Source organism: Sphaeramia orbicularis, chromosome 17 (genome assembly GCF_902148855.1).
Source record: "Sphaeramia orbicularis chromosome 17, fSphaOr1.1, whole genome shotgun sequence".
NCBI classification, from domain to species: Eukaryota; Metazoa; Chordata; class Actinopteri; order Kurtiformes; family Apogonidae; genus Sphaeramia; species Sphaeramia orbicularis.
Genome location: NC_043973.1, coordinates 23,242,963 through 23,298,209, shown reverse-complemented (window position 1 = coordinate 23,298,209; position 55,247 = coordinate 23,242,963). Strand labels below are relative to the sequence as shown.

General features: G+C 36.9%; 1 protein-coding gene across 1 annotated transcript; it reads left to right on the top strand.

Moving 5' to 3' along the window:
* Nucleotides 1–233: 233 nt before the first annotated feature.
* On the top strand, nucleotides 234–36,314 carry eif2b3 (eukaryotic translation initiation factor 2B, subunit 3 gamma). The gene is made up of 12 exons (XM_030161052.1): nucleotides 234–535; nucleotides 2,842–2,997; nucleotides 4,579–4,736; nucleotides 14,515–14,674; nucleotides 15,260–15,371; nucleotides 22,523–22,612; nucleotides 25,488–25,624; nucleotides 25,752–25,942; nucleotides 26,375–26,437; nucleotides 26,635–26,783; nucleotides 31,369–31,472; nucleotides 36,095–36,314. Exons 2-12 carry the CDS (start codon nucleotides 2,850–2,852, stop codon nucleotides 36,145–36,147), a joined length of 1,365 nt encoding a protein of 454 aa, XP_030016912.1. The 5' UTR covers nucleotides 234–535; nucleotides 2,842–2,849; the 3' UTR covers nucleotides 36,148–36,314.
* The last annotated feature ends 18,933 nt before the right edge of the window (nucleotides 36,315–55,247 follow it).

Below are 55,247 nucleotides of genomic sequence, written 5' to 3'. Positions count from 1 at the left end.
TTACTCGTAGACCAGTGTTGTCTGTGCTTAACCAAGCAACACCAGAATATGATTCACAGTCAGTTCAACGTAAGTTTTTCACCAAATCGTGCAGCACCACTGTGAAAGACAATTTTCAGAAGACTGCTGGGTGCTAAATAGTTTCCTACCTACCATATCCCACTATTTCTCCGTTCATATCCTCCACATGTGGAACTGAAGTTCGGAGGAAGTAGTTTTCCGCACGGACATATTTCGCTGAAGGCATCTAGGTGTCATCATACTACAGATGTTAGCTTGTCTTACACAGGCTCTACCAAACTGTTTGACAAGTAATGCTGTTTTTAAATCTTTCTATTTATTTGACTCGGTGTTCATTTTTTGGAAAACGAATCCAGTTGTGCTGCTGCTGGAACTGAAGCGGCGGTGTAGTTTTCTGCGCTGTGCTAACAGTTAGCAAAGTGCTAACAACACTGACAGCAACTACTTCCATGCGTTACCGTCGCTGTCATTTGTAGTGGAAGCCGATCTAAAGGGATCGAACGGAAACTGACAGGTATGTTTTCACTCAACATTCAGTCATTCGGCTGTTTAGGATTTGCAGTTTTATGTCGTGGATTCAGATAAGAGTTTGCCCGAATCGAATGTCCGTGTAATAAACCTACCGCTACAACTGACAGCTAGTGATCCTAATGTGTTAACTGACCTCATCTGCATCTATACAGTGAGATAAAACATTGATACACTCATAGTTTCTGTGAATTATATACCAAAAAAATCACTGTTCCTGTGCTATTGGATGTATGGGTATGTAAACGTGCAGGAGCAGTGTCACTGTCAGGAACATAACTTGTGTTACTATTCTGAAGATTGAGCTTTTGTGGTATTTTATTAACTAAAGACAAGACCCAAAGCATTTAAAGTCTTAATATGTAAATTAAACAAAATATCTTTCCTCTTTTTTATTTATTTATTTATTTGTTTGTTTGTTTATTTTATTTTTAATCATTATCTTTAGATGAGTTGGATTTGTTATTTCTATTATGGGGTTGAACCTTTTCTTCCAGGATTCAGAATCATCAGAAATACTTTATAAATTCCAGGATGGGGAAATTATTTGTTGCAGCATATACAGAGCAAAGAGAAGACAAAGTGCAAAACAATAGGCATACATCTAATAATATAATACAATGCACAGAGAATAATTAAAAAATAATGAATTAATTGTTAATAGTGGATGACATTCTGTTAAATACATCATCAAGAAGAGTATGAAGTGACAATCTGTGGTATACAGATGTCTTACTGTTTTACCACTAAACAATGTTGCATCAGCAGCCGACAGACAAGGTCATGTCACTCAAATCTAGAGTGAATTACATTTACCCTCCATGATTTGCCTCCTATTTGCATTTTAGAACTCCTGACCACTGCTCTGAGACAACCCAGATCAGTGGATCTGTTGCTTAAGTGGGATTTTAAAAAAAAAAGGGGAGGTGGTTTTGGCTCCAGTGCTAAAGTCAAAACTCACTGTAAACATCAGCTGACTCAGTGCTTCAGTTTAAATAGCTCTTAAAATACACATGTTTTAGGCAGGTTTAGGCATAGCATTCATCCTGTTTTGGGCTAAATTGTTGTAAAATAAATTTGGCTTCATCACAATCAACAAGATGACCTTCTTTCAGATCTAATGGATATTGCTGGTCCTCAGTTGATGTATTTACCAAGTTGTCAAGAGTAACACCACTTCTATACAGGGTGGGGAAGCAAAATTTACAATATTTTGAGGCAGGGATTGAAAGACAGTGTATGACCAATTAGTTTATTGAAAGTCATGAGAATTTATTTGCCTCAAGAAAATTTACATAATAGAAAATGTTTTATTCTGTGTCCTCCTTCTTTCTCAATAACTGCCTTCACACGCTTCCTGAAACTTGCGCAAGTGTTCCTCAAATATTCGGGTGACAACTTCTCCCATTCTTCTTTAATAGTATCTTCCAGACTTTCTCGTAATAGTTTTGCTCATAGTCATTCTCTTCTTTACATTATAAACAGTCTTTATGGGCACTCCAACTATTTTTGAAATCTCCTTTGGTGTGACGAGTGCATTCAGCAAATCACACACTCTTTGACGTTTGCTTTCCTGATTACTCATATGGGCAAGAGTTTCTGAAAAGGTATGGATAATAGTGTTAGGTATGATTATGACATCAATATATGTTTGGTTTCAAAACAATTGATGTAGTGCCTGCTGAGAAAAAAAACAACTAAATGTGCATTGTAAATTTTGCTTCCCCACCCTGTATTTTCTTGTTGAAAAACATGATATCTTTTTGTAGGAGGACACCCACATGCCCAGGCTGGACACCTAACTCTTCCACAGAACATAAAATAAAAAATAAAATACAACATAGCATTCACGTACAACATTATAATGTCTATTCCAATCTCTTAACAATTATTATGTTTTTGTTTTTTGTTTTTTTTATTTTAGTTTTCCTATTTTATTACTCCCTGTTTTATTACATTTTATTTTCTTTATCTTCTCTGTTTCTTTGCATCTGTGTTGTATGGTACAGATCTTATATATTGTAAGCTTGTAATTGTTTTCTTATAGGCACTTTCATCGGGCTATATACCCTATTTCAGCTAAAGCAACTATACAGAAGTGTATCCACATTAGATATATAGACAAACTGTATATCAGCCTTAGAGCTACAACAAACAAGCTGACTGCTATATACTGTATACTTTGCTACCTACAGTATGTATACCACTTTAATACTATTATATACTCTCTCTATGTATATTTTTTATATAATATAATGCTGTATTTTCCTTCCTCCTTTCTCCCATTTCTAGTGAACATCATGGAGCTCCAGGCGGTGTTAATGGCAGCTGGAGGGGGTTCCCGTATGACTGACCTGACCTACAACACCCCTAAAGCAATGTTACCTGTTGGCAACAAACCCCTTATATGGTACCCGCTCAACCTGCTGGAGAGAGTGGGATTTGAAGGTAAAACCTGCATGTTTTATCTACTATACAACCAAACCTATCAATGTTTCTGTGCAACAGTTACTCCAACCACAGTTACTTAATATAATGTGGATGCAATGTGTGTCAGTGGAAGGAGGGGAAAGTGTTTCATGAGCACACAGGTATTCTTTTTTTTCCAAATAAGAAGTAAAATACAATGTCTCTTGGGGAACAGTATGTGACTTATTTGATAATAAAAGAGTACAATGTGGAAGGATGACTTTAAATGATTAACCCCCACAGCATTCATCCTAGAGCAAAGAAATTTGATTATTTTGACAAGTATCAATCCTGATTTTAGTGGGAATGACAAATATCGCATTTTGCATTCACTAAAAAACGTTAAAAAAAAAAAAAAGATGTGATTTTGTGGTTATTTACCTGTCATGTTGGAATTCATGTAAGGAAGAATATGATCCGTATTGTAGGCACATTAGTAGCACCACATGCTTAATTTATTATCTTATTGTGACATATTTTATGTTCATCAAAAAGATAAAACAGCAGCTCCTGCAGTTTGGATATTGTGCCATGTTTCAGTATCGATGATTGATAATTTAATTAAACCTTCAGCCCTTTTTTTCCCCTTATTTTTAGAAATAGTAAATGAATGAGAAAAAAAGCCATAGAATATCTGAAAAGACTGGCTGTTTCATTCCTCTGTGATAAAATAGGGACAGAAACTGAAGTATCATTGTAATAAAGTCTTTGGACAAAGTGTTGATCAGTAGATGATAATCTTTTGTCATTTTTGTTGTTTACTTTAGCCAATCCTAGACTCATTTTAATTTAAAAAAAACCCAAACAAACATATATTAGATCTTATCCATTCTATTTCTGCGCAGTAGTTGTGGTGTTGTTTAGTGCTTAGAAATATAACACAAGGCTACTCATTTAAAGGTATAAATTCCACAAAGTTTACATTTGCGTTGTTTTTTTAACTGTTACTTACACTATCTTATCGTCAGTGGTTGTCAGGTGTGCTTTTCCTGTCTAGTTTCACTGCCCACATTTCTGCCTTTTGTGGTGCAGCAAACATGAGGTCCAGAAACTCTGGTCTTATAAAGGGATTTGTTGCTGTACGCTGCTCTTGCCAGTAAACAGGCCTGTTATTATAAAAGCCTGTAGGTCCTCACTGCCCTAAATAAAACTACCTTTCTATACATAATCATCCTGTGTGGCCAGAAATTTACTGTGTGCTGCCAACTAGCCAAAGCCCTGCAATTTGGTTTTACTAGGCTGACACAGCTATAGCGAACAAATGCCCGCTAGAACACATTTTATGCAGACAAGGGTAATTAAACCAGACGGACTCTGCAATATTTTAGATGCATAAACTAGTCTCGTAATGTTGTAAGCAAGTTTATAAAAAGCAAAGCAGTAGTCCTGGCTTCATTTATGGTTTAGGATAAATTATTGTAATAGACGTCTAACTAACAGTGTCTGTGTCCTGATGACCTCTCACAGTCACAGATGGTTATGACACGCCATTGTTTTGGCCAGTTTTCTGCAAAATAAAAATGTTTTTCTAAAATGTCGTAACTGTCATTGTGTTTCCAGAGGTGATAGTAATCACTACCAAAGAGGTCCAGAAGATGATGAGTGCAGACCCTAAAATAAAGCATGAGGTGAAGATGAAACTGGATGTGGTTTGTATCCAGGAAGATGGAGACATGGGTACAGCAGACGCTCTCAGACACATCCAGCAGAAGATCAAGGTGTGTGTTTTTGTCTATGTCGAGTTCAGAGCACTAATAATAAACCACTTTGGGATTTGGCCAAGATCCTGCTTGTCAAATTCAATTCCTGCCAACTAATGCTTCCATGACAAAAGATTTTATTGTAGCAGTAGTTAGTCCCAGTGATTAGTTGACTATTTGTCATACAATTTTATTCTGCATATACTGTAAAAGTACTGCAGTGAGCATTTAACAACTGTGCTAAACGGTTAATGTTGGGCCACTTTTATGTTTGAGGTAATATGCAGTGGTTGACTTTGACAAATGATTATTGTTTGTTTTTTTAATTTTTTTGCCTCCTAAGTTTGCATTAGGGGTTGTCTTTTACCTGCTCAAATGATCCTACAGCTTGTATTTCTGAAATGAAAATGATTAATACATTTATATTACATACATATGCATATATATATATACTAGGGCTGCATGATTTTGGTCAAAAATAAAATCCCAATTTTTTTCCTCTAAAAACTCAATTTATGATTTTTGGGTAAAACTACAAAAGACAACAGAAGTCGGCATGTTGTTTTCATGTGCAGCCCACAATGCAACGCACTGCTCCCTACTTCAAATCTGTGATGGTATCAAGGAATCACCGAAAATTCTGTGATGGGCTCACAGAAGTGATACTAATGTAAGTCAGGGACAGGCATCAGTCGTGCGTGCGTGGACCACATAAGAGGAGTGATCCCCATGCAGTTATATTTGAATCGGGGGATCCATGCATGGACCACAGCTTACATTGGTATCACTTCTGTCGGCCCATCACGGAATTTTAGGCGATTCTATGATGCCATCACAGATTTAAGGTCCGTGGTCATTACACGGAATTCTGTGAAAGACCGCTCTCACACTTAGAAGGAGGAGCCTACGGTAGACCAGAGGAACATGGCCCGGTGACACGAGAGATGAAATCAATTTAGCGATTACTCTTTTTAAAAAATCATCCTAATTAAAAAATCCGATTCAATTTAAAATCGATTAATCGCGCAACCCTAACATATCCATTTCATTTACATACATTAACCTGTAAATGATAATGTTTGGTCAAAGCTAAGTCACTAGGTGTGTTTTCCAAATGTATTTAATTAGCTTTTTAAAGATTTACATTTGAAAATGTTTGTGGAAATAGCAAGATTCATAATTTAACAGGAAAGTTTATTGCTCCCTTGATGTACTATGTGCCTTTCTGACAAAAACATTTGTTTGCGGGGTCTTCACACATACTTTGATAAAATGTGAAAACAGGTCTGTTAGTATAACAGGTAATGTGCACTGATGAGGAGACGAAATTGTTCATTCATTTCATCCATGAGAAAAATATTATAATTACCTCCGCCAAGGAGGTTATGTTTTTGCCAAGGTTTGTTTGTCTGTCCGTTAGTGTGCAACATAACTCAAAAAGTTATGGACAGATTTTGATGAAATTTTCAGGGTTTGTTGGAAATGGGATAAGGAAGAAATTATTAACTTTTGGGGGTGATCGGGGGTGGGGGGGCCCACGGGGGGCCCACGGGGGGCCCACTGATCAGCCTTGGCGGAGGTCTGCGCTGTCCGAGTGCTTCTAGTTATTGTAGGTGAAACACTTCAATGCAGCTCTGCTTTTTCTTCTTTTTATTAGAGCCATGTGTAATGTCGCCTATAGCACCCCCTTCTGACAGCACAAAACAGCCTCGTTTTAACAGGTTGTGGAAATGCATGCAACTGTCATTTGTTTACTTGTGACTTTTAAAAATGAACTTCATATTTGTTTGACATTTTATGGAAACACGACTATTAACCGTTCAGTTTTGTTTTTTCCCTGCTACCAACTTCTCTTACAAATCTTGGCCAGCTGGGGCTATTCTCATCGATGAATACTTGGTCAACTATTAGGGGGCTGCCTCATTACCAACAGGCTTTCCCCTACTGTTAAAATAACTAAAGTGTTTTTTACACAACACCTGGGCTGTAGAAACAGAGAAACTCTTCCACTCTGGAGAGAATGTGCCACATGAGCCTGAATAGAATGAGCTTTTTAAAGAGTCTTCTGGTTTTTTACACAGTTGGAATTGTGCCAGTTTATCTGTTAGGATTTTTTTTTGTGTGAGTTGTTTTCTAGATATTCTAGTAACCTAATATAGCAAAAATGCACAGCTTTAGTCAAATAACAACAAAATACATTAGGGATGCACCACTTCCAATACGAGTATATGGCATCGGCTCCGATACTCAGTATGTGTACTTGTATTTGTACTCGAAAAAGATATCTGATACAAATGCACCGATACCACTTACAGCTGTGTGGCATTCACAGTTCAGTGCAGCAGGTTTGCGGCGGTGGAATAATGTGTGGGGAGTGTGAAGAGTGTGGAGATTTTTCAAAATAAATGACGGTGATAAAAGTAACAGTGACTGCAAGTAACGTTAAAGACACAGACAGATACGGACGCAGCGTTCTGTCCGTCCTTTGTGTACATTCCATCTGTTTCCAGGTGCTGGCGGATGCGTATCCAGACAGAGAATACCACCAGGAGTACAGAGCGGTGCGGACCGCCGCCAGCGGAAGTGAAAATGAAATTTATCACTCAATTCTCTTTTCTCTACCTGCTGAAGCTAAGCTTTTAAACCTTACTTGCAAAAATGCTGCAATATTAGTATCACATTAGTGTTACCACTGTCATTTCCGTGTTTGCTATTACTGACTTTCTTCTTCTTCTTTTCAAAAAACTTTACTCTTCTTCGTGGTATTTGTTCAGTACGGTTAATTCAGAGCGGCGCCCCGTGTTGGATTTATTGAGAAACGCTCATTCCAACATATTAAATGTCAGTAGCAGCCCTTTGTTCCAGTCAGACTAATGACAACGACAATAAAAAACATTTACTAAAGGAACTAATAACTGGAATAGGATTATTAAGTACTCGTATCGGTACTCAGTATCAGCAAGTACTCAAATGTAAGTACTCGTACTCGGTCTGGAAAAAAGTGGTATCGGTGCATCCCTAAAATCCATCCTACGAAAAATAATGAGTATGTAATCCTATTTAGTTGTTTGAGAAATGGCTACAAAAGCTTTCATATGAGGTGTAAGAGAACAACGCTAAAATAAATACAGTGTGCTTTAAGACAGCATTTTATATTGAAAGGGACTGTTTTGTATAATATCAACATCCTTAAAAAATTACGGAAAATCTTCATCTAACGATTGCAGAGGAGGTCATTGTGGACGTTGTGTGTAATGCTGGTTGACCACTGATCCGTGCTGCTCCCTCCCCCGGATGGCCAAGGCCGCTGAACTGCCTCATTTCACCTTTTTTAAATACACACAGACATACACAGGCCCTCACATTTACACATGGTGACATACTATCCCTGACCCCCAATTCCAATTTCCAGACCCCCTCTGTATCCTGCCCGCTGATCCCTCCATCCCTCCCTTTATCCGATTCTCTCTAAACAGATGAGGTCATGGTTAAGACTCAAACTCCCTGTGCTGCCAGTTTACCCGGTGCACCATTTATTCTCATCCTGTAGTTAAGCACATCTGTGCAACATTTGTGTTTGGGTATATTAGGGTATGTGCTGTCCCTCTGTATATGCCACGGCTCTAACAGACCTCCTGTGACCATGAAGACATTTGTATAGATATAGTTTTGTATAGTTTAGAGCAGTCGATGTATTTAAAGTAAACTGCTTGTGTTTACAGTTTGAATATCGATTGCCATAGGGTTGGATTAGTATCACTGAGTTTACACAGAACTTTATTTTATACTATAATTACTGAATGTCTGCTCTGTGCCTTTGCAGTTTCAGGGGTGGGACGGAGATATCTGAAACATTTATATTTGCGAAATTCAGTTTTTCAAGGGAGTGTGAAGCTGTCAAAGACCCAACTTCGAGTGCTTGCTTTTGCTTTTCGTTGTAGTTTGTATGTAATCCTTGGGAATGGACTCGTCATGACTCATTGAATACTCAAGCTTTTCAGCTGTTTTCAGATTCGTACATTTTGTGCTGAGTTATTGAAGTGAAACTATGTGGGGAAATTTATATGTATGATTTTTTTTTTTTTTTTTTTGTGAACAGGTCGTAACATAACTCAAAAACTAAAAATGAAAATGATTCCAAGTTTCACGGTTGCCTTTAACAGCCACACACTACGCTGATTCCTAAGTAGAGGGCTTGGGTCAGATATACCAGGAAAATGGATGGGACATGACATTTATGCCTCTCCGGTGAGCTTCAATACTTGTCTTCCACTTCTTGTTAACACACAAGCATGAGCAAAAAGATGCTGACTACAGCTCAACAGTTTTCTGAATGTTTCACGCAGAACTTTGAACAAATTTACTCTATTGCAATGGGAAACATAACTGGAATTTAAGATAAATAAATACTATTGAGGTCACTTTTTATTTTAACTTTCAGTGTTTTTATATGTAACATTATTTAACTGGGATTCAAATTTGAGTCAACAATCAAGATAAGATAAGGAAATTAAAAGCAAGCATTGCTCTGTAAAAACATGTAAAAAATGCCATCTTAGGTCTGTGTCCCACATCAAACGCATATAGTGAGACGACAATTGCAGAGATAATCGTGTTCTTGACAGTGAATTCACAATTTTCTTTTGAAGACAGATTCATCAAAAGCTTAAAATGCCAAATTTGTTGCGACAAGTGAGTTTAATATTTTTTTTTCCTTTGGCATTTGAATGAGTCTGTGCAGATTCGTAATATTGTCTTTGCTCACGAGTTCTTCAATAGATGCATTAACACACACACATACACACACACACACACACACACTTAAACAGGACTAGCTCCAGCATGCTCCCATTGAGGATAGCCGAGTTCCTAATCCTTTGAGCAGCCAGCTAGATTAGAGGCATTGAGTTACACACACTGACACACAGGAGGGTGATGAGTGAAGAACCGTAACCATGGCCTGCCAAATCCCAGCACAGAAATCACTCAAACTGTCAAACTGATGCATGAGTACAGTATAGACATACACACTCACTCATCTCTTTACACAAACACCCTCCCATGAGGGGATTTGGTGTAACCTATCAAACAAAATACTTACAGGAATCAGTGTACACTCTGGTTAAACAGAGCAGGTCATTCCTCTTGATTATTGAAAAGAGAGATTACGAGCAGCATATTTTATTTTGTTTAGTCTTCAAACAGAAGTTACACAAAAGTGGACGGATATGCTTGATTATTGCTCAGGTCTTTCACAATAAGCCCGACTAGTGAAAGGAGTCCTTTTAGATGCACTTCTTGCTTTGTGCGCCTAAAACCTCTTTGACATTTTTTTATTATTATTAGGCTTAATCATCTGGCAGAATGAATATACGCAGGCTAAAAGATGTTATATATACATTGCAGCTGCCAATTGAAAGGTTTACCTTCGGTGTATGTATGTTAGTCAGCTCGTAAGTCATAGGACAAAAGGTGAGGAGAGAAAAAGAGACGAGGGAGAGACTAAGGTGAAGCTTTTCGTCCTCCTTTTCCCATCTTTTCTCTGACCTGCTGTAGTTCATACTGTATTATTGTCATGAAAAATTGATTTGATTATAAGACACTTTACGTCGTTGGAGTTATTCAGTAATTTCAGAAATTAACTTGTTATTAGGGATGATCATTATGGGCAAAACTCAGATTAGTTAAAGTAATATAGCCTTTATTGGTACTGTATAGTCACAATCAAACTGGAATAGCAGCTACTGAAAAGTGCATTTCAATAAAAATACGAATGAAAACATGTCCCAAACAGAGTGACAGATAAGTGAAAAGCACTACTGTCATACAGAAACAGAGTTCAAGTATCAAGTAATAAGCTGATTGTACAGGTAGGACCTATAACTGATTGTATTGTACAAATAGTTGATGTGACACGTGTTGTTAGTGATTCAAATTAGAGTGAATTGCCCATGGAAAAAAAGCAGTTTTAGTTTGTTTGTTGTGGTTTTAAAGCTTTCATCCGTACTTCATTGTTATGGACCATACGTGATTTTAATGGACTTGTTTCTGCCGACATGACATCGAGACCAAACAAAAACACAATGACTCATAAATAATTTTCTTTATTTAAAAACAAAAAAGAACGGTATGTGCAAGAGAAACTCAGAACAATAACAAAACAACACTACTCATAAGGGAGGGTTCGTGTTCATTGTTTAAGAATTACACAAAATGAAGCATCGTTGTTAAGCAATGACTATAGACATGCATTTGAATAGAAAATGAATCGAAATTGAAGTATTTTCATACACTGATGTGTATAAAGTTAGGAATAATTTTGTTTTCAGACACATTGCTCTTTTTATTCCTATTTATTCACATCAGTAATAATCACCTTTGACCTGATGCAATGATTACACTTTATCTATCAAGAGCTCTTGAACTTCCGCCCACCATCCATCCGAAACAGTGATTCTTTCCCCACATTCAAATCCTAACCCAAAACGCACATCTTCAGAATAGCTTACCCACCATAAGTTTTACCCTACATTTTGCATTTTCATTTGTATGTATTGCAATTTTTCTTTTTTCTATTTGTTTACTTCTTTATAGTTTATGCGTTGTCTGTTTTATCCTCTGCTGTACAGTGTTCTTGGGTGTCCTGAAAGGCACTTACAAATAAAATTTATTATTATTATTATTATTATTATTATTATTATTATTATTATTATTATTATTATTATTATTATTATCATTATTATTATTATGAGTAAATCACTTCGTCTCAATCATTTCATGAGAAGAGATAGAATAATTTTTTTTTTTTGCATCTTATTGCAACAGTGTATATTGACTAGTGTTCAACCCTCATAAACAGTACTAATATTAAATTTTTCATACTGGGAGGCACAGTTGTGGCAGTGTAAATGACAAGGGAAACGAACATCTCACAGGGGTTTTGTTCATATAAATTATAACATAAAGTTGAGAGTACACACATTGTATAACTTCATGACCCCCCACCCACTCCCCATCACCATATAACAAATTATCCATTAAAACATTTTTCACAAGTCTTTCTCTTGCTTATTCTCTCACTATGTTATCACAGTTTTACACTTTAGATATTTGTAAATGGATGTTTGTTAATCATCTAGTTCCATTAAAAGAGTCCATACATGCAAAGTCATTTTCAGAGTGTGTTTGAAACAGGTTGAGGCTGTGTGAGCAGGAGTTTGCAGGAGTCTGAGCTCAGCGACCACAGAGATGAGTGTTTGTGCGTGTGTGTGGTCCTGACCTGTCCAGAGATCTTGGTTGTTGAAAGGCCAAAGTGTCTCTGGCTCTCCAGCTGACTCCACTCTGCTGTCGCCTGAGTGTGTGTGGGAATCTCGTCTGTGTGTGTGTGTGTGTGTGTGTTTTCATGCATACTTGTGTGCTCTGTTTCTGAACATGTGTGTGATAGAGGGAGAAGAGAGTTGAAAGGTCTCAGAGACGCAGTGTTGGTAGATGGGCTGCAGACACCTCCAGTTTTGCCATGGCAGCTTCCTGTCGCCAGGTCCAGACCAGGTTATGTTCTGAGTTACATCTAGGTCAACTACATGACCTTTGACCCTTCTAAAAGCACCGTCTCCTCCACTTCTCAACATTCACCAGCAGTGGGTATGATTAAAAATGCCATTGCTATTTGATACCAGTATTTGAGAGCGACAGAACCTCTTATTTTCTTTTTTTGTCAACTACCCCATTGATTCTTTTCTATTCTTCTCCTCATTTCCTGCTCCCTCCTCCTCCTCCTCATCCTCCACACTTACTCTCTGTTTTCCTGCTGCCCTGCGACATTACGGCATCTGCTGCTAATGGTGGGATTAGTCTGTATGCTGACAGCTCACATCCCTGGACAGACACACAAATGTAAACACACATACACACATGAAGAAATCTAACATGAGTGCCGCAGAGTTAAAAGACCGTTAGATTGAACGACTGATGTTACTCTCCTAGTAATTGCTGCTGGTAGCGTGTAGTAAGTGATACCTCAGTGGAATTCACAAACAGTGCACTATTAGTTTGTACTTAACTTTACTACAAATAGTTATTGACCCTCTGTTGTGTGTCAGATTTACTTAATGTCTTATTTTAGCATTGAAGGATTTGCATCTCAGTTTTTTCCTTTCATTTGTGCCTTTTGTTGTGTTCTGTTCTCTGAGTTTTTGCGTGTTGTCATTGTTTGTAGAAAAGCCAGAGATCATCCTGTGTTATCCTGTTTAGGGAAAAAGAGGAAAGAAGTAACTTATTTCTGCGCCACATACTGAAAGCTTTTTATAGAAATATGAACCACACTTGAATACAAACATGTTTTGATGTACTCTTGATGTAATTTGCACACTTTCACTGTATTTTTAAGGGAAACACACAGGCATCCAAAAAAAAATGTCGTCTTCTTATCTGTCAGTTTTTGTTTTTAACTTTAAGGACATATGTTTTAACTGTTTTGGTTTTTTTTTAACTGTTTTTATCTGTCTTACTTGTTTTCTATTTCTTAACTTCCCTTCTAATCGTATTTACTGTATCCTGCTTGTAGCACTTTGAGGTTTTTAGATAAAAATGTAAAGTGCATTGCAAATAAAATTTATTATTTTTAATATATGTCTCAACATAATACTTAATCCAGCTGTTTTAACAGGAACTGTTCCTTATGATTTAAGACATGTAAACATCAAAGATCTATATAATGTAATGGTGAAATAAAATACATTTTTTAATCATTTTATTGCTGATTTATTGCCAGTCAATCAGAATTTTAACTAACAAGTAAGTTTTTACATATTATGAATGTGTTCCTGTTTGTTGATGCAGTAAATAAACAACAATAATGGTGCTTTATAACAATAAATGGACAACAGACATTGTGTGAGAGCATCCAGACAGTGGGCAGGTCTTTATTCCCAGTTCTAACAGAGATGAATACATACTAAATTCATACTTGTTAAACAACACACATCTATGTTTATGTTTATGAATTTGGCAGACGCTTTTTTCCAAAGCGACTTACAGGGGAAAACCAATCTATAGTTTAGTCTAAAAAATAAACACTAACCTCATCATCATTTTTGTATGCAGCCATTTTTTTTTCTTTTGCACAGCATCAAAACATAGCTCAATATTCTGCAGTGTCTCATACTGAAGCATTGTTAATACCTCTTTTAAATTAAAATGGGGAAAGAAGACAGGATTTATTGTTCTCTGTCAGCAGAGTTTAAGGGACTTTAACACAGACTCTACAAGTGTGTATACAAGTGTGTGGGTTTGGCTTCTGTACAAGCAGTGCTAAACTTGGAAGAGTTGACCAAGAACAATTATTCCTTCGTTCTCTTCTTTGCGTGTCTGTATGTGCATGTTTGAAAATCTTACTCAGTGAGATAATTTCTGTTGTGAATATTGAAAATGACACAGTCCGAGTGTACATACCCTGAGGTGTTTATATGAAGCATTGTCGCCACGTAGATTTATGTATAGTCTACATGCATGCTGAGATGACTGTCATGAGTGAGCAAACCTCACCTTATAAACATACCCTGCCCATAAAGTTTTATTTCTTGCATTCCCTGGGTCACAGGCTGGAGATTTTGTAAAAAAAAAAAAAAAAAATGCAAACACTGGCTAGAAATCTCCATAAATGGTAACACAATCATAGTAATGTCACTGTAGTTATGTTTTTCTATAGGACTGTAGAATAAATGGATTAGGTAAAAAGAAAAAAAAATAGATCTACTATCAGTGTTTGACTTTTTTTTTCTGTCATCATTTCTTTCAGACGGACATCCTGGTGGTGAGTTGTGACCTGATAACAGACGTAGCTCTCCATGAAGTAGTCGATCTCTTCAGAGCCCACAATGCAACGATGGCCATGTTAATGAGCAAAGCCTATGAGTTCACGGAGACGGTCCCAGGCCAGAAGGGCAAGAAAAAAACAGGTAACAGACAACAAAGAAAAACATGAAAACAAGTGGTGCCAGGCACAGCAACCCCCTCGCACATATTGTAGCTTATTTTGACATCGATCCAGCTGATGTCATAATGTCTATGCTTGTGCTGATGTCAGCATATCAGTTACCTCTATATATGTGTCAAGTTTGAAGTAGATTGAAGCAAAATTGATATTTTTATAGACATTTAAAATTTCACCCATTAATAAATGGGAAAACAAAAAGATTTTAAAAATTTATAAAAAAGTTGAACTTTGACCTACTTTACCCAAAATGTAATGATATCTATTCTGGGTCACTGGCAATCTATAAACCCAATTTGGTATGAATTCAACCAACAGTTTTCCTGGTACAGTGTTTACAAACAAACAAGCAAACAAACTGAACCAAAAACAATACCCCTTGCTCCCCTTTGGAGGGCGGGGGAATTAGCAAACACTGAATGAGATCACATATGGTTGTGTAACTGTTTCTCTTGTGTTACAGCGTTATATATCAGTATGTACTTCAGTATTTGTCCTGTCACAAAGAGTTTGTCTTATGTATTTGATATATTCTGTAATGTTTTTTCAGCTGAACAGAGAGATTTTGTGGGCGTGGATCACTCGGGCAAGAGGCTGCTGTTCATGGCCAATGAGGCAGATCTGGAGGATGGTCTGTCCATCAGAAAGTCCATCATGAGGAAGTAAGTCAAGTGGAATGTTTAAAGGTTAATACATACACCATTCTCTTGGCATCCACCCCTGCAGAGGATGAGTTGGCTATCATCAGTAGAAATGACGTCTGCAAAAGCACATATCCATTTACTATCAAGTCCTATAAGGTGCTGAGTCTGAATATGCAGGTTTTGCGGTGGGTGTGTGGGATTTTCGTTACAGGAAGAGAACTCTAGGAAGGCTTTCTTTCTGAAACGCATGTGTGTGTGAGAGTGGGTGTTTTGAAAGCTCGTAAATACTTCATGGAGCCAAAGCCACTGTAAATTCTGGCCAGTAAGAGGAGGGGGCAGAGCAGCTGCATGCAGGTTTTTCAGCACAGGGAAATCTACACACACATATAAATATACATATATTGTATATATATAGATACACACGCATAGTCATCTCACAGACATGCTTACATGAAGACACACAGAAACCTGTAACAAAACCTGTAGGTGGACATTGATGGAGAAAAAACACTCACACGTTGTCAGAGTGTTATGGAAACACACTGATCCTACAGCAAAACATTAGTGGCTAGCATTGAAAGATTCATAACCTTTATTTCACCTCTGATCATTTATACACACACGTCACATGATTGATACACAATGGTGGTAACTGAATAAATAAGTTTTGTGTTTCTTTAATCCATCTGTAGGTTATTTTGCAAAATCTTACTTTGACCATCAGTCGCATCAAATTAAATGTCAAGTGCATGGAGCTTGACTGTGAGAGTTCACACACAGATCATTATTATTATTATTATTTTCCAAAACACTTTCACACAGATTTCTTGTGTAGCCTTGTAACACTTTCATTCCACACTAATACTTAAAATCTTGCGATCTTGTGACACCATCTCCCTATTTTACTTCTTGTTCGTATCTTTCAGTCAGTTAAAACATAAAGCAGTAAAAGCCCATCCATATTGTCCCTTTATTCTTATCATACATCATTGTCTTGACCTCTCCATCACTATTTTTTCCGCATGGTTGAGGTGTGTTAGCGCAAAACATTCTGCACATATGCGTCTGTTTGACCTGGAAATCGCTTACACAGTGTGAAAAGGCTCCAGCAGAGTTTCCCCTTGTACATTACAGCTCCACCTGTTAGTCTGTCCGACACAGGCCTGGAGAAGCAGTTGACTGTGTTTTAACAGGTTGTTTAGGTCATGAGGCTAATTCAAGGACAACTAATAAGGTTAATGTCAAAGTGTAGTTATATAAAATCAGCTAAATCATTGTATCTTCACTGATTGTTAGGATATTATAAAGTTTATTTGCATCTGTTGCAATGACGGCAAAACACCTGCGTTATAGTACTTTACAAATGCCCTAATGTTTAGTATAAATAACAGTTTATGGGTAAAATATGCTTAATTGTGCATTTTTTAAGAATGTTTCAAAATGTTTGACTGTAATTATGCTGTACTTTATGTTCTTTTCCATCAGTTAAAAATAATAAACGTCAATATACAGTCATTAGAGAATACGTTACTCATTATCTTTTATTGATTTGTTCAGATGAGTTTTGTGTGCATCCAGATTTTTTTTTTTTTTTTTTGGACGAGGTCAGGTTTTCTTAATGATTTGGCAGACTTGGTCTCTAAAATCAAGTGTTGGCAAACACTGTAGCTTGATTACACACACTCTTCTTCTCATTCTCTTTTCAGCATTTATCCTAAAAGCGCATATGCATACATCTTAAGGCGCACCTTTATTCTGTTGCTTTTATGGATATTCCTTGATTTTATTGGGTATTTCAGAATTTCATATTCTATGTTTTTGCACTTTGTATTCTTGTTGTATGTTGCTGTCTTATGTCTTTTAATCTGTATAAAGCACTTGTTGGGTTTCTTTGTGATAAGTGCTATATAAATGTGTTTTACTTACTTATTTACAAGGGACCGTCAAAACGTTCTCAGATGAGCACTGTGTCACCAGGGATGAAACCGAGACCTACTAGTTTGACCCAGGGAGCAAAATTCAATCAAAAGAGTGGCATCCAAAGGGAGCAGCTGGACCTGTGAAATTCAAGGCAGAGGTCTGTTAAATAAATAAACAAAATAAACTTTTATTGCATTTGTCTGAGAACTGTTTAACTCTGTCTCGTACACACCAATGGGAAGTGTCTCTACTCTCACATAAAGCTGGGGCAGGTGTTTTAAAGCGTTAGGGTAGCCCCAGTGCACCAGCAAGGCCATGAGCACTTTATGACACAGATTCAAATATGACTCAGAACCTCGGTTAAAAAAGCAGCCATTAGGTTAACCTGGCATTAGCGGAATCACACACATTTTATTTCGGAGGAAGAGTTGAATACCCTAAATAACTCGTAAGCCCTTCAGCCGTGTTGGCTCTGAAGCGAAAACCTGACTAATGAGGGTATTAACAGTCATTCTGCTGCGTCTGAGTCATCGTCCGCTGTGGGGTTTTAGTTGTAACTAAATAAGACATTATGCTGTGTGCGTTTGTGTGTGTTTGAGAACGAAAGAGATGTGACTCTTCTCTCCCACTGAGGACTTTAGTGGTGCTTTAGTAGTCGGTCATTAATCCAACGGTTGAGTCATCCTTGCCTGCAGAGGCACTAAATTCCTGTTCCCCTCGACACTGAGCTCTACAGCATTCACAGAGACCAGAAATCACATGACGCTGCTCAGAGGGAAAAAAAAAAATGTTTACCCTTGTTTGGGAAATACAACATGTTTATTGCAGCTCAGTTCTCTGAAAAACGTTGTAAGGTAATAAAACAGTTTGTCAATAGTGCTCAACGTTTTCAATCCAAAGGACCAACAAAAAGGAGAAGGAAAATACTTAAAGTGAAGACATCAGTGTTAATACCTGTGTTATTTAACAATATTATTCATTACAGCCACTTTAAATTATCAAGATAAAATGCTGGATTATAAAGTTTAATAGTAAATAGCAGTAAGAAATAGTCCAGAATGATGATTAGGCGTAATAATAATTGTTGTAATCAGAAAAACTCATAAAAAGCTAGTTTTCCTATTTTTGTTCAGCAGGAGAGGATTAAAAAGTATTATCTCAATAAAATGAAAAATTGTAGATTAGCATTGATTTACAATTTTAGTATTGAACCATAATTACAAAGAAGAGCATAGCCTGTGTTGGTGTTTTCACTCTTTCCTTTACATTAAAACACACATAATCCTCAGTGTGCCAGTGATATTGCACAAGCATATATTACATAAACCAGACTTGTAGCATCATTATTTAAATTTTACCGACTGATTTTTTTGTTTGTTTGTTTACTGTTTGTAAAGTTGTCATAAAACGTGAATAAACAGAAGTAAAAAAAAAAAAAAAAAAAAAAAACATACATAATAGGAAATAGTGTAACCAAATACATTTACTCAAATTTGAAGTACTTTTATTGTACTTTACTTGAGTATTTCAATTGATGCTACTGTATACCAGCACTCATACAACACATGTCACTTTTTATATTAAGAAAATGTGAAAATGAACACGTATATGGTTCAGTACTCGACTGCACTGATATGCCTGATGGTTTTGAAAAGTTCTTTAACAAGCTACAATGTAAATATAATATTGTAATTTTTTCTAATATTATGACACAGTGAAATGTGTCTTTCTTCATTGTAAGTACTTTAGGTAATTTAAACACATTTAATTTTTAATACCTCTGCACTTTCACTGAAGTAATATTTTGAATCCAGACCTTTTACTTTTCTGTTCATTTCTATACTTGTTCCACCTCTGCACACACCTTGCCACTCCAGTAAACCAGTTATCCTCCTCTCTTTTCCTTTCCTATAGGTGTCAGACAGCGTTGTCACATGCTGGGTGTTCTCATAAATTCCACTTTAAACTCACGACACACACACGGGGAAATGTATGAATAAATACATTTTGAAAAACACCCACAGAGCATGTCTGTGTGTGCACACACATGTGTTTTTATGCTTTTGAATAAAATACCTTAACACAGAAGAACACACACGCACCATTTGATTTATGGCTTTCAGCATCTGGTTGTAAAATATGTGTGACCAAGCAATCCTCTTGAGTCACTCTAGTCATACTCCACGACTGGTGTATAGACAGACATGAAAGAAGGGGAAGAGAGAAAGCTGGAAAATTGTACAAAAGACTATTTGATTAAAGGGAATAAGAGCTGGAGAAAGACTAATGGATAAAATTGGATATCCTCGGTAAATAAAATGATTTAAAAAGTTCCATAAGTCATCTGTAATAGGTATATGTATTTAACCCATAAAGACTCAAACATCCACCGTTGACCAAAACCATCTATCATTTAAACTGTTTAATACCTGTTGATCCACTTATCCTATCAATACAGGTAAATAATTGGTATAAAATACAGTTTATCATCTTTTCATGGTCATCAGATATGACCCATTTGGATGTTCAGAGGCTCCGTAGTGAACGTAGAAACACTGTCATCTTCTACAACATTGATTCACCAGTAAAACCCATGGAGTTGGGTCAATGACACTGGATGGAGACACTTGTTTTATGTTCAGTAAATGATATATTTTGCTTTTCCTCATTTTTCTCTGTTTTAATATAATAACCTTTTGTGAACATATACATGATCAGTGAATTAAACATAGGTAGATTCATGATTTACACTGAAAAAAGATAAATGCAGAGGATAATACTGTATTATTATACTGTATTAGATTCTGTTGGGTTTCTGTAGAATTGACTTAGAGTCTGGTTTTGACCAACTCTATATATAAAATGTCAAGAGATAACTTTTTTGTGATCTGGCGCTATATAAATAAAATTTGATTGATTGAGTGATTTAATTGGTTTTCCCCTGTAAGTCGCTTTGGAAAAAAGCGTCTGCCAAATGCGTAAACATAAACATAAACACATAAACATTATAATGATGATAAATTACTTGGGAAAGACAAACATATTATTTGGAAACTGTGACAGAAGTAGTTATGGGTCATTAAGGGATAAGGAAAAGTTAAAGCACACTTTTTTGCTGTATTTTCATGAAAATCTAGGTTGAATGTTTTTTTTTGTCTTGTGTCTTGATACTATTAAGGAAGTCTGTTGATCATATGTCGACCCCGTCCTAACGTCAGAGCTGTTAGTCAGTGAACTGTGAAGTCTTTTGTAGTCAAATGCTGCTACATTTCTATTGCTTGTGACATAAAAGCCTCCTTTTCCAGTTTGTGCTGCATCACAACGTTGTTGTTGGTGTAGGGTGCTAAAATCTGTTAAACTCTGCAAAACAAGTGCACAGACTTCTATTCGCAACTAAACATTGTGAACATGCATGGTCTGTCAATGCAACAGTGAATTTAAAATGAATTTGGAACACTGCATTTTGTGAAACTTTCATAAATTACTGACCCCATATTACTGTGTGCGCTAACTTTTTTGATCAGTTTATGTTAGCATGTTAATATGTACCTTATCAGTTCCTGGGGTGCACAATTTATTGTTTCAGCATTTTCAGAATGTGGGTAATCACAGTCATCTTTCAGGATGTGCAATGTTGTCATTTTTTTGTTTGTTGCATTTTTGTTTTATGGAATAAACTCAAACTTACTATTAACTACAACTTTTCAGCTGCTTGTTACAAAAGGAATGATTGGCACACTTCTGTCCGTCAAAAGAAGTTCTGTCTGATAGAACATGATTTACTCCATTTCTTCTAGTTTGTTTGGTTTTCTATTACTGTAATAACATAAACTTTGGCGTCCAATTGTATAGTATTAAAGTTAATGAAAGTTTAGTTTACACTCACAAGTCTTCAGAGTAAAAAGTCATTTTTATGTGTTTTTTGTGCAGATACATTACCCTTTAAAACCACCAAAGTCGTCGTAGAAAGAATAATTCCTCCAAAAGTCATCTGTACTATTACATATTGCAACGACTATGGCAGAACAAAAGAATATTGAATAACTTTTTTTTTTTTTTAATATTTGAGCTGTGCTGATAAGCAGACTTGGCTGACAGTACCATCTACATTCTATAAGGCAGAGAAAGCTATAACACATTGTACCACTTTTTTTTCACAGACAGGCAATGGTTTCAGTTCATGTCAGTATTAAGGAGTAAATCAACTTGCTCAATCCTTGAACATCATGTCTGCTTTTAATTTTGATGTCAAAGTTACGTTATTGTTTTGTAGTAATCAGATACAGACATTTCAAATCAATCTGCTTTTACAGCTTTAAACATCCAAAACAATGTATCATGCTTAAAAATATTGAATAGTAATGGAAGGTGTATGTGATTAGTATTCAATGGGCTGAAGCATGTAAAAACCCTGTTATGGTTCAATGCACCCTGTAGTTTTTATTATGTAATGATTGAAAGAGCAAAGGAAGAGGGGGATAGATATGTGGAGGTGAGGGCGGATTTGTTTAGTGAAACCCGGAGGATGAAATGGTTTTCATTGGCTCTCGCTTCGTAAATGTCACATGTTCTGAACTCAGGCCGCTGTGTGTGTGAAGGTGCGTACGAGGTGAGTTATTGTGTATCGATGTGTGTACGTGGCCCCCGAGTCGACATAAACCTGTCTCACTGGGAGCTTTCTCATGACAGCAGCTCTGTGGGGCGACATCTACGGTGGCTGACGGAGGACAATAGACAGATGTCACTATGCCTTGACTTTTATGTAGTCTGGTTTTCATCAAATGCTTCTCTCTTATGTGCAAAGGCAAGGAAGATTAAAAGGGGGTTTAGTAAATGAGAAGCAAGCATAAAACATTAAAACAGCAGGCTTTAAAAAGAATCAAAGCAAATAGTCCTCCAAGTAGCAACCAGGGTCAAGCTGTTTTTCATGAAATTAGTGCATATATATATATATATATATATATATATATATATATATATATATATATATATATATATATATATATATATTTATATATATTTATATATATATAATACAGTGAGACAAACAAGAAACAAGTGCATATTTACATGCAAGATTATGACATCTGCTTTTGGTGTATTAAAGATTTAAAGCCTCTACAACTCTATAATAAAACTCAAAAGACCAGTTTGAGTTTTACTGCATCTTGGTGGTTATAGAACAACATGACTCTTAATACAGTTTCCCTCATGTTTCTATGTGTTTGTCTGTTTTCCTTCTTACCCAGACATCCCAGGATGCATATCAAAACAGGCCTGGTGGACGCTCATCTCTACTGTCTGAAAAAAGCAGTGGTCGACTTTCTTACTGACAACAAGTGAGTTCCTGTTTGTGTGTGTGTTTATTTTTTATTAATGTGTGGAAACGTGTACTTTAGAGCACCGTGATATTCAATAATAATCATATTGTGAACTTTTGGACATGTAATTAGTCATGATATTTGCTTATAATACTCACTGAAAACATTGAGAAATTATTTTTTATGTGTCTGTACTGATTTAAGCATGTTTCCATACATCCATACAGACAATCAGGGTTCGTACATGTGCTTGAAATCCTTGAAAATGCTTGAATTTCAATGTTGTGTTTTCAAGATCTGAAAAGTGCTTGAATTTTTGTTTAAAGGAGTGATATTTTGCTTTTTTAAATGGAATTAAGCATTTTAAAACATTTCCCTGTAGTCTACATAAACTGTAAATGCTATGCTTGGGTCTGAATTCTTCATCAATTCAACTCCACAGGTTCATCTTCAAACCTATTTCTGAGTAATGACAGCAGAAAGGTTGTTTTGAGCGCTGGCCCTTTAAATGCACATGACCCCACCCCCTTCCAGGTTGTTCACTGTGCACTCTGTCCTGTTCAGCTCCTTGAATTCGTTAATACAACCGACAACTGAATATTTTAGGTAATCGCCTCGAAGTTTGGACATATTTTCAGTATGGACTACAACCGCTGCTGCTGACAAACAATTATGGCATACTTGGAGAAATGGTTGTCGGAAGTCTTGGCCTTATATGTGCAAATGTCGTGACGTAACTAGTTATAAAATGTAACAAATTAAGAAGGAATTGAAACAGGTTGTAGAAATCCACTTGATTTTTGCCAGAATGAATATAAAGATAGCTTTGCAGCACCTGGAGAGTTCAAATTCAAACTTTTGGAACTATTAGGGTCCAAATACACAAATAAATGTACCAAAGACTAATAAAAGTGGATTTAGCAAAATATGACCCCTTTAAGTGCTTGAAAGTTCTTGCAATTCCAACTCTATGATGTGATTTATTTATTTTAATATTGACTCTGCTCAGTTATTATGAAGCATAATTTTCGATGTTTATACCATAATACAATGTACATCATTGTGATAAAAAGTGAAAAAAAAAAATCATGAGTATATGTATTTCTGTATATATGTATTTTACCCCAGTGATTAGGTGCTGTGGTGGAAAAAATTGAAAAGTACTCGTCAATCTACTTCAATTTGACCTTGAAAAATGTGTACAAACCCTGGACAATGTTTTGGTGAGGACTTCTCAATAGTACAATTGAAAATCACTCATTTTTAATGGTATGTTGTGACACATTTTACCAGTATCAAAAATTGCACCTCCTCCAATGTGACATCTCACCTGGGTCATATTGTAATTTCAATGACATTTTGATTAATCCCTGAGCTCTAGTGTAATTAATATTTTTCAATTTTCATATATCCTACCAATTTGGGTCTGCAGTGTTTATGCATGCATGAGAGCATGTAGAACAATACAACCCCCCCGTCAGACATAAACTCACATTTGCTGCTTAATCTGTAGCAAGTGTTGCACGTGTTACACAGTGTGTACGGCTTTGAAAGGTCCTGTTCGCAGGATATTCCAGCGAGGTGTTAATTTGTTTTACTATGTGCCACTGAGGCAGGCTGTTAGGCTTTTAGCCCTGAAGTGAAACAGTGTCACAGGGAGCCTTCTGTGGTCGCCTGGACTCTGAATGCAGAGTTAGAACAATAAAAGGATCTTTACCATCTACAAAAATATGAGCACATCTAGAAAAGGTGGATATGTCTCATGTTGGAGCTCCATATTCTTGTTTATGTCTTCATATTACAAAAAACTAAAAGAAGCTATTAATGCAAACTGTTACATACTCCTAAATGTATTGTGTTTTTTCTTCCTCTCTTCCTTGCTGAATATGTTTGATAATGATAATGGCATGAGGTTCACTTGAATATAATAATTTACAATAGCGATATATTGTTGATATACAACTCCTGTGTCACTGCGTCACTAATACACTCACTACCACCACCATTTATCATCTCTCTTGCAAGATGACTCATTTCTTTCTTCAGTTCGGCTCTTTTCTTGGACTTTCTTTTCACAACTCCTCGCTCTCTCTCTCTCTCCCTCCCTTTTTCCTCCACACTCTTTCTCTGTCTCTTGCTCAAGGAGAGAAATAGACAGAGTAACTGTTGTTTTTCTCCTGTCATTCAGATGGAAATTCTAATCTCCCCTTTAAAGAAAGCAAGAGAGTGCAAGTGAAGGGGGTGCGGGTTGGTTCAGAGGAGCACTGGGTCCAGCGCAGTGCAAAGGGGGAAAAAAGAAATTAAGATGGGGAAATTACCTCCTGGTTTACACAGGAAGACAGAACATGATTCAGCTTTGCCTTATGTTAAAGGACTGAGTTAGAAATGGCCATTGCATCATTTTTAATGATGTATTTAAAAAAAAACTGTATAAATCACTCCTTCCATTTTTTATTGAGTTTTTTCCTTTGTCTTTAAATAATCTGCTTGTATTTAACAGTGATAGATTATCATCCTTAAATGTTGTATTTTGTGTTTGTATTGTACTTTGTATTGTTATTTTCATTATAACACAGTTAGTGTTGTAATGATAGACTCAAAATACACCTACCCTGTGCTATGGTAATATTTACATTGTATGCCTGTATGATATTGTAGGAAGAAGATCTGCAATGTGCAATGACATTGTTGTGATAGTTAAACTAAATTTGTAGTTTCTATAAAAATCATACTGATTATTCTGATGGTAGCTGACAGTTTGTTGGGGCCAAAGTTTGTGGATGCATGGTGCTACTTCTGACAAGTTATATTTTCCCTTAGCAAATGTGAATTTATGGTGGATGTGAATTAAATTGTTTATCCTATATACATATTTTGTGTTACCCTATTGCAGATCCATCTCATCAATCCGTGGCGAGTTGGTACCTTATTTGGTGCGCAAGCAGTTTTCCAAAACAACCAGCAGTCAGAAAATCAAAGATGACACAGAGGATCAGAACCAGAAGAAGAATGATGGCCACACCAATCAGGGTGAGACACTTTCAAAGTCACAAACTAAACACAATTCAATAACTTCAATGACCAGAGTGTTGTAAAGGTGGCATGCACACAGCAGCATATATTTGTAATCATATCACCCCCTCCTCCCATTCTGTAGAACTTCTAATCTCATCTCGAGATGAGCCTCTCCTTCAACTGGCCCACGAGCGCTCCTGTTGGAACGACCATCGCGGTGACATGAGCGAGGCGTACCATGGGGGAAAGCTGCGCTGCTATGTTCACATTATGGACCAGGGCCTGTGCTACCGCGTCAACACTCTTGCTGCTTATATAGAAGCAAATCGACAGGTAAGGAAGACATACCGTACCTCCATCAAAAGTGCTAGTTCAAAACATATGATTTTTACACAGTGAAATAGTAGTATGGTCATTGTATTGAAACTTCTGAGCTTGTATACATTTCCTTTTTTGGGCAAGTTTCTTTAACTCTTTCGGTGCCAGACAGTTAAGGGGCTAATAAGCCTTAAAAGCCTTAAAAGTGCCACAGAATTTTTCAGTATTTCGCATCGTCTTTATAATATTCAAAGAATCCTGCAGGAAACCGCTCGGTAACATCCGGCGTGTTCTCCAAAGCCGATCTGATCGGCCCGCAGCACTTTAAAGGTTGTATTCGTAAAGCCGATTTAATCGGCCCATGGCACTGAAAGAGTTAAAAGGATTTCTAAAATCATCAGATAATTTGTGTTCATCAGTCTTTCCCATCTGTCTTCTTTCTCCAAGGCCTCAAAGCTCTTTGAGGAGTCACCAGTCCACCCTTCTGCTGTCATTTCTGAGAGATGCCAGGTATGTGGTAGCATGTCACTAAACTCATATCCATTGACTTTCGTCACATTCCTAAGTAAATCTTTCAGTGACACATGAATATCATGACTCTTTCACTATCTCTCAGTTTGAATTACAGTTTAGTTTCATTTGGCACATTTGTGTATCTGTGTTTTTTGCTTATTTCTCCTGTTTGTGTACGACCACCTGTTCCTCAGATGGGTACAGACAGTATGATCGGAGCGCTGTGCCAAGTCGCAGATAAAACTTCCATCAAGAGGTCCACTATCGGAAACTCCACTACCATCAAAGAGAAGGTCAAAGTTGCCAGCTCTATCATCATGCATGGTGTTACCATCGAAGAGGGGTGAGAACATATACACATGCACACACATGTACTTTGTAGTGCTTTTTCAAACACATTAATTTAACCTAAAACTCAATTTCCTCTTAGAGGCATGTTGATGAATAAGTTTAATACGCTCATTGGCATTTGATGTCCAATTAGTAGATGCATATTTAGTTTTTTTACAGAGCAGATAAGCTTTGTAAACAACTATTTCAATATAAAATGAAGCTGCTGCTCAAAATACTCATATTATATGCTTATGTTATAACCTTTAAAAACATACAGTTACAACTTGGACAAAAGTGCCACCTTTTTTTTTTTCTTTCTATTTACTGCTTCCATTCCTTTGACATTTCTAGGTGCTCCAAAGTGTGTGTGTGTGTGTGTGTGTGTGTGTGTGTGTGTGTGTGCGTGTGCGTGTGCGTGTGCGTGTGTGTGTTTTTGTGGTTTGCTTGCATATGTGTGTGTCTGTTAACGGGAGGTGTAACAGGTTTTGTTTTCTGGTCTCTATGGGGTCAAACAGGGAGCGCTGAGTTAACAATGCACCTATTGGGGTGCAACCAGCCAGAGACCAGTTCCAAACAAACACAGAGCTGGTGAACTGAATCACACAACATCCATGTATTTCATTTAGCCACTAATTTACTTGCCTGCACCAGGGCTTCCCACTGGTTATGGAATTTGTGGAATACCGTGGGTTTTATAAAGTGTACACCAAACTGCTAAAGCACAAGATGTATGATACGTATGTGTTGAATTCAAACAGTCCAAATGCATTAGTCAGTACATCTCAGCAATGCCACCAAATTAAATGTACAGAAATGTACTAATGCGGTAATGTTGGGGTTACATTTTCACAGAATCTGTCAGGTAGTATGTGTAAAACGTTATGGTCACTGGACATCATATATAATTGAAAAAAGGATACTGGAAATGAAAACTACAATAATATAGAAACAAAACTCTATCAAGAACACATAGCAGATAGATCTCATGGAAGACTTTTCTTAAATACATCTTGTCAAAATAGACAAAATCAAATGGCTGGATAAATGTATGGGTCAAATAACTATTCCCCATGGCGTCGATGGCAACAAAGCACATGGCTCTACCAGCTATGTTTCATCATAAAAAGACGGGAACATTTGGGAATAATGTGCAAGGGCATTTTTCATCTTTACATTGTGAGGAGATGCCGCACTGACTCATCTACATGGTGGATGAAAAGTAACTAGGCATTAAAAATTGGTTATAAAATCCAAATTCCTATTACAAATTTATTGAAACAAATGATACATATTCTTTATTACATGAGAAAATGAACATATATCTTCATATTTCAACCAGTTTCCTCAAACAGCCAGGGATGGAATGAACAACCTTCTGAAGGACGGCATCTGGGATATCATTAAGAACCTCCTGAATCCATGAAATAAGACAATAAGAAATGCCCATTAGTGTTGTCTGTTTAAAAAAAAATGTTTTCGTCATGACTTCAGTGATACTAAAAATTTTAATAAGCATTTTTTAATGCCTAGTTACTTTTCACCCACCCTGTGTTAGCAGTTAAAAGTCAAACACCTATTTTAATCTGGTGGTAGTTTTTTTAAACCCATCTTAAAAAAAAATGGGATAAATGTGCTATGTCATAGTTTAAATATCGTATTACTTGTATTGTAATCATTTTATGTCATGTGGAGAGTTTAATGAAACCTCGTTAAGCCAGTTTAAAACTCTGACGCATCATTAACAGCTTTATCGACCATGAGTAAATCCAGTAGGTTAAGTGTGTATAAACGCTTTGTTGCCTTTAAAAAGAAGTAGCTACTGTAGAATTACCATGTAGATTGATCTACTCGGTGTCCGAGCCAACGCTCTGGTGGAAACGGACTCATCTTACCCTCAGCTCTGGATTTTAATGCACTCATTCACCAGCTCCTTTTCTTTTATCTCAATTTCTTACTCCTCCATCTCTTTTTTTCTCCATCAGGGCCTCAACGCCACCTTTCTCTCCTCCTCTGTGTCTCTCCATCTCTTCTTAAGCCTTTTTAGGGACCCCAGCCAGCCTGCATGGGGACCCTCATCATGCCCATGTAGGTGCAAGCACAAAGGCATGAAAGAACGAGAGACACTGGAGAAGGGGAAAAAAAAAAAAAAGACGTGAGGGTAAAGCGCGCAAGAAAGAAATTGCAATTCTTTCTTTTCTTTCTTTGAGGACATAAGAAGGAAGGAGAAAGAAGGAAAGAAAGAGCCAGTATGAGGGGATTAGCAGACCCCGGCCATGTCGCAGAAACCCCTCACATTTCTGGTTTCTTTGTTTGGAGCTGACCAGAGCTTGTTGACAAAGCGCTGCATGTTTGGGAAGGGGGATAGTAGGGGTCAACTTTACAGGGGGGGGGGTTGGCACAGGAGGTGGGGGTTGACGTGTGTGTATGTGTTTGTGTGTGCGAGAGAGTGAAGATGGTGGGTGGGTGGGTGGGGGGGGGGATTTTAAGGTGGGGGGGGGGGGGGGGGTCATGGCAAGGAGGAGCCCTGGTGTTAGTAATTAGCGGTGTTTCAGCTCCGAAGCTTCTTTGGTGGTCTCTCGCTCTCCCTCTCTCTCTAATGTTACAAAACTCTGAATCTTGTAATCTCCCATCACCAACTACCACCACCTCCTAGGCAGTCACTTAGACACACACTTACATACACACAGTCTTTTCTCCGTCTCCCTCCAGGCCTAACCACCCGAATAGAATGGGCCAATACAAACCTGTCTGTGTGTGAGGTGCAGAGGGCCAAGCGTGTGTGCGTCACAGCCTGGGCAAGACCAACATGTGTTCTCCGCCGGTCTCCCCAAGCTACTGAAACGCACACGCACACACTCTCAACCCGTACACGTTCTCCACGGTTAGCCGGCGCAGGACACACAAGACTGTCTGTGTCTTCTCTCCAAGAATTTTATGGTGACGGTTTGGCTCAGTGTGAGGGTGCAACGGTGGGTTGGCACTGCCGGCCCAGGTGGGACTGTCGCTCCGAGCCAACAATGTCTTAACCAACACACACGGACACACACCCCGCGCCGCTGTTGTTCTTTAATATATATGCTAATGGAATGTCATTAAGGTCAGTTGATTGGGGACGTTTGAGTTTTCGGAGCAGGTGGGAGGATCCTCGATGGGGAACTTTCCTTCTGTCTGTTGGACCTCCAGTGGTGAGAGCTAAACCCACACCCCTGCGAGTGGAGCTCAGCAGCCAACAGTGTGGAAGGCTGTGGCTGTACTGGGTAGTTCCCAGTATGAATGTTCTCAGCCGTGTGTACAAAAGCTCCAAAGAAGAAGACAGAATGAACCGTAAACATGTTTGAACCTCCAGCGGGGCCACAGAGTAAACAGCAGGGATGGAAATTCATGTTACTCAACCAAACGTATCCCAGCAAAATATTAATCTTTAATTTCTCTAGAGTTTTTAAACTATCAGTACCAGAAATGAACCACTGACTTGTTTTTTTTTTTTTTTTGTTTGTTTTTTTTTGCAGGTTTAATTACATTAAAATGAGTCTTAAGTGGTTGAAGATGAGCACATTGTCAGTTTGATAATGGTATTTGCAACCACCATTTTTGTCCATACCAAGTCACTTTTTATGTTATCTTTATTAACTTTTTATTATGTTTTTGTCATAAATGTAATGTTTTCAAGACCAGGGTACATTTGTCCTCAGTGTTAAATATCTGGTGCAAGTTTGGAAATAGGTTTAAAGAACTAAAAATGAGCCAAATGTTGCAAATACAATGAAATAAGATGTACATTCTGTTTTTTTTTTTCTTTCGTCCATGAATTAAAAACATCCTTCAGATTCAATATTTACCACCATGTACCACAGAAAGCCACAAGTCTAGAGCTTTAACCTCTATCATATTACTTTAACATGTCACTTACAACTGATGAGTCTCTCCTTTATAATCAACAATTAATGATAATGTATGCCTTCAGCTTGTGGAACACACCTGTGATAGTATGATGAACTTAGTAGACACATACTTTTCAGTTCTGAATATAGAACACGTAAAAATCACAATTGCTTTGTTAACATGAATTCAGGAAAAAATGTTAGTTTTCTTCAGTTTAATGGCCTTCTGGTCAATAGTGTTAATGTTCACTTATGTTAACATGAAAAAGTCACAAAGCATAATGTGACTAATTAATGATAACTCCTCTGTAAATATGATTTCTACCAGTCACATCAGATTATCATCAACCATATATTGCGATCCTCCAGTGATTTGTTGTTACCTCCGCCAAGGAGGTTATGTTTTTGCCAGGGTTTGTTTGTTTGTCTGTTTGTTTGTTTGTTTGTTTGTCTGTCCGTTAGTGTGCAACATAACTCAAAAAGTTCTGGACAGATTTGGATGAAATTTTCAGGGTTTGTTGGAAATGGGATAAGGAAGAAATGATTAAATTTTGGTGGTGATCGGGGGTGGGGGGCCCACGGGGGGGGGCACTGATCAGCCTTGGCGGAGGTCTGCGCTCTCCGAGTGCTTCTAGTCTACAAATGTTTTAATGTTGTTTTGAGCCCTCTAGTGGTAGAAATGTCCTTACTGTCATTTTCGTGGGTGTCTTCCAGGTGTAATATCCAGGGCAGTGTGATCTGTAGTAATGCTGTCATCGGCCGCGGAGCAGACCTCAAATACTGTCTGGTGGGAAACGGACAACGGATCGAACCAGAGGGTGAGACAACATATACTAACACTCATATAGAACTTTTTAAATTTTATTTTTACTTTTCATTTAAGATATTAAATGAATATTTTATATTTATTTAATTTGTAGTTATGAGCAGACGAGGCCCTATTCCTCATCACATTATCCTCAAGTAAAAGCACATTTTAAACTAGTTCTTTCTTCACATTGTTACAAGATTTGCAAGATGGATTTGAGCAAAGACGTACAGCTAAACTAAATAAAAATAACAGGAACCCCTTACACCTTATTAGTGTGAAGTTCAACACTGTAGTTGGCACCCTGAGACTTGTCTATGGCTGAAGTCCATAGGGAAGGTGTAATGTATGTGTGTGGTATCCATCTGTAAGTGCCAAGTGTTTGAGTCAACTAAGAAAGTTTCTTAATTCTGAAGTCTGTGTGATAGAGAGATTTGTCAGATTTAAAAAAAAAAAAAAAAAAAATCTTTAATCCTCTTGTCCCCAAAGCTAGCTGCATGTGTGTGTGTGTTTGTGTGTGCGACACATTGATGGAGAGGTTAGAGAGCAGGGCCAGAACAGGACCACCCGGAATTCAACAGCAGCAGCCTGCAGCCACATTCAACACACACACACACACACACACACACATATATAGAAAGAGAGTGTGAGCTCGGCTAGCAGGCTGAGCAGCCTAATTGAGTGAACAACAGGGTGCTTTAAGTAACAACAGTGTGAATTTGAGCTAAACTGGCCTAAAAATGTTTGAAACAGTCAAGGCTTTTTCTAACATTCAGTGAGTGATCACTGCAACAAAACTGATCTTGCTTAAGCTTCTTTTCGGCATACGTCTTTCTGTTGGCCCACAACTAGACGCTAACATTATGCTATTGAACATTGCAAACTTGGACGTTTGTTGCATAATTATTTTGCATAGAAAGTAGTTAAGGTTCCGCCACACAACCAAAGCTCCACTTTATATCTCTGACACCTCAGCAGGTGGATGCAGGACGCTGAGGGGATTTATTTCACAGTAAAGTGTTGCTTTTTACATAGCTGTTTAGTGAAGAAATCAATAATTTGCCAGAAATATTGATAGAGGAATGATCTGATTAGAAAATGATTTAATTACGTTATTGTGTTCTGCTGTTGGAGGTGTGTAATGCATAGCAATGGCCTGTTAAATACAAATGGACTACATGTCTTCACTGACCAATCAGAAAAGAGTACAGCAAAGCAATGTAATAAGTTAACTTAATTGACATGCATTTGATATCACACAATTCAAAGAGATCAACTATATACATTCAAGTTATTTGAACTTGAGATAAATTTTAAAAAAGAAGAACAGATCAGAAAAAAAACACTTCCTGTGAGTGCAGAAGTTCTTTTGTATGATATATAGAGAGGTGAGGTCAAGATACTTCTGGTTCACCTCATGGAACATTTTTACGGGAAAAATATCAATACAGTCAAGGTTGAGTTTTTTGATCCTGTTTGACTGTGCCACCATATGATGTTTGTCCATTTAAAGTACAGTTTAACAAATCAAGAAAGTTGCGGTTTGTGGTTAAAATAATAAAGAAACATCTAGTTTTGTGTGAAACTTCTCGGTGGACTGCATAGGGAGGTGAAAAAGTATTAAAAGAGGTGAAAATCATCACAAGTCGGGTCATGTTGACGCTGCAGAGACATCTTCAACTCGACAGATCACAGATAGATGAAGTTACGATCATATCTGCAGTTTTCAGTTGTGTTGTCTTTCAATTTATGCAATTTCACACTCTGATACTTCAAGAGTTTTACAGCAAACTGTGACTTAATTGACTTAAAATAATCTTTTAAATTGACAAACATCATACATGTCTTTCTTCATTTACTGCAATACTACTTTTTTTTCTGAAATGAGGTTCCTTGGGGCACAATTAGCTACATTTTTATTCATATTTACCACATTAATCATCTTTTTCTGTGTTGCAAATGGAAACTGAAAACAATGAGACAAATAAAACCATGAAGACTTTGTTAAATCAACAGGACCCAGGACCTCTACAGTATCATATCCCACCTAATTAACTTTTTTTAAAAATACTATACCATACAGGTAATCGCCTAGAAATCCCACTCCTCTTTTCCCCTGTATTGTTTTAAAAGAAAGCACAGGATTGTCTCTCGCCACCTACTGTAGCCAGCCCACTGAAGACTGCTAAAGATATTACACACCCACTCCACTGTTGAATCTGTTAGCAGCTAGGGACCACCCTGACAGTTAGCCTCAGCCTTACACACACCATCTCGCATAGCACAGACACACACACACACACACATGCATCAGGTGTTGATGTTTAAAAGATACAAACCTCTCTTGTGGGTGTTTTAACAAATACACACATGGACAGACACGCGATAAGTCACTCACCTTTTGAGAATGAAATTGATCTGATCTATTGTGCATTGGTTACATCTTTTTTTTTTTTTTTTCCCACTACGTGCGTCTTTACAAATTGAATAAAGTGTTTCATCCGGTTCAGGAACCTGTTTTCTTCATTTGTTCACTGGAATCAGAGGAGACTCATTTTGTCATGAGATATTCATAACAACATAAGGTCTTGATAAATATAAAAACTATGTTACTAATGGAAAATTATGTAGCTTTTCCTCCGTTTTCAGCCCTCTGCTGCTGTCCCATGCTCCATTTGTCCTCCCCTCCAAGCTAGTAGAGACTAAACTCCTTCTGAGCAACAGATTCCTTCACACTAAAACCTGTCTGTGTGGATGGAACATTACGCTGTGCCACCGTTTGCTTTGGATCAGTAGCAGTGCTCGGAGATGGAGGGATGTCAGGAGCAGGAGGCTGCTCCCCTCGCACCGAACTAGCCTGAAGTTGACTCAGATACAGAGCGAATGCTGGCAGATTTAGTTCCAAACATCGTGTATTTCTTGTTGTGAGGTTCAGGTAGCGGTCAGGGTGACCTAAGGCTTATCTTCAATTCTGGGACTGATCTCAAATGCATTAAAGGGAGGCTGTACGCCGTAGGCCGCTGAGGATAAATTACATATACAGAAGAAACACAAGTCATTGTATTAACTGTAAGAAATGTTCTTTCAGTAGCCATACTAGTGGTGGGGCTTTAAAAATCATGAGTTGATACAGATGGGATAGGTGTTCATAAACAGGTTGTGCAAATCTGAGGTCTGGGGTGTTTTTAGTCTGGTTTTCAACAAACCACAATTGATGGGAAATCTTAAATGTCACTCAGTACATTACTGAACGTTCATGAAACCACCATTCCTAAAAACATGTAACTGAAGATGACGTTCAGGGTGAAATCCTTCTATATACTCGCATTTCAGATTTATTTCTTACCAAGCTGTTGTTTTACTGTCTTGTCCATAGGGCATTAAAATATTGTCACTATTATATTATTTGGTATTACTGATTTTGCTTTTTTTCCCCCCTTAATTTTCTTTCTATACTATTATTTAAAACCCTTTTCTGATTTCTCGTTTTTGTATACTCACATCTTTTGACCCTTTTACTTATCATACTGTCAATTTTGTTTTCATTTCCTCTTCTGACTCCACCTGAATATGCACAACCCCCACAAAATAATCATAAATAATCATACATACACACACACGTACACAAACTCACCTGTAAATCGCCCTCTGTTTTCACCCATTCTTGTTTTGCTTAATGTCTATGAAGTATTCAGTCTTGTCTGGTGTCAATGAACTTGTATGCCTTGAAGTCTATGAACTAGTATGCCAGAAAATAAATAAAAAAACACGACAGATTATTCGCAGAACCAGTATTGATCAGGTTTCCATCTATTGATTTCTGCTGTTGTTGTTTATTTAGTTTTTTCTCACCCATCTCCCCTTTTGTGCCAAAGAATCAAATAAATCTTCATTATATGTATCGATTAAAAAATATATATAGCTTAACTTTACTTTTTTACATCTTTTAGCCCTTTATTATATTATATTTGATAGAGCACATATTGAATCGTACACATATGCAATAAAAAATGTATATAACACAATAGATGAACTGATGTTAGTTAATTGATATCTCATATGCTCATAACATCATTTGCTGATTTGTCATCCCTGCTGGAAATGTTTACACGTCCAAATATTGATCATTTCTGTCCTTGGTCACTATTAATCTGTATCTCCCCTTGTGAACAAACATGTTAGTCAATCTCTACAACTCTAGTTAATATTCCTCTGCTTTTGAATATGTCACAAACTAAATCTTTTCGGTTGCCTGTGATGATGATGCTGAAATGTTAGTTTTACCAGAAATACCATAAACACAGTTTTAAGGATGTGTCATCATAATTACAGTTTGATAATAAAAATGTCCTTTTATTTCTCCTTAGTCCATATCGTGTCAGTTTCTATTACATAAATTTTCCTCTATTAGGATGTACAAATGCGTTCATGTTTTAATGTACTGTTAAAGAGAGGGGATATACTTGTGCTGGTATGCAACATGTTATATCCACTTAGTTTTATAAACTTGCGTGATCTTATGGTTTTTATTTTCCTCAGAGAAGTATAAAAGCTGTCATTGAAAACAGAAAAGACAGTAGATTGAATATATGTTCTTTTCTGTTAATAATTTCCTTTATCTCTCACCTTTAGCTGAGAGGACTAATGAGGTCATCGTTGGAACAGACCAGCTGATGGAGATCTAACTTCTACAGATAAGGAGTCACCTCATTAACCAATCAGAAAGCAGCGACACACAGCAGACACAGGCCTATCGACCACTCAGAAGCCAAGATGCTGCTCGACTATTTCAGCTCTTTTTGGCTTTTTGTACATTGTGTCCAAATAAATTAAGGCCTGTTCGATCTCTTCAGTCGGTATGTTGGTGTTTTTATTTGTATGCGTTTTCATTCTAAAAATCCTTATTTCTTCTCAAAATACTGAGTTTAACCCTTTCATACATGAATTATGAGACCCTCAATCGAGATTTTTTTTCCTGTGTGTTTTTATTCCTCTTTAGGCATGAAAAAGGGCACTCTGAAAAGGAGATTCTTAATCTCAATGAGGTTTTCCTGGTTAAATAAAGGTAAAATTAAAAAAACATGCTGAAAGAAAATTTTCTTATGAACCTATTTTTCATGGAGGTACAAAAATGGCTGCTCAGCTGGACACCATACGTTAAATTTTTGATGCACAGAAACATGTATTTACTGATAAATTGTGTGAAAAATATGGGGAGGGCTTGTGATTCTGGGGGTGTATGCTCAGGAGAGATCTACATAATGTTACCAATTCATGTCAGAAAAGATATGTAGTGTCTTAAAACTTTAATATAGATATGTGTAAAAAAAAAAACAAAAAAAAACGACACCACACGTTTAATTTTTGGCACAAAGAAACATGTATTTTCTAATAAATTGTGTGAAAACTATGAAATAAAAACATCTTTAATGCTTATTTTAGGTAATTCATTTATCAGACAGGGGTAGTTATTTGTTTACCTGCTTTACTAGTTTGTCTGATAAAGGAATTATCTATAAAAATTATATGTGGAAGACAGTATGAACCTTTACCAGACATTTTTAATGCTGCTAATCTAATGTTTTCTCATATTTTAACACTCTAATACTAGTCATTACTCAATTCATGGAGATATAATGCAAAAAAAACAACTTTTGTTTAAAAAAACTGTTAATTACAGACTAATAACAATAAAAGCAATTGATTTACACTTAAACATGTTACTCTAGATCAGGCTTATCAAGAACAGTAAAGTTACAGTAATGGTATGAATTGCAGTGTGTGTGATGATGCATAAGTCTCCACTGTGTTGGCTGATATGGAACTAAAACAACAAAATCCATGAATATACAAGAGAACAGCTGTAGAATAACTGTCCACTGTAGTGACAACTATGCATGAAAGGGTTAATGTACAACTTGAGATAAATCTGTGGTATCACCTGTCTGTCAGGCGGTGTGTTTTAGGTGACCGTCTTTGTAACGGTCTTGGAACAGGAGGAGAACTGAACATGTGCACGCTGCACAGATGTGAAGACCAGAGATGGAGAGAAAAAGCAGTGGGAGGGGTGACAATGGTGTGGGGGTTAAGTTTATTTGTACACAAAAATGGTGCATGAGTAGGCCCCGGACCACCCAGCTTGATCCTGTATCAGTTAACACCGACACCCCACCCTCAGACACACACAGCAGAGGCGGAAACTGACTCGCGACTGACGCTTTTCTTTCTTTTTTTTTTTTTCCCTCCCTTCTTCTGCTCCCTTCGCTGTCACAAGATTTATTGCATTCCTTCGGCAAAGCATTTCTTAAATTACAGGTTTGAAGTTCCTCAGTCACGAAGGAAGAAGATGAGGACGGGGATGTCTGTCAGGATGCTTTGTGTGTGTCTGTGTGTAATTTACTGTCCTCTGTTTCCTATTGTGTCTGTGACCTTGCAGGAGTCATTTAGCCTGTCTCATGTGGCGTGATTATGATGATGATTGTGTGCGATTGTAACAGTAATTATGATGTTCTGTCTTCTATCTACCCTCCCTACAGATGCATGTGTTACCCTGTAGATTGTTTTACGGTTATTTTCTTAGAAATTATAGGGCTTTCACCTATATTTTATACTGTTACACTTGCACTAAAACTGCATTACTTTGAATAATAACATGAAATATAAGTCAAAGTTGCACATTTATGAAGCCATCCCTAAAAAAATTTATGCTTGATTTTGACATTAGAGACTCTTTAGGCATAGATCTGCACTCCCCCCAACATGTTTTTCCCTTTTAAAGACCATTACCCTGGTATGACATTAGTTGACTCATCATGTTAAGTCCTACTCAGGCTGTGAAAACACATTTCTGGACCAAGTGCTTAAAGTCTGAAAAACACAACCCTAATGATGTCATTATGGTTATCCTCGCCGGAGACTGGTAACAGAAAGTCTGTGTTACAAACATTAACATTTACAAGGCAAGGAGCATTTTGCAAAAGATGCACTGAGATGCCTTTGGGTAATTCAGAATTTGGGTAAGTGGACTCTAAGAAAATAACAATGTTTTGCCTTGTACATCTTTTTCAGTTGCTGGAGCAGCCCTTTAATCAAGCATCTACAAAAACACTGAGTGCTCCATAGACCATCTCAGTTCAGAGTTTTATGTGCATTAGTAATTCATTTGGCATTAGCCTGCTATTTCAAAGACTACATTTATCACTGGGTCTTGAGTTAAAAAATGTGAAAACTATAGTTAAGGATGTCCGTGCTCTTTGTCTTGACCGTGTTGACCTTTTTAGCGGTCTCACACTCTGACCTCTTCCTTCTACCACATGATGAGATCTGGCAGCCATGTGTTTGGGTAAAGGTTTGTATATTTATACAAAGACCCCAGAGTCTCTTCAATACAACGCCACCGTGGCTGAACCCACCGACCAGATCACATACTCACATACATGCATATCTATGTACGTGGTCACTGTTGTATGAGAACGCATGTGTGAAGGTTTACCTGTGTGACCAGTCTGACTCAAACTAATCAGTGCTGTCATACACCCCTGTGAGTGAGTGAATGCATGCATGTGCACACATGTGTACACAAATGTACATATTTGCTGTGCAGATGTGGAGATCAGATGTCAGGCTGTAGGTCATATATCAGGCTGGATATGGGGCTTTGGTTTTGTTGCCCAGTGGAATATTTCTCAACACATTTCTTCAGTGGTGGAGAAATCCCAGCTCCATAAAGTAAAACTCCTGCCATGTGTTGGTTCTATCTGTTCACTTAAGGGTCATTCCATCCCAAATCAACCAGATTTCAGAAATTGCCCCACATGACCCACTCAGAAATTTCTGAAAAAATTCACACTTGTTCACCTACTAGATAAACGAACACATCCACAATTTTAATGTCATATCTGTGATAGTTAAGGAGATACAGCCCTTTGAAAATTAATGTTTTTGTTTTTTTTTTTAATTTTGCAAATTTGCTTTTCGGCCAACTTTGAGGAGCTATATCTTCTTAGGTGTTCAAGCCACACCGCTGAAACTGACTGTCTGGGGTGAAATCCCCCTGAAAAGATCATATTTTGCATCAAAATAATTGTAGGTGCCTTCATGTTTGGTCCATGAGGCCTTGAAATCAGGTGAAAAGGCTAATTCTTCCAAATGTCCTCTCTCTCTAGGCTTGCACTGTGCCATAATGGATGAATGTAGAGACCTAATTTTCTTTGCATGGATTCTTATGGTCAAGATGCAACAATATACTGCAAAAAGACTACATTTCAATGTAAAGGGTTGCTGTGAAGCAATGAATAAAATGGATCGAATCCATGCAAAAAAAAATTAGGTCTCTACATTCATCCATTATGGCACAGTGCAAGCCTGAAGAGAGGACATTTGGAAGAATTAGCCTTTTCACCTGATTTCAAGGCCTCATGGACCAAACATGAAGGCACCTACAATTATTTTGATGCAAAATATGGTCTTTTCAGGGGGATTTCACCCCAGACAGTAAGTTTCAGTGGTGTGGCTTGAATACCTACGGAGATATAGCTGATCAAAGTTGGCCGAAAAGCAAATTTGCAAAATTAAAAAAAAAAAAAAAAAAGCAATTTTCAAAGGGCTGTAGCTCCTAAACTATTACAGATATGGCATTAAAATTTTGGATGTGTTCATTTATCTGGTAGGTGAACAAGTGTGAATTTTTTCAGAGTTTTCTGAGTGGGTCATGTGGGGACCATTGGTTGAATTGCAGTGGAGTGACCCTTAACACTGGTGGTTCCACTAATGATCCTATCTACCTGGATGAGGAGTTGTGCTCATCAAAATGGGACGGTGAATTCAGTGAATGGTTGGAACAAATACACGGCAGGACTTAACTTTATGGAACTGGGATTCTCCACCACTGCATTTCACTGTAATTGTGCATCAAAACAGGTCTTTTTTAAAATGAGATTCATTTCTGTTCTGAAATTCAATTCAAATCAGTTTAGAAAGGTTTTACATCAGGCGTCTCAAACTCATTTTCTTTCAGGGGCCACATTCAGTCCGATTTGATCTCCAGTGGGCCGGACCAGTAAAATAATAACATAAAAACCTATAAATAATGACAACTCAAAATTTTTGTCTTTTTTCTAGAGCAAAAAAACCCCCATTAAATTATGAAAATACTTATTTTTATGAACTATCCAAACAAAAAAGATGTGAATAACCTGGAAAAACTGAAATTTCTTAAGAAAAATAAGTGCAATTTTAACAATATTCGGCCTCAACTTATCATTTCTACATGTGCATTATGTTTCGGGTCTACAAAGACACTAAACACTGAGGAACAGGCAGGAAATTGTTAAAATTGTGCTTAATTTTCTTTAGACATCTCAGGTTGTTCATATTTGTTCACGTTATTGTTACAGGATAGTTTGTAAATGTTAATATTTTCATAATTTAATGTTATTTTTTTCACTAAAACAAAGAAATATTTGAAGTTTGTAATATTTGTGGGCATAATGTAATATTTTTTTCACATCAAACCGAGAAGAAAATATGGAGTCATTCTTTTTTGTAGGTTTTTCTGCTGTTATTATTTGACTGTAGATCATATTGGTCTGTATGTGGAACCGGAACTAAAATGAGTTCCACAGCCTTGACTGTGGAATTTTTACTCTTTGTAAATTCATCCACACGGGCCGCATTGGAACCTTTGGCGGGCTGCATTTGGCCCCCGGGCCACATGTTTGAGACCCCTGCTTTACATAGAGGGAAGTGACGGGACAGAGACTAGAATGTTGTGTGTTGTATTTTTTAGACAGATGTTAAAATATTCACTGAAAGTCATACATTAACTGACCTTGACTCACCCACACCCCTGATGAAGTTTATCTTCCACACACTGTTTATTCCCACAAGAAGTGAAGGGTTTAATAAACAGTCAAACAGTTTCATGCAGATTGACAGTAGATGAGTTACCCATTGACCTACACCATTTGTTTTAACACGAATGAAATACTGCATATTCATAAATAAAGACATTCTCACACATCTGCAATGACGTTTTAGAATGTAAACATGACATTTTTGTCTGTAGATTTTAACAGAACGGCCTGTTGAAAAGTATAGTTTGTTCTTCCACTGTGTGCACAATTAATCATGAAGACATTTAAGTTTGGAATTTGATTTGTTTTTTTTTTAATTTTTTTACAATTTTGTTCTGACTGGAATTCATCTATGACTTGATTAAACACAACATTCAGTGTCTTTAGACTGGATAAATGTAATATTCAGACACCCTGGTCACATCCGACACAGCATTTGTTAAAGAATTATCAAATGCTACCAGTTATGTTCCCACAAACACCAAGTGATAATTACATAAAATACAGGACAAACATAATAATAGCACATATATTTACACGGGAGGTTTTTTTTTTTTTTCACTGAGGCTGCATTTTTACTGAAGACATTGCAATGAAAACTTTCCAAAACAAAGTCTGTGGCTTATCTAAAGGAAGTTGGACATAAGTGAAGTTGGAGAGGAAGCGTTTGACCTTCCTGATGAAGTGAGACAAGGAACTAAGCAACACAATTTAGGTTCACACTAAATAGTTCAACTAAATACTTTGCATTGCTTTCATTTTTCAGTTTTATAAAATAAGCAACATTACCCGGACCGCGCTGGTTTCTCACACATCCAATTGCATATTACACTGCTTCACTTTTGCTGCAGATGAACCTCAAGGCGAAAAATAACGATAGCAGTAGATGGATGGGTTTTGTGGATGGTGGAGACAAATGTGTGATACACAGACATACGCAGATGCACAGAGAGGTTGGGTGGCGTCTGAGCTATGAGTTGGGGGGGAGGTGGTGGTGGGGGGGTGGCTGAGTAGCTGGGTGGCTTCATGGCTTGAGGGCTGATCGTGGGTGAGCAGGAGAGACAGAGAGAGCGAGCAGGCCACCCAAGTGGCAGTCAGTCAGAAACCTGTGTGTGTTTGCTGCTGACCCCTACACATTAGCACAACACTTCCTCAATTTGTCTTCTGTGTTCTCTGGCCACAAATGAATTTCCTCCCTCCCTCTTTTTTCTACACACTACCTTTCAAGATGCTACCCCCCTCCACACACACACACACACACCAGCACCACCCCAACTGTTCGATCTTAAACATCTGAGCACATACACACACGAACACTCTTTTTACAAGCTTTGGAGATACAACAGTTGCTTATGTTTTTTAGCCAACAAAGAGTGTGTAGAAACAGAGATCCCATGTATGGGATAACAACCTCAGTGACATGTCCTACACACACACACTAAGCAGATATCTGTGTCTGTCACTGTGGAGGCCCCCCAGCTAATTAACTAAACATTGACTGGGTGGCTGATTGGGATCAGATCCTCAAACTCTTTTGCTCTAAAATGACAGGAAGAGGGTAATGATTGGCCTGTTTTACACCCTCAGGTGACATTTTCTCTTTAATCTTACTTTAGGTAGTGTTTATAAAGTCCTGAAGCATAATCACAAAGTTGGGTGCTTATTCCAAAACAATCCAAAGACACATATTTCCATCTAATCAAAAAACACCATTTTAGTTTGTTCTCTTTGTTTAAATATTCATTACCGTCACAACCAAAGTTATAATAGTTTGGGATTTTTCATTATAGTTTAGTTTTGTTTAGTTTTGACTTTTTTTTCTAATTCAGTTAGTTTAATTAGTTTTTAGAGCAGGTTTGCTAGTTTTTATTAGTTTTTGTTATTTTCTAAATGCTTAGTTTTAGTTTAGTTTTAGTTTTTTTTTTTATATATATCTTTTCTCTTCTTCGCTGTCGTATTCACATAAATCCCATATAGGACTCTGCTGCTTTCTCCTAACTTTAGTCTCCATATTTCCAGGTAGAGTGAGGACGAGAAGACGACTCTAAACGACAAGTGACGAGAAGGGACGGACCGTTAAATATCATATGGTGCCAGCAGCTAAAATAACTTGAGGGAAATAAATCGATTTCATATCAATCCGACATTGACAAAGACGAAAACTAAAGGGAATTTTATCCATAAATTTTATACGTTTTAGTTAGTTTTGTAAGCACACAATACAGTTTCAGTTAGTTGTTGTTTTTTTTCTTTTAATTATAGTTTTTATTTATTTCAGTTAACGAAAATGTTTTTACAATTCTAGTTTTCGTCATTTCGTTAGTTTTCGTTAACGATAATAACCTTGGTCACAATACTGTCCAGAACTTTTTCCAGAAGTTTTCTTCAGACATTCACAATTATTCCACAAGACTTTCACCTTCTGTACTACTGGACATCAGTCAATATTCACTGAAATATTGAGGACTATCTATTCAGAACAACCTGCGTCCTCCACTTTAATCAACATGTATATTATCCTTACTCAAAACATCTGAAAATGACTTGATTTAGTGAACATTTAGTACCTCATGTGATTTCCTGGTATTTTATCTCAACTTTTAAACATAAGATCTTACCAGTGAAAGCTGTGTTATATTGATGCCTGTATTTGCATTAGTTACAGTGATTTTCATGATTGCTTAATTTTTAAGGGGAAGTATTTGCATTTGCTACATTTGGTGTCCATGTGCAAGTAAACTAAACTAAACTAAACTACCTAGATCCAACTTAGGAAACTAGATGGGAGCCACTGATTCTATTACACATTTATAACAGTTTTTAGATGTGGAATACTTGAATTAAAAAACAAAAATTCTACATGCAATTTAATTCATATAAAAGTAAATTTAAAAAGAATCTGTGCAAGAAATAACAAGAAAAAAAAAACAGATTATATTCCCTTTTTGTCAGATGAGCCTGTTCATTGTAAGAGCTCACACAATGGACCTATTGTTTTTTAATCTATACATTTTGAGCTCTGTTCTGGTAAATATACACATTGTCTTTCCTTCTCATCCTTCCATAGAAATGTGAGAAACATTTAACACTTTAGACAAACTTCTTCTGATTAGCTTCCACATTGTTACATACCATACAATGAGCTTTGAAAAAAATATCCATTTTCATTTCTGTTTGTTCTTATAGATGTATGTATGCTGTTTTCCCCTCTAATTCACAGATACATACATACAAGGTTCTGGGGATTTCTTTTAAAATAACAGGTCTCAGTTTGCATTACCACCTGCTAGCTGCTTCTGACAATACCTCCGTTACAATCGCACAAACAAAGACTTAAAGAAAAGTGTGTTTCTCTGTCTCTCTCTGTGTTTTGTGTGTTTTTCCCTCAGAAAGGCAACCATTCATTACGATGACAAAGGGGTAAAGAAATGCATTATCATAATTAATCTTGTGTGAGACTGTGGGTGGCAGTTTCCACTCTGCTCACAGACTGACAGAGGTGTTAAATGCACTAAGTGTCTCTGCTACTGGGCAACATTGTGCCTTTTCACCGACATCTACAAAACTTCTATTAGAGAAGTAAAACTAAAACTTATCAATATGTAGAATTACTCTGAAGTTGAAACATGAAGTGGTAAAGTTTCATGGCTGAAAAGGGGAAATGTTTGGTTCATTTGGAACACAGTGTGTACCTTAACAAGAAATAAAACGTGTGTGTTTTTACATAGCTTTATTTTTGTAGCCACGCTGCCAAATATTCTGTTTGGTTATCGAGAAACAAAATCAGTTGTATGCTGAAATGTGTTTGTGATCTGTTCTTTTCCACTTGTATATGTTTTTTTTCCACATATTTGGTGAATTTTGACGTAGATGTGTGGGTCTAAACAACTGCCATTTGATTTATTATTGGTCAAATAAACCTAACCTTATCCTTATTCTAGAGTAAGACTTAAAGACATAGGGTTTTATCAACATTATTTATTTTAATTGGTGTATTATGTGTTAAAGAATCAGCTGAACCTGGGAATAAATTGCACAAATTCATAAAGATTTTTGTTCATTATGTGCAATTGCCAGGTTCAAAGTAGTGAGTGTATGAAGACAATTTGCTATCACACTACAAAACCCAGAAATGGTATTGAATTATGACTAAAAAACTAAGAGAAAAATAACTTGGAACACATTATCAACCATTATCTGCGACCTACCCACCCTCTACTCATTCACTAAACATCTAAAACAGTGGTTATTGGACGATCAAACCTGCCTCCATAATCTCATATAAAGTAATCTGACACTCTGAAATTGTGTGTGTATGTATGTATGTATGTTGTGTATAATGTAACATGAATATATAATATGTTTTACTTGTCTGTTGAATGACTTTGTGTTGTTTTATATAGGGACTAAAGATGGAAATTAGTCTTGGATATAATCTTGCGTATTGGGCACATATTGTGTTTATTAACCCTTTCATGCATGAATTATAAGAATCTTAATCAAGATTTTTTACCTGAGCATTTTTATTCCTCTTTAGGCATGAAAAAAACAATGTGATTGACAATTTTTTATGAACCTATTTTTCATGGAGTTACAAAAATATCCCTTCAGCTGAATCTCACGCATTTAATTTTTGAAGCAAAAAAAACATGCATTTACTGGCGGTGTGAAAACTATGACATAAAAAACATTTTTAATGTGTTTTCTCACATTTTAACATACTATAATACTAGTTATTAGTCAGATAGTATAAAAAAAAACCATTCTTGTAAAAAAACCCAAAAAACTGTTAATTACAACATTTGATTTACACTCAAATATACTGAACAAAAATATAAACGCACCACATTTGTTTTTGCTCCCATTTTTCATGAGCTGAACTCAAAGATCTAAAACTTTTTCTGTGTACACACAAGGTTTATTTCTCTCAAATATTGTTCACAAATCTGTCTAAATTTGTGTTAGTGAACACTTCTTCTTTGCTGAGATAATCCATCCACCTCACAGGTGTGGCATATCAAGATGCTGATTAGACAGCATGATTTTTGCACAGGTGTGCCTTAGGCTGGCCACAATAAAAGGCCACTCCAAAATGTGCAGTTTTATCACACAGCACAATACCACAGATGTCACAAGTTTTGACTGTGCGAGGAAAATGGTGGTCACACCAAATACTGACTGGTTTTCTGACCCCCCTGGACCACCCAATACAGTAAAACTGCACATTTTAGAGTGGCCTTTTATTGTGGCCAGCCTAAGTCACACCTGTGCAATAATCCTGCTGTCTAATCAGCATCTTGATATGCCACACCTGTGAGGTGGATGGATTATCTCAGCAAAGGACAAAGGAGAAGTGCTCACTAACACAGATTTAGACAAATTTATGAACAATATTTGAGAGAAATAGGCCTTTTGTGTACATAGAAAAAGTTTTAGATCTTTGAGTTCAGCTCATGAAAAATGGGAGCAAAAACAAAAGTGGTGCGTTTATATTTTTGTTCAGTGTATGTTAGTGCAGATCAGATTTATCAAGAACAGCAAAGTTACAGTAATGGTGTGAATGTCAGTGTATGAATGATGCACCTCACTGCAAAAATCTAAAGCTTACCAAGTGTATTTTTTCCTCATTTCTAGTCAAAATATCTCATCACACTTAAAATAAGACATAATCACCTAAAGAGTAACTTTTCAGTGAGATATAAGAACTGATTTTTAAACAACATATCTTGAAAATGTTATTTCAAGAACTCTTACCAAGATCATTTTCACTTGTTCCATTGGCAAATTTTTTTGTTTGAATTAAGCAAAATAATCTTGAATTAAGCGGGAAAAAAAAATCTGCCAATGGAACAAGTGAAACAGATTTGAATCGCTGTCCACTGTAGTGACCACTATGCATGAAAGGGTTAATATGCACTATCCCTTTGAAAAAAGAAAATTAAAACTTCACAAAGTAAATGTTCAGGAAAAAAATTTTAAAAGTTACACACATTCATGACCTCTACTGGGTGTCCATAAAAAAACGTTTAAAAGTTTATTGTTACGTCTTTTTGTCTTCACTATAAGGCAGTTTTACTCGTGCTTTATGAGAGAACAAAGAAATGCAGTTGTGAGCAGTCTCTCAGTCCCTCTGTTCAATAAATAAACACTTCCCAGGCCTGAACCCTGGGTGTCTCTGCTGCTGTGAGACGGCTCAGTGCCAGAGCGGTTCCGTAGCTCTGCCTATAGCACATACAGAACCCCGGACGGACGGCCAGCCATGCATGCATGGATGAACGGATGGATGGATGGAGTCACTGGGGAGAGATGAAATGAAGGAATGGAGATAGGGGGGAGGGAGAAGGAGAGGAGGAAGAGCGGTAGTAGAGTAGCAGATGAGACGGAAGGAATGATAAAGGTGTTGAGAAGAGAAGCAGAAAGACAAGAAAGGACATAGGAGATAGAGGGAGAGGGAGAGGACAGATGATGGGATGGATAGATGGAGAAGGACCATGTGGGACATAGGACAAAAAGAAAAAAAAAAAAAAGCCTGCTTGGGCGGTGTGTGTTTGGAGGCTGGAGCGGTGTGATGGCAGATATCTGCACAGCGCATGGTCATCTCAGATGGTTTATTTATCCAAGGCCTCCAGACCAGGCCTTGGACCTCCCTGAGTTTGTTAGGCTTGAAGGGGCCCCCTACCACACAACCCAATTCCTTACATTCCACATTAGCTCCCATTTCCAGCTGCCTGTTTCGCTCCACGACTAAACCCAACCCAACCCAATCCAGACAAACTATACCCACTTCTAACAAAATAGAAGAACAGGCCGACCGGTGCCACTTAGAAATGTGAGCGTGGTGTAGCAGCGTATGGTGTGTGGCGTTCGGACAGATGGATGAGTAAGCATATACAGTGTGTAGGTGCATCACTGACCCTCTACACAGACTGATGGTTTGGGGTTAAATGAGAAGTTAACAACAGTATCCTGTGATCCTACATTTCAACTCAATCAATGGGCCTGGTATACATGAACTTTTTAATCAATTAGAAGTGTTTTATGTCAATCCGATCTCTTTGAACACTTCAAAATGACATCTTTAATGACATCTTGCTATATTTTTGCTACCAAATGTCAAAGAGATGTGCTATTGTGTAGAATATTTATTTTTGCCATAACAATGAAGACACAAAATGTATGAAAAAGTGTTTTGTTGGGGGTTGAAATGATCTGATTTGAGATATAATGTGCTAAATCTTATATTCTTTGATGAGATGAATTGGAAAACAAAAGGTAAAAGGGTTGGTTAGCTAGTATTTTCAAGATTTATGATGTGTTATTACATAAATGCATAGGTTTATGTCAGTGGCGGCTGCTCGTCTTTCAGAGAGGGGAAGCTCATTGTCAGGTTACATAAAAAAAAATTTGTCAAGTTATTTAAACATAAATTCGGCCCTCCGTTCCTTTTTAAGAAAATGGTCAGTGACTTTATCGTACCAAGTAAACAAGAAAACGCTGAAATTATGTTAAATTGAAACAAGGAAGTACAATGAGTGTGTTTTATTTACAGTGCAAGAAATGAACAAGTAATTTCGCAGTGGTTTCTCTCTCGATTTCACAGCAGAATGCACGACGGTATTAAACTGAACTGTCAGTGAAGGAGTAGATCTCAAAATAGCTGTCAATCAAACGGGATTCAGCCTTTCGACTGATCCTCCAATCAGCACGTGGAAGCCCAGCGTCCAGCCCAGCTGAGCTCCGCCCACAGCTCCATTCACCCCCAGAGACATCGAGCGTCCGGGGGCGGGACAATATCGTGTCATTTATCCAATTACCGTCCAGTTTTGAGGCAGTGAACAAAACTGTTCCACTCAGTCTCATTGAAGTGCATGGACACCGAGCGTCTACGGGCAAATGCACTGAGCAGAGATCGAATGAGAAAACAGCGCAACAGGAATGTATGAGAAGTGAACAACATCGAGTCCGTTGATTTGTGATAAAGTTGATTCTGAATGAACTCGTCTGGGAGATGAACGTGTTCTAACACATTTGTAGTCCATGAATTGTCAACACAGCCATACATATTTGACCATTTAATTTTCACAATTTTAGAAGAAGCCGAGTTTCCTTTGCAGTCTATGAGAAACCGCCACTGGTTTATGTAGATTTATACCATATATTTATGTGTCTTACACCTGAAGGAATGTGAAAAGTGAACACTCAGACAATGTTTTGAAGAAAAACTGATAGCTAAAATACAAATATTCCTTTTGACTAGTACCCATCATCTCTTTAATTCATAGATATTCTCTTTATGATCCAACACTGTGTCTTGAAAAATAACTTTTGACTTAAGTTTTCTGTTAGTAACCTAAATTTGGCAAAGTTTTGCTACACTTATTGTGGAAGCATTTTGGTTGTAGTATTTCTGATCCACAAACATTAGCTCAAATATCATCATCATAATAAAATAAGCCTATGATTATTTAACACTGAGGTACGTCATAGTATACTAACAAGTATATCTATTAAAAAGAATGAGAAAAACATGCAAAAAACACAAAAAATCCTCAAATGTTGACCATAAAAATGAAATAAAATATTTGTACCTCTTATAATGATTGTGACAATGTTATTTATTCTTCATAGATAAAATGTAACTAGGACTCAGTATGTAATCATTACACTAGGTTAAATGTAATTACTGATGTGCATAAATAGGAAAAGAAAGAGGAATGTGTCTGAAAACAAAATTATTCCAACTTTATGGGCAACAGTGTATAAATAAATAGACATGTCCATAACATTTCATGACCATAAATGAGCTGGAAGAGGTATAAACTTATATGACTGTACCCCTATTGAATTTCTATCAGAAACTCTATTGAATGAACATAAAAATGACTATTATTTACATACACATCATCAATGTGCTGGTGTTTCCAACAATGATGAATAAAACAATCTAACAATGTTTTTTATCCAGTGGTAAGTGTCACATGCTTATTAATCCTCCCACTTGAAAGTTTTAATTGGGCACCAATAATGGCATAAATACAATCCTATATTCATTAATTATAAACACACTATAACAATATTCATGTGCAATACGTAGTTTTGTTTGACCCATAAAGACCCAAACAGCAACTGGCAACCAAAACCATCTACTAATCTGAATTGTTTAATACCTGTTGATCCATTAATCCTATCAATACATGTAAATAATTATTGAAAAATGTAGTTTATCATCTTTTCATGGTCATCAGATATGACCCATTTAGATGTCCCGAGGCTCCGTAGTGAATGTAGAAACACCATCATCTTCTACAGCATTGACTCACCAGTAAAACCTATGGAGTTGGATACATTTGCTTTTACCTTCAGTAACTGATATTTTTGCTAAAAAAAAAAAAAAAAAAAAAGGCAGTTTTTCATAAGTTTTCTCTGTTTCTGATATAATAACCTGCAACTTTAATCTGAGCTTTTATGAACATCTACACGATCCATGAATTAAATATAGTAATACTAATGATTATAATAATAATAATAATAATAATAATAATAATAATAATAATAATAATAATAATAATGATACATTTTATTTGTGTAGCGCTTTTCATAAAACTCAAAGACACTTTAAATACAGCAGATAAAAACAGAAACAAACACATTAAAATAGATAAAAAGCAGGTGCAAAAGGCAGGTATATGAATGTCAAACAATTAAACATTAAAATTAAACATGAAAAGCAATCTTAAATAAATGAGTTTTTAAAATAGATTTAAAGGTGTTGAGGTCGGAGCAGTGTTGGATGGTAGGTGGGAGGGAGTTCCAGTAGGAACTATAGGAAAATACATGATTTTCACTGAGACAATGCAAAATACAGAGGATAATTTTTGAATAAATGGTGATAAATCATTTAAGAAAGGTGAAATATGGAGAAAAATTCCTTTGGGAACTGATACAAAAATAACACAGGTCTTTATGGGTTAATACATAATATTAATAGCCACATATTAGGCAGACGTGTGATATTAAGTATAAAACGTAATTCACATAATGACTCATTTTTTGTTATAAGGCCAGTGTTAAACCATAAAGACCCAAACCTCCACTGGTGACCAAAACTATCTACTGATCTAAACCGTTTAATAACTGTTGATCCACTAATCCTATCAATATATGTAAATAACTGGTGTAAAATACAGTTTTCCATCTTTTCATGGTTAACAGATATGACCCATTTGGATGCTCAGAGGTTTTGTAGTTACCATGGAAACGCTGTCATCTTCTACAACATTGATTCACCAGTAAAACCCATGGAGTTGGATCAATGACAGTGGATGGACACACTTGTTTTTGTGTTCTGTTAATGTTATCTTTGCTGAAATAGTAACTTTTACTTGTTTTTTTTCTGTTTTGATATAATAACCCTTGAATAAACTCTGAGTTTTCATGAACATCTAAATTAATAATATAAAAAATACATGGTTTACAGTGAAAAATGCAAAATACAGAGGATAATATTATAATAAATGGCGATAAATCACTTAAATAGACAGAAAATTTCATCTGGGACCTTCCACAAAAGTAGTACTTGGTTTTTATGGGTTAATACTGTTCATTATAATGTAAGTGCTTTTGTGGAGGCATCATGTCAGCCTTTGAATGAAATAAACTGGATCTGAAAGGGACAACTGTGCAGTAACTTTGGGACCTCCCTGTCCCTGTGTTTCTTGCCTTGTAAACAGTGATGATGGACGTCACAGCCTGTCAGCACACCGTCCCACCCGCCGAATGTGGACATACTGTATCTGTCACCATCAGAATGATCTGACACCAACACCTATATTCAAATTGCTGCACTTAAGTTCTAGATTACCTCAAATTAGCACCAGCGACCTGACAAATGTTCTCCACAGCACCACCGGCCGACGTTTGGGCAGGGAACGACTGTGTGATCTGGTAAAGTGTTTGTTCTACGCCCCCATACTGTCAAGAGTGGGGCCAGTGGGGGGGCTTACATTAGCAAAACCACCAAGACACTTTTGACTTCTTTTGTAAGAGACTGGGAAACAGTCTGCTCTAATGCCACTCTGTCTTCTCTTTCATTTTAAGGCACAGTTATGAGAAGAATTGCTTTCTGAACTGATGAAACCATGCATGGCGAGTCATGGAAACTTTCCAAAAGCCTTCAGAGATAAGGGTGTTGCACTGAACCAGGCAACTTGAAGGTGTTACAAAAAAGACAATGTACACTGGTGGAAAAAAAAAGTTTTTGGACGCCCCATACATTTGTGACATATTGCATTAAGAATCACCCTTAAGTCATTGAACAAAACCCATATGCTCCCTTCTGCACGCGTTCTGTTCCACTGAACTAGATGTTTAAGTAAGATAATGAAACACATCCAGGACATGACATGTTGAAACTGTCAAGAATTTACTTTTGTTATTTTTTCTGTTAACAATAAAACTTTTTTTTATTAATCACTTGAATTTGTTCGTGTCTGATGAAGCTGCATCTTTTGAAACTCAAAAAAGATTGTCCCGCAACTATTTCATGACAATATTTGAGATTGTGTGGAATTTTAAGGGTGTTCGAAAACCTTAATGTTGCATGAAATGTATGTGGGAATGGTTTTTTATATGTATCATAGCTGACAACACTGATCCAAAAGTTTGTTACCTCCGCCAAGGAGGTTATGTGTTTGCCAGGGTTTGTTTGTCTGTCTGTCTGTCTGTCTGTCTGTCTGTCTGTCTGTCTGTTTGTCTGTCCGTTAGTGTGCAACGTAACTCAAAAAGTTATGGACAGATTTGGATGAAATTTTCAGGGTTTGTTGGAAATGGGATAAGGATAAAATGATTAAATTTTGGTGATCGGGGGTGGGGGGCCCCACGGGGGGGGCGCAGACCAGAAAATTTCATCAAAATCTGTCCATAACTTTTTGAGTTATGTTGCACACTAACGGACAGACAAACAGACAGACAGACAGACAAACAAACCCTGGCAAAAACATAACCTCCTTGGCGTGGGGGGGCCCACGGGGGGGACCACTGATCAGCCTTGGCGGAGGTCTGCGCTCTCCGAGTGCTTCTAGTTTTTTTGTTTTTTTTTTAATTATCTGTGTCAGAAATAAAACGTGTTAAATCTTGCATACTTTGATAAGATGGAAGCAAATGGCCGACACTGTTTGTTGACTAGCGTTTTCTATATATAGGTTGTGATATTATATGCTTATGTAAGAGTTTTATACATCTTACACCTGAAAGTATGTGAAAAGTGAGTGTATTCTGATGCTCAGACAGTGTTTTGAAGTAGAACTGGAAGCTCAGAGACAAATATTCTGTCATTAATTCCTAGAAATTCTCATTCAATGACAATGACAGCAACACTATATCTTGAAACACTCTTAAAATTGTAAGGGTGTGCACTACTGTATGTGTGGGTATTACTTCAGTGATATTTTGAGCTTATTTTTATTTGGGGCAGAAGGTTAGATTTTCTAGGGTGTAAGAAAACCTATCAACCTACTTTTAGAAGCTTTTGGTCACAAGGGGTGAAGTTACAGCTGTTAGTGCTAAAAACCTACAGACACACAGCTGCCTATAACAAACTGCACCGACAGCAAAGACTTCAGTGGGTTAAAAAAATTTTTTTTTAAAATCTCTTTTTGGCCTTCCCATGAATAATACGAGGCTGAAAAACCTCATCAAACATGAGATTCCCTGTAGTGATATGAGAAGTGTTGACAGATCTCTAATTCTCCCATTTGTGGAAAAAAAAGAGGAAGAGTGTTTACATTCCTGCCATAAATGGTTGAAAAGCTGAATTTTAGTTAGTTTTTTTTTGTTTTGTTTTGTTTTGTTTCACTGATTGCTCCATACTGATGAAACATACTGAAAATTGTGTGCGTGCCTGTCGTTGTTATATCAATAGATGGCATGTGCGATTGCTTCTTACAAACTGGAGGGCCTGGCCACTGGGAATAATGTTCAGAGAGCAACTGAGGCAGGTAGTGTGTTAGTGTGTGTGTGATTTTCACTGCAACAATGCAAAATACACAGGATCATTTTAGAATAAATGGTGATAAATCATTCAAGAGAGGTGAAATATGGAGAAAAATTCATTTGGGAACTGACACAAAAGTAAGACTGGTCTTTATGGGTTCATACATAATATTAACCCTTTGATGCATGAATTATAAGAACCTCAGTCAAGATTTTTTTCCTGAGTGTTTTTATTCCTCTTTAGGCATGAAAAAAAAACAATGAGACTGATTTTTTTTTTTAATTAACCTTTTTAAATTCCCTGAAGTGGTATGAGAAGTGGTGACAGATCTCTAATTCTCCCATTTGAGGAAAAAAAAAGAGGAAGAGCGTTTACATTCCTGCCATAAATGGTTGAAAAGCTGAATTATAGTTTTTTGGGTTTTTTTTTTACTGATTGCTCTATACTGATGAAACATACTGAAAATTGTGTGCGTGCCTGTCGTTGTTATATCAATAGATGGCATGTGGGATTGCTTCTTACAAACTGGAGGGCCTGGCCACTGGGAATAATGTTCAGAGAGCAACTGAGGTGGGCAATGTGTTAGTGTGACACAAAAGTAATACTGGTCTTTATGGGTTAATACACAATATTAACCCTTTGATGTATGAATTATAAGAACCTCAGTCAAGATTTTTTTTTTCCTGAATGTTTTTTATTCCTCTTTAGGCATGAAAAAACACAATGAGATTGATTTTTTTTTTTTTTTTTTTTTTTTTTTTTTAATTAACCTTTTTAAATTCCCTGAAGTGATATGAGAAGTGTTGACAGATCTCTAATTCTCCCATTTGAGGAAAAAAAGAGGAAGAGTGTTTACATTCCTGCCATAAATGACTGAATTTTAGTTAGTTTTTTTCTTTTTCTTTCACTGATTGCTCTATACTGATGAAACAGAAACTGA

Bases quoted from the DNA above. Each gene is read 5' to 3' on its own strand.
- eif2b3 (XM_030161052.1), top strand. From the start codon at position 2,850: ATGGAGCTCCAGGCGGTGTTAATGGCAGCTGGAGGGGGTTCCCGTATG. The intron at 14,675-15,259 runs GTAACAGACAAC...ATGTTTTTTCAG, and splicing joins GAAGGGCAAGAAAAAAACAG to CTGAACAGAGAGATTTTGTG. The intron at 25,943-26,374 runs GTAAGGAAGACA...TCTTTCTCCAAG, and splicing joins ATATAGAAGCAAATCGACAG to GCCTCAAAGCTCTTTGAGGA.